We start from the raw sequence: 72,089 nt of genomic DNA on the forward strand, positions 1-72,089 counted from the left end.
TGTCGGATTTCGGTGTATTATTTTGACCTTGCCGGACGACCAAGTTCCCTCAGTTTTTGGGTTTCGGTACAAACTACAAACTTGTAGGTCTATGTCTTATTGCACGAGGGGCAAAAGTTTTTATCATTCTGAGTTGTGTAGACCAAGTTATGGTCAATTTACCAATGCTGGACAGAATGCATCAAAATGGTAACTTTAGGTCATTTTTAGGTCACTTTTGGTTCGGCTAGTTTTGGTACCTAAACTTATGCAAGCCATTTGGCTTGGTTCTGGTCATTTTTGAGCTTTAGTGTCTTCATAATAATTGTAGATCTATGTCTAAACTATTCATGGTAAAAATTTCAGGTTATTTGGACCTGTTTTGAGTGAGTTATGGCCAAAATACTAACTACTGCCCAAATGGTCAATTTCCAGGCTTTCAAGTCACTAATCTGGATTTGGTCATTTTTCAAGTCACCTTCTAGGCAGAATTTTGGTAAGCTTCCTTCATGAAAGTTGGCACATTTTGTGCCTAGTTTCACCTCCAATTGGTCTCATACCAATTGAAGTCACACACTTAAGGTTTTAAGCTAAAATGTACATTGTCTTATTACACATTGTTTATCCTTACCAATTACACATCCAACACTTACTAAATTAATTCTTCCATGCCAATTCTGGTTTGTACCATAACATTAACACACTTTACTTCACATTTTTGGTCATTTTGGTAGCTTTTAACAACTCTCAACAAACATATTATAACTCAAAATTTTTTCAAGTCTAATTACAACAATTAACCACATGACATACCTCATTTACATGTCCAAATTCAAACCATTACACACATATCCATGCTGCCATCAATAACAACATCTTAGACAACCATAAACAAGTAAAAACAAGCTACATATACAGAATTTCCATGACTGCCAAAATGTACATCTCCATTAAAACATCAAACTTAAAAAATTCTTCCACAAATCAATTACCCACAACCTTGGTTACACTTTTAATAAAACAACAATTGAAAACACTCACTTACCACTTTTGAAGTTCTTCAAAATCTCACCAAAACTTAACTTTCTTGCTCTCAATAATCTGCCAAAGAGGTATACACCACTTTTAATGAAGAAATTTACAAGAAACCATGGCTTAATCATGGTGGATGGAGCTTGTGGTATGGTGCGGCCATGGAAGAATTTTTGAGAGAATTTGCTTTGGCTTGGAGAAGAATGTAGAAGAAGAAGAAGATGGAGTTAGTGGAGTTGGCTGTCCACTTAAGTGATGTTAGTGGAGCACTAATTGATTAAAAATCTATTTTAATGTTAAACTTTCTAATTTTTGCAATTTGGCCACCACACTTTCACTATTTACATAATTTATCTCATTTTAATTTTTCATGGTATTTTCAAAGTTTAATATCATTTATTTTTAATGGAAATTTAGGTCAAAAGGCAACTCGGGGTGTCAGATGACCACAATACCCCTATTCGGGTTGCATTACCGATTTTTCGGTAACACCGAGTTTTGTCGTTTTTTCGATTTCTCGTTTTTCTTTATACTAATTAATTAATTTTTTTTTGCTATTTATAATGACATTTATACTTCAATAGATGTTTATTTATGTCTTAAAAATATTTTCCAGGGTTCCCCATGGTCCAGGGCTAGTCAACGGTCCACACCGCAACTTCCCGGTGCGGTCACTCATCACTATGGTTCTCGGCTTGTTTAACTTGGCTACATTTTATTGCTATTGTTTTTTCTTTATTTTTCTTATATTTTCTTTTCTTGTATTTTATTACTTTATGTCTCCTCACTAATATTTAAATGTAGTTCTAGGCATCTCATGTCACACCTTACCCCTCTGTAAGGCATAACATGATCCCGTAGAATACTTAATGAACTACCGAACTTCACCTACCAATTACTCATTAAGTATCCTACAAGGGATTTTAAAACAATTTTCTTACATTTTGGAAGTGGTGAGCATTTTGATAGAAATTAAAAACCATTTATTCAAAGTTTAAATACTAGTAAAAAATTTTATCCATTTTAATTTTGCCGCAAATTTTATAAAAATTTTGACAGAGTTCCGTTTGTATTTGGAGAAAAAAGTTCTTCAAATACCTAAAAAAAAATACTTCCAATAATTTTCTCAACTCCCAACCTTCAATGAATCTCAAATCAACTCAATTCAATTCACTTCAAAATAATTCCACAATCCAAATCGAAATTTATCATCTCAAAATATTTAATAACTTCATTCACAAGGCATAACGTATAAAATTCACAAGTACAATATTAATTTACAGAAGGAAATCTAAAAATAATATTATTACAATTTGTTTTACAACTGCTCAACTTTACATTGATACATACAATATTTCTATATTTACATCAAAATTAACTACCAGGGTATAAAATAATACCCGTACAAAAGACCGGTGTAGTTCTCAATTCAATAGCAGCTCACTCTGCTGCTTTCTCCTTGCTCTTATCTGCGACAGCAAAATAAGCTATCGCTGAGTATAAAAATACTCAGTGGTGCACAATAAAAATTTGAATTGCAATACATAAATAATTCATTATCAAAACACAGTTTAAATATTTCTCAATCACATTTCGCAAACTATCAGAGCTCATAAAAACACAATTTAGTCAAATAATTTAAGAAACACAGTATTGCCAAAATCATACACAACTTAAGCCATGACACAAAATTTCCGATCAATGCCGTGTTGTACACCACGAGAAAGCAATCTACAACCTCACTAATCGAAATCAATGAGGGAGGTGGCTAGCTAGCTAATGAGTACTCATCCGATCTCAACCTCAACTGGCAAGCCAGAGAGGGAGGAAAATAAACGATCTCAACCCCATAAATGGAGGAGGAATAATGTGATACTGTCATGCTAAGTGTGAACACAAAATCAATTCAAAACAATTTATTTAAATAATTTATGAGAAATCTGATCAATTTCCAAAGTCATATTTGCGATTATAAAATGGCAACACAGTACATAATTAATCACAGAAGTCAAATTTTTTAGAATAAAATATTTAAACAAGAATTATTGTGCACAGACCTAACGTGAGTCGCCTCTAGGCCTTGACTCAGTCTCTCCGAGCTTCCAAGTCTTTTTCAGCTGAAACACACAGTTTCATAGTGTTTCAGTACCATATCTTAGCATAAATCCAAAAATAAATTTAACTGCACTTTTACCTAGCTTTATTGTGCTAAACTCGACGTTCTTGAAATTTTTGTGTTTCGGGTTACTATTCACTATACTATTCAAGTCAAATTGTTGACTTTTTAAGGCTTAATAGGTATGGAAACTCCAACTTCACCCACATACCACATTTTGGTCATTAAATTTGTTGGTTTTGGTCATTTTCTCAAAGCTTAAGTCTTTTAGGCAAAATTGTCAAATTTTCAGTTTTTGTGTCTCTAATTGCACTGTTCCATTGGTCATTCTACTGTTGGAATTTGGCAAAATTTCCTTCATAGAAAATATTCCTTATTGTCTTAAGTTTATTCTCATTTTTGAATCACCCCAATTGGAGTTTTGTAGCTCAAGTTATGGCCATTTGAACCATGGCTGCCGAATTGAAAACAACCCAGATTTTCTGGGCAATTTTGGTGCTGGCAGTTTTGGGTCACCAACTTGGGGTGGTCAAACGACTTGGTTGCTAGCAGAATTTGGGTTTGTGTTCTTCATGAAAGTTTTAGGTCTATATCTCATCTAACCACTGGTAAAATTTTAGGTCATTTGGATCTGCCTAGCTCGAGTTATGACTAAATGAACAAATACTGTTCATTTGGTCAGTTTGTACAGGGCAGCCTGCACTTTTCCAACTTTGGTCAATTTGTTCACTAGGTTTTGGTCACTTTTTGGGCATGGTTCCTAAATGAAAATTGTGTCATTTTGTGTCTATTTTCATCCCCAATTGGTCCATATCAATTGGACTTGTAAAATTTTATTTTTGGTCCTTCAAAGCTGACTTAGTCATGCTGCCAGCAGCATGACCACACTCCCTCCGAATTTAACTTTAATTCCAATCACTCCAACACAACTCATTTGGTCATAAATGACCATTTTTCACTTCACAATAGGTCCAAGACACCATTTACTCATTTCTTACATTTTTGGTTCATAAACCCTAAGTCCCAAAACCCTAACTTACTAAATTGTTGCATTTAACCACATTTAATGCTTTTAATCCTAACCATTCAACTAAATAAAGTTTCGAACTCATTTAAATCTATCAAACCATGCAAATCATACTCCCATCACCTGCTGGCCAAAAATTCAGTTTAGTCCCTCACACATATTTTTATTTCATTTTGAGTTTATTTACAAGTTCTTGATGCCATACATACACTAATTAAACTAAAAATTTGAAGTTTGCATTACTAACCTTGCTTGGAGGGTTTTTAAGCTTCCCTTTCTTCAAGTCTTTCTTCTTCTTTTTAGTCTCTAATGTTTCCTCAATATGTAAGGAGAAATTTTTGTGTTGAGACTTTGTGAATTTATGGGATAGGGTAGGGAAATTCAAGCTTTTTTTTCCCTTAACAATGGTGGACAAGGTGAAAGAATGGGGAGAGAGAGGTGAGGCGGCAACAAGGGAAAAAGATGACCAAAATGATTTTTTTTTCTTTTTATTTCTTTATGTCTTTATCTGATGGAAGGCCAAAAATCAATTTAATTAATTTATTAATTATATGACTTATGGCATCATGCATGATATCACGCATGATGTCATCTTCCTACACCTTTTTAACTTTTTCATTTTCTCTTCTTTTTTTTTTCTATTAGTTCTTTAATTTAATTCTCGATTCTGAAATTTTCTTTTCTCTGATTTTATTTGACAGTTAGGTAAGGAGTCAGCTCTCGGGGTCAATTGACCAAATTGCCCTTCGCCGGTTCAACCTGGTTTGCAAATAATTCCATATTTCTTCCGGCTCCCTGACCTAATTATTTTACTGGCTTAACAGTTCTTTTTCATGATTTTCTCTTTTCCACTGTGTTCATAAGGGTCCTAAGGACGCAGCATCATATTTTACGGTTCGAAATTTGAGTTTAAAATGACTTCGCAGTCGTTCCCGAGAAGGTCACCCATCGCTGTGACTCTCGGCTCGTTTAACCTCTTATGTTTTTTTTTTCTTGTTTATACTTAACTAATTGAACATTACTAATTATTTGTATTTATGGCTTCTCTAGTTGTCTTAAGTATGGTTCTAATCCCCTTAATTGTCCAGACCGACTCCGGTCACCGGAACAGTGAAATATACCAGGCTATACAAATATGGGTGTTACAATTCTCCCCCCCTTAAATAAATTTTGTCTCGAAATTTTACCTGGTATCAATCTCTGAACAGCTGTGGGTGTTGTCTCCTCATGTCCTCCTCTCGTTCCCAAGTAGCCTTCTGACCCGAATGATGATTCCACAGCACTTTTACCAATGGTATCTGCTTGTTCCATAGCTGCTTTACTTCATAAGCCAGAATCTTTATGGGTTCTTCCTCATATGTGAGGTTTGGATTTACTTCAATTTCTTCTACTGGTAGTACATGAGATGGGTTTGATCGATACCTCCTCAACATAGACACATGGAAGACATTATGTAACTTCTCCAACTCTGGAGGTAGTGCCAAACGATATGCCAAAGGACCCGCTCTTTCCAGAACCTCATATGGCTCAATGAAACGATGACTTAGTTTCCCCTTTCTGCCGAATCTCATAATTCTCTTCCAAGGAGAAACCTTGAGGAATACTCTGTCACCCACTGCATACTCAATATCCCTTCTCTTCAAATCAATGTAGGACTTCTGACAGTCTGATGCAGTTTTAAGTTGATCTCTAATCAACCTGATTTTCTCTTCAGTCTGTTGAACAATTTTGGGTCCAATCTTTTTTCTTTCACCCACGTCATCCCAACACAATGGGGTTTTACATTTTCTGCCATACAAAGCTTCATATGGAGGCATCCCAATGCTTGATTGGTAGCTGTTGTTATAAGCAAACTCAATCAAAGGCAAGTGTGTATCCCAACTACCCTCAAACTCAATCACACAAGCCCGTAGCATATCCTCCAAAATCTGAATTACCCTCTCAGACTGGCCATCTGTCTGTGGATGGAATGCAGTACTGAAGTTCAATCTAGTTCCTAGGGCTCTCTGAAGACTACCCCAGAATCTAGAAGTGAACCTAGGATCTCTGTTTGATACAATGGATACTGGCACTCCATGAAGTCTCACAATCTCATCAATGTACAACCTGGCCAATCTGTCTAAACTATAATCCATTCGGACTGGCAGAAAATGAGCAGACTTAGTTAGTCTGTCGACAATGACCCATACTGCATCATGACTCTTCTGTATCCTCGGAAGTCCCATTACAAAATCCACAGTTATTCTTTCCCATTTCCATTCTGGCACTGGTAGTGGATGTAACAACCCAGTGGGTATTTGATGCTCTGCCTTTACTTGCTGACAAGTTAGGCATTTGGATATAAACTCTGCCACATCTCTCTTCATACCCATCCGCCAGTAATGCTCCTTTAGCCCTCTATACATTTTTGTACCACCAGGGTGCATAGCAAAAGGAGACTCATGTGCTTCCTTCAAAATGATCCGCCTCAAATCAACATCATTAGGAACACATATTCTGCCCTGGTGTAGTAATAGACCATCATCTCTGATTGAGAACTCTGGTTTCTTGCCCTGCCGGACTTCTTCCAACAGCTTCTGACATCTTTCATCATTCTGAGCAGCCATTCTGATCTGATCAATCAATACTGGCTGTACATGCCATGCAACTGCTGTCTGCCCCTCATCATTAATCTCTAAACTGGCGTGTAATGATCTCAATTCATGTACCAAAGACAAAGGGGTAACCCGTAGACTTGCCATAGTCTTACGACTTAGGGCATCAGCTACAACATTAGCTTTCCCTGGCTGATAGTCTATCAGGCAATCATAGTCTTTTATCAACTCTAACCATCTCCTCTGTCTCAAATTCAACTCTTTCTGGGTGCCCAAATACTTTAAACTCTTATGATCTGTGTAGATGTAACACTTCTCCCCATACAAATAATGTCTCCAGATCTTAAGAGCAAAGACAATGGCTGCAAGCTCCAAGTCATGTGTCGGATAATTCCTCTCATGTGGCTTTAGCTGGCGTGATGCATAGGCAATGACATTTCGATCTTGTATTTACACACAACCTAACCCATTGTGAGAAGCATCGCTGTAAACTGTATATTCTTTACTCGGTGTAGGTAAAGTCAGGACTGGAGCCTCTGTCAAACAGCTTTTCAATTCATCAAAACTTTGCTGGCATTTGTCCGTCCACTGAAATTTCACATCCTTTCTAAGCAGCTTGGTTAATAGAAATGCCAACATGGAGAATCCCTTCACAAATCGATGGTAGTATCCATTAACTTGACTGCGAATCTATCTCTGTGACATTTAAGGAAAGCTTCAATCTTGCTAGGATCTACCTTAATACCCTCTGCTGATACTATGTGCCCCAAAAAGGATATCTCCTTCAGCCAAAATTCACATTTCGATAATTTGGCGTATAGCTGTTTCTCCCTTAAAGTCTGTAGTACAATCCGCAGATGTCTATCATGCTCTTCTGCATTCCTCGAATAGACCAATATATGATCGATAAATACTGCAACAAACTGGTCAAGGTATGGTCTGAAGATAGTGTTCATCAGATCCATAAAAGCAGCCAGAGCATTAGTTAACCCGAATGGCATGACCAAGAACTCATAATGGCCATAGCGGGTTCTGAAGGCAGTTTTAGGAATACTCTGCTCTTGTACTCTCAACTGATAATAACCTGATCTCAGGTCAATTTTGGAGAACACAGTTGCACCTCTCAACTGATCAAATAAGTCATCAATGCGGGGCAATGGGTATCTGTTCTTTATTGTCACCTTATTCAACTGCCGATAGTCAATGCATAACCGAAGGGTGCCATCTTTCTTTTTTACAAACAACACTGGCGCTCCCCAAGGTGACACACTAGGGCTGATAAAGCCCTTGTCAAGCAATTCTTGCAATTGCACTTTCAACTCCTTCAATTCTGCAGGTGCCATTCTATATGGTGTTATGGAGATTGGTTCCACACCAGGCATAACATCAATTTCAAACTGCACTTCTCTTTCTGGAGGTAATCCTGGCAATTCATTAGGAAATACATTCGGAAAGTCACATACAGTAGGAATGTCCTTCAGTGCTAGACTCCCCACTTGGGTGTCTATCACATGTGCCAAGTATGCCTCACACCCTTTCCTAATCATTTTTCTAGCCAGTGCAGCTGAAATGATGTTTGAAGGCAATAAATGCCTCTCCCCGTGTATTACTATATCACCATACTGAGGAAGACCAAAAGTGACTGTCTTCAGTCTACAGTCAATCATGGTGTGATGCCTGGCTAACCAATCCATGCCCAAGATAATGTCATAATCTCTGAAGGGCATTTCAATTAAATCAGATAGAAAAGTGTGTCATTGGATCACCAAAGGACAGTCCTTATATAGCCTATTTACCCTGACCTCCTGGTCTAATGGACTAGTTACTAGCATATCATAGTCCATTGGTACACACTGAATAGCAGTAGAACACATCACACTAGCACTAGCATACGAATGTGTGGAGCCAGGATCAAATAACACATGTACATCTTGGTCAAGGATGGAGAAAATACCAGCTACAACGTCTGATGTTTCAGCTTCCTCCCTCTGACGCATGGTATACACTCTAACTGGTGCGCCACTGGATACTGGCTGGTTAATAGTGCTTTGACTTCCAGGAGTGTTACCAGGACCCCTACCTTTGCCTCAACCTCTAGCAGCTGACTGTGACCCTCTAGGTGCAGAGACTTGGGCTGATCCCTCAGATGTAGCAGAAGGTCCAGACCGGCGCGGACTAGTGCAATTCTTAGCGAAATGTCCGCTCCCTCCACAGTTAAAACATGCACCGGTAGCTTTGAAACAAACCCCACCATGAGTTCTACCACAAGTTTCACCTGCTGCATCGATAGAGCTCCTCGTGGTGCTGTTGGGTCTGTGACTGCATCGGTCGTCTTTGGCCAGAAAATCTGCCTCTGCCAGATCTATGGGAGCTGGATTCCCCAAACTGTTTCCTCTTTCCAGAACCACTCTCAGATGTTTTTCCCGTAGTCTTTTCAGTCTTCTCTTTTTCTTGTATACCCTTCTTTACTGGCCCTTCTGATTCTATCCTTTCCAGTTCCAGGGCCTGTGAGATCAACTCAGCGAAATTCTAATGTCGGAAACCCACAACTTGCATCCTCAAATTTGGCCTTAATCCGGACTAAAACCTCTTACATCTGTCTCTGGGGGTGGAGACTAAGCTTCCAGCATAGTGGCTTAGCCTTGAGAAGTCTCTCTCATACTCTGCTATGGTTCTGTCTTCTTGTTTCAAACTCAAGAATTCTTGTAATTTCATATCTACATACGCATCAGGAACCCATTTCTGCCTGAATTCCCTCAGGAAATCTGTCCATGTCAGCACAGGTGGCTTAACCAGGCTGTGGGGGATGGTCTTCCACCATTCATACGCATCTCCTTGGAGAAGAGATACTGAATACTCAAATTTTAATTCTTCAGTACACTGTAGCTTTCTGAAAACCTGTTCCATTCTTTCCAACCATTGTTCTGCCTCCAGTGGATCCACAGTGCCTTTAAACTCAGTGGCCCCAAATTTCATCAATTTTTCATACTGCCAAGCTGAGGGCTGTGGTTGTGCTACAGGTGTTTGCATCTGAGCTTGGGGTGGCACATTACCTGCCATTTGCTGGAAAAACGCAGCCATCTGCTGTACAAACTGAGTAGGGAACTGCGTTGCTGGAGTAGGAGCTGGAGTAGCAGACCCACTCACGTTCTGGAGTGCTGGGGCTTCCCCTTGAACCTCAGCCTCAACAGATTGTTCTTCGGAATGATCTCCTCCTTCCATTCCATTTTTCCCCAAATTTCTACTTCCTGAGATCAAACACAAGGAGGTTGACCTCCGTTAGTGCATATTCATGATGTAAATACGTCATATGTATCAATTAAAGACACTTGAGCAGTTGTACTTATCAATAAAATATTCATACACATAGTCAAAATTTATTGAAAAAAACCATGCTCTAATACCACTAAAACATGTCACACCTTACCCCTCTGTAAGGCATAACATGATCCCATAGAATACTTAATGAACTACCGAACTTCACCTACCGATAACTCATTAAGTATCCTACAAGGGATTTTAAAACAATTTTCTTACATTTTGGAAGTGGTGAGCATTTTGATAGAAATTAAAAACCATTTATTCAAAGTTTAAATACTAGTAAAAATTTTTATCCACTTTAATTTTGCCGTAAATTTTATAAAAATTTTGACAGAGTTCCGTTTATATTTGAAGAAAACAGTTGTTCAAATACCTAAAAAAAAACACTTCCAATAATTTTCTCAACTCCTAACGTCTAATGAATTTCAAATCAACTCAATTCAATTCACTTCAAAATAATTCCACAATTCAAATCGAAATTTATCATCTCAAAATATTTAATAACTTCATTCACAAGGCATAATGTATAAAATTCACACGTACAATATTAATTTACAGAAGGAAATCCAAAAATAATATTATTACAATTTATTTTACAACTGCTCAACTTTACATTGATACATACAATATTTCTATATTTACATCAAAATTAACTATAAGGGTATAAAATAATACCCGTACAAAAGACCGGTGTAGTTCTCAATTCAATAGCAGCTCACTCTGCTGCTTTTTCCTTGCTCTTATCTGCGACAGCAAAATAAGCTATCGCTGAATATCAAAATACTCAGTGGTGCACAATAAAAATTTGAATTGCAATACATAAATAATTCATTATCAAAACACAGTTTAAATATTTCTCAATCACATTTCGCAAACTATCAGAGCTCATAAAAACACAATTTAGTCAAATAATTTAAGAAACACAGTGTTGCCAAAATCATACACAACTTAAGCCATGACACAAAATTTCCGATCAATGCCATGTTGTACACCACGACAAAACAATCTACAACCTCACTAATCGAAATCAATGAGGGAGGTGGCTAGCTAGCTAATGAGTACTCATCCGATCTCAACCTCAACTGGCAAGCAAGAGAGGGAGGAAAATAAATGATCTCAACCCCATAAATGGAGGAGGAATAATGTGATACTGTCATGCTAAGTGTGAACACAAAATCAATTCAAAATAATTTATTTAAATAATTTATGAGAAATCTGATCAATTTCCAAAGTCATATTTGCAATTATAAAATGGCAATACAGTACATTATTAATCACAGAAGTCAAATTTTTGAGAATAAAATATTTAAACAAGAATTATTGTGCACAGACCTGACGTGAGTCACCTCTAGGCCTTGACTCAGTCTCTCCGAGCTTCCAAGTCTTTTTCAGCTGAAACACACAGTTTCATAGTGTTTCAGTACCATATCTTAGCATAAATCCAAAAATAAATTTAACTGCACTTTTACCTTGCTTTATTGTGCTAAACTCGACGTTTTTGAAATTTTTGTGTTTCGGGTTACTATTCACTATACTATTCAAGTCAAATTGTTGACTTTTTAAGGCTTAATAGGTATGGGAACTCCAACTTCACCCACATACCACATTTTGGTCATTAAATTTGTTGATTTTGGTCATTTTCTCAAAGCTTAAGTCTTTTAGGCAAAATTGTCAAATTTTCAGTTTTGGTGTCTCTAATTACACTGTTCCATTGGTCATTCTACTGTTGGAATTTGGTTAAACTTCCTTCATAGAAAATATTCCTTATTGTCTTAAGTTTATTCTCATTTTTGAATCACCCCAATTGGAGTTTTTTAGCTCAAGTTATGGCTATTTGAACCATGGCTGCCGGATTGAAAACAACCCAGATTTTATGGGCAATTTTGGTGCTGGCAGTTTTGGGTCACCAACTTGGGGTGGTCAAACGACTTGGTTGCTTGCAGAATTTGGGTTTGTATTCTTCATGAAAGTTTTAGGTCTATATCTCATCTAACCACTGGTAAAATTTCAGGTCATTTGGACTTGCCTAGCTCGAGTTATGACTAAATGAACAAACACTGTTCATTTGGTCAGTTTGTACAGGGTAGCCTGCACTTTTCCAACTTTGGTCAATTTGTTCACTAGGTTTTGGTCACTTTTTGGGCATGGTTCCTAAATGAAAATTTTGTCATTTTGTGTCTATTTTCATCCCCAATTAATCCCATATCAATTGGACTTGTAAAATTTCATTTTTGGTCCTTCAAAGCTGACTTAGTCATGCTGCCAGCAGCATGACCACACTCCCTCCGAATTTAACTTTAATTCCAATCACTCCAACACAACTCATTTGGTCATAAATGACCATTTTTCACTTCACAATAGGTCCAAGACACCATTTACTCATTTCTTACATTTTTGGTTCATAAACCCTAAGTCCCAAAACCCTAACTTACTAAATTGTTGCATTTAATCACATTTAATGCTTTTAATCCTAACCATTCAACTAAATAAAGTTTCTAACTCATTTAAATCCATCAAACCATGCAAATCATACTCCCATCACCTGCTGGCCAAAAATTCAGTTTAGTCCCTCACACATATTTTTATTTCATTTTGAGTTTATTTACAAGTTCTTGATGCCATATATACACTAATTAAACTAAAAATTTGAAGTTTGCATTACTAACCTTGCTTGGAGGGTTTTTAAGTTTCCCTTTCTTCAAGTCTTTCTTCTTCTTTTTAGTCTCTAATGTTTCCTCAATATGTAAGGAGAAATTTTTGTGTTGAGACTTTGTGAATTTATGGGATAGTGTAGGGAAATTCAAGCTTTTTTTTCCCTTAACAATGGTGGACAAGGTGAAAGAATGGGGAGAGAGAGGTGAGGCGGTAACAAGGGAAAAAGATGACCAAAATGATTTTTTTTTCTTTTTATTTCTTTATGTCTTTATCTGATGGAAGACCAAAAATCAATTTAATTAATTTATTAATTATATGACTTATGGCATCATGCATGATATCATGCATGATGTCATCTTCTTACACCTTTTTAACTTTTTCATTTTCTCTTCTTTTTTTTTATTAATTCTTTAATTTAATTCTCAATTCCGAAATTTTCTTTTCTCCAATTTTATTTGACAGTTAGGTCAGGAGTCAGCTCTCGGGGTCAATTGATCAAATTGCCCTTCGCCGGTTCAACCCGGTTTGCAAATAATTCCATATTTCTTCCGGCTCCCTGACCTAATTATTTGACTGGCTTAACAGTTCTTTTTCATGATTTTCTCTTTTCCACTGTGTTCATAAGGGTCCTAAGGACCGCAGCGTCATATTTTATGGTTCGAAATTTGAGTTTAAAATGACTCTCGGCACGTTTAACCTCTTATGTTTTTTTTTTCTTGTTTATACTTAACTAATTGAACATTACTAATTATTTGTATTTATGGCTTCTCTAGTTGTCTTAAGTATGTTTCTAATCCCCTTAATTTCCGGACCGACTCCGATCACCGGAACAGTGAAATGTACCAGGCTATACAAATAGGGGTGTTACATCTCAGCTGTCCGGACCACACTGATCACCGGAACAGTAGAACGCACTACCGAATATAGGAGTGTTATAATTCCCCCCCCCCCCCTTAAAATAAATTTCGTCTCGAAATTTTACCTGGTATCAGTCTCTGAACAGCTGTGGGTGCTGTCTCCTCATATCTTTTTCACGTTCCCAAATAGCTTCTTGGCCTGAATAATGGTTTCACAGCTCTTTAACTAGGTGTACCTGTTTATTCCTAAGCTGCTTCACCTCATATGCCAAAATTTCAATGGGTTCTTCCTCATATGAGAGGTCTGGATTTACCTCAATCTCTTTAACAGATAGTACATGAGATGGGTCAGATCTGTACCTCCCTAACATGGACACATGGAAGACACTGTGTATCCTTTCTAGCTTTGGAGGTAATGCTAACCGATATGCCAAAGGACCCACTCTTTCCAGAACCTCATATGGTCTGATGAAACGATGACTCAGTTTCCCCTTTCTGCTAAATCTCATAATCCTCTTCCAAGGAGAAACTTTGAGGAATACCTTATCACCCACTGCATATTCAATATCTCTTCTCTTCATATCAACATAGGACTTCTGATGGTTTGATGCAGCCTTGAGTCGATTTCTGATCAATCTGATCTTTTCCTCAGTCTGCTGAACAATTTCTGGCCCAATCATCTTCCTTTCACCTACTTCATCCCAACATAGGGGAGTTCTGCACTTCCTGCCATACAAAGCTTCATATGGAGGCATCCCAATGCTTGATTGGTAGCTGTTATTATAAGCAAACTCAATCAAAGGCAAGTGTATATCCCAATTACCTTCAAACTCAATCACACAAGCTCATAGCATATCCTCCAAGATCTGAATTACTCTCTCAGACTGGCAATCTGTCTGTGGGTGGAATGCTGTGCTGAAGTTCAATCTAGTTCCTAGGGCTCTCTGAAGACTACCCTAGAATCTAGAAGTGAACCTAGGATCTCTGTCTGATACAATTGATACTGGCACTCTATGCAGTTTTACAATCTCATTTATGTACAATCTGGCCAATCTCTCCAATTATAGTCCATCCGGACTGGCAAAAAGTGAGCAGAGTTGGTTAGTCTATCAACTATGACTCATACTGCATCATGACTATTCTGTGTCCTCGGAAGTCTCATCACAAAATCCATAGTTATCCATTCCCTTACAATGTTTCATAGGGTGTCGTTTGTATGCTAGCTTAACACTTATTATTGTAAACAAATTCTGTTAGTGGGAGGCATCTGTCCCATCTCCCCTCGAATTCAAGGACACAAGTTCTCAGTATATTCTCGAGGGCTTATTACATTTTACAGGTTATTATTATCGTTTCATTTCATTATTTACAGAAACTCAATGAGTTTCAGAATTTACCTGAATTATTTATTTTGACTGTCCATCCATCTGAGGATGATAAGTCATACTGATATCTCTAAATTTATAGCAATTATTATGGTACAGGTAGTTCACATTATTGTAACCGAGTTACTAACTCTAGCTACCTTACAAGTGTAGTCTTTTGACAGACTAGTTCTGAAGTTTTAAATTTCTGACTAAAATTTTTACATTTATTTCCCGTAATAGTACCCTATTCGGGCGTAACTGTATCAATTTATAGATTACTTACAAATATTCTTATTTTATTGTACCACAAGGAAGCATGTAGCTTTACACAATAATCCCGCATCGGTACTGTAATCTGCAGCTTACAATACAAACATCGAGAATATTATATAGTCACTACGTTATAACCTCATGGACTATGTAACACCCTCCCGGTAGCAACTCCGTACATTCTATTGTTCCGGTGACCGGTGTCAGTCCGGACAGCTAGAACGTCCGGAAAAATATTTAAACTAAAGTCAGGAACCATAATTAACTCAATATTAATAAGAAAAATTTAGGAAAAATTTTAGAAATAAAATACAACCAAGTTAAACGAGCCGGTGCCCAAGCGATGGGTAACCAAAGGGAAGTTGCGGTTCTCGCAACGAGGAGCCCTAGACCAGGGGAAAAATTCATAAAATAATTTTTGGGACTCCAGAGAAGGGTCATTGAGGTTCCTATAGCATTAGAATGCCAAGAAAATATTTAGAAAAATTTTTCAATCGGTACAGACAATTTTGACCCGTTAAGCGAACGGAGGGCATTTTGGTCATTTCGCCTTCAGAGATGATTTTTTGCCGACTTGTCCAGTTGAGTAAATAATTATTATGACATAAAATATGAATTAATATTGATGAAAAATTAATTTGAAGTTAGTAGAAAAGAAAATACAATAAAATGCCAAATATGACATCATTATGATGTCATTTAAAAGTTTCCACCAATTATAATTAAACAACCATTTCATTAACTAATAAAAAGAGATAAAAGAGACCAAAAATATGAAAAACCAAACTGCATCTTCAACCTTGGGCAGCCTAAAAAAACGTTGAGAGAGAGAGAGAGAAGAGGTTCCACCATTAAAGCTTCCTTGTAAGCTTGATTTCTCCCTTCATCCCACCATAAAACTCCATCTTCCCTTCACAAAAATTGGTCATCACAATTTGTGCAATACTTGGGCAGCAAAAAGAAGTGAAAATAAAGAAGTTTTTCAAGCTTGCATTGGCACACAACAAGGTTAGTGCCCAATTTATTCTCTCTCTCACTCAATTCATGTTTAAGGACATGATTTAAGTTGAAATTGTAAGTTTAATGTATAAATTGAACTTTGAGAACTTGGAGACTTGAACAAAAATTAGGGTTTGCTCATGAAATTGTTAAAGAACATTCTAATGGTCAATTAGTGACCATTTGAGGTAAGTTGACCATAATTTGAAGTGCATTAGAGTGTTACAAAGTGTCTTGGTAGGCTGCCTAGTGACAGCAGCAGGGAGGCTGTGAGTCCAGCCTGTTTGGACTGCCATATCTTTGGCTGTGTAGGTTCAATTGGTGTTTGGCCAATTGGACATGAAACTAGACATAAAATGGCACAATTTTTCTGAAGAAACCATGCCCAAAAGACCAAAGCAAGAGGACCAAAAGTTGGCCCCAATCCAGATACCCTGCAAACAGGTTCTGCAGAATGACCAAATGAACAGTAACTGTTCATTTGGCCATAACTCACTGTAGAATGGCTCAATTGACCTGAAATTTTTACAGCAACAAGATGAGATATAGACAAACAACTTTCATGAAGAAACCTACCCCAAATTATGACCAGAACCTAACCCAAATGGCAGTCACAGTCACTGTTCATTGTACTGTAGATTTGGTAATTCTGCAGTTTTTCCAATCCGGCCAGCTGTGGTTTTTGGACCATATCTGGAGCTACAAAACTCCAAATAGAGTGATTCAAAAAAAGAAATTCAACTAGACAAAATAAGGAACAACTTTTATGTTTACCATTGCCTCAAATTCTTAATGTAACAGTCCCTAATGGAATAGTGAAGTTAGGGCACAAAATCTGAAATTTCTGCCCCCTTAGTGCTAAGCTTAGAAATGGATTTGGAGATTAATTCCAACAAATTTTGAATGCAAAATGTGGTATATTTGAAAACTTAGGTTCAATAAATTTATTATGTATGAAAAAGTCAACATTTTGGTTGACTAGTAAGGTAAATAGTAATCAAAATGATTAGCAAATTAAGATGAAGACCTAGAACCAATTCTAAGCTTAAATGCTTAGAATTGTATGACAAATGTGGACTATGCATCTTAGTCAAAATTGTTAAAAGGAAATTAAGAGCATAAATTTGAAATCCATGAAATTTTCATGGATTACTTGAAACATGATAAATAAGTTACCTAATTGATGTAAATAGATAGTTAGGGCTTATATGCCCATTACAAATGGAATTCATAAAATATTAGTAACTCAACTTGAAATATAAAATTTGTAATTACATAAGTAGATTTTTGAATGTATAAATGAGAAAGGAATGTATGAAATGAAATTTAACTAAATGGATTGTTGAGTATAAATAGGATGAGGTTTAGATTAGGGTTTATGTTTCCATTACAAATAAGATAATAACACCTTGTAGGAGTTATGAATTCATATAAATATTGTAATGAATAAATGAATCACATGAAAATATAAATGAAACATTAGTTCTATTTATAAGAGAAAGGAAGAATGTTTTGAATACAATGGTACATGTGAACCATTGTTTAGAATTGTGATCAATATGAATAACATAATGAATGAATAAATGAACCATATTAATTTATGAATGAGACGTTAGTTCTCATTATTGTAGAGAGGAGAAGTATTTTGAGTACAATGGTATAAAAGGATAATTAATGTGAATTGTGATCATATAAATGATCAAATGAATGTATGAATTATAATTGAAATTTATCATGAAATAATAAAGTCATAAAACACAATATATTAATATTTAATGATATTATGTGCCCTTGTATTGCCTAGACATGTGTGTCAGATTGGATAGTTTAGCATGCCAATAGGGTATTGTTTTAGCAGTACTGCGAAAGGCTTTATGCCTGTATTCATGGCTTTATGCCTGTATTCATGGCTTCATGCCCGCATCCATGGCTTTATGCCAACATTCATGGCTTTTATGCCCCATTATGTGTTATCATGGCTTTTTAGCCATACTAACTGCATACGTGGTTGACGTTCTGCGTCCCATGGTATGACGGCCCGAGGCACCGCGGTGTCCAGTGCCAACGACCCCTTATCCAGTTTAGTCAGCCTGTCATAGGTTACTTGGGCAGTGAAATTTATTGAGATAAGTTAAGAATATTAGCAATTAAAAATATTAGAAATAAAATAAAATAAATGAGTAAGATGACCTAAAATAAACTAGGATAGTTATTTATTAGAAAGAATCGAAATGAACTGGACAGATATCAAAATTTACTTATTATGAAATAATCTGAGACAACCTAGCAAGTATAGAGAAAATGCTAAAAGATTAGTAAAGAAAATTATAACATAAATAAATATTGCAAATGTGCTTATATAACAATATAAGCATAAATTTATTATTTTCAGATCATTTTTCTTTGCACATTATTACTGTACATTGGCAAATAAACACTTTCAAAGAAGACTAAATTAGGATAAAACATATTAAATTTTAGAAACCGCATGTGAAGTATAAATAAATCTTAATTATTTGAATTATGTTTTATTTCTATCTTTATTTGTATATTATTTCCTTGTTATATTGTTGCACCACTAAGCAGCAATGCTTAGAGCGATGGAATTGTTTTCTTCGCGCAGGTACTGAAGCTAGAACCCAATGGACGTTTGACTGAGAATTTTGGGAGTTTTAACCTGTGGAAGTATCTGAAGTATTCAAGGTTGTCACCTCCTCAGCAATGCATGTAGATAGGGCCCATATAGATCCTATTTTGTATTTTGTATAAAATGCTAGATATTGTATTATGATATAAATTATAAAATTTTGTAATAATTTTGTAAATTATGTAAATTAAGGAAATTTGAAAATTTTACTTATGTAATTTGAGAATGTTTACATATGAATTGAGTATGAATGGAAATGATTATGAAATTGAAATGTAAGGATGAGATTTGAAATATGAGATAATTATGATTAGCATGGATAAGATTTTATTTTAGAAATATTGTTGAATTGAATTTCAAACAGGTGAATATTGAAATACGCCAAATGATAATAAAATAGGGGAAACTCTACTAGTTTCTCCATCAAAAAAAAAATTGATATTAAATTAAATTAAATGAATTCAAAATTATTAAAGAAATAAAGTAAGATAAGTTAGGGTGCTCCGGCACCGATTATAGCACGCCTTGGTCGGCTACACTGCAGTCGGGTGAGGGGTGTTACAGACTAGGTTTTCTAACATCTTATCTGTACACTTATTTCCTTCTCTGTCTTTTAAAGTCATATCAGTGGTCTCTTCATGTAATTATTTAAATCTAAAACTCATTACTTATATTTATGCCCAAGTAACCTATCAAAGCACTTGCAGGCATTACGTATCGCCATCCCCGCAAGCCCCTTCTCTGTTTTTGGTGGTAATTAAGGGTACCTATCAAAGCACCTGCAGGCGTTACGTATCGCCATCTCTGCAAACCCTTGGGTGGTACCTATCAGAGCACTTTCTAGGCGTTACGTATCGCCATCCCTGCAAGCCCCCTGATACCAATATTCATTGTCTTTTAAAATCATATCAAACATATATTGTTAATCCATGACTTTCCATGTAGGCAATACTGCTATCTGTAATCCCTAATTGGTATACCAATCGATCCATACAATATACATAAGCCTAGGTTTACTTTGAACAATTAAGCATTATCAATTGTCTAACAAAATCTTCATGTCCATGTGTTGTGGCAAAGGTGGGTCCCACTTCACTATTTCGTGTGATTTAGCATGTAGTGATAACGAAATTTCCATGTCAATGTACAGTGGAAAAGTGGGTCTCACATACCCATTTCAAGTAATTTAGTATATAGTGACTTAGTAGGGATAAGCCAATAATGTTTTTCAAGAACCTTTCTTTAGGTTCAATTTCGAGATTTTAACTTTGCATATCACTTTGGATAGTTTGTGGCCATTGTTTGGCCCCATTTCCTAAAAGGAAATTGTTCTTTTATGTCTTGCTTTTATTTCCCAGATGACTATTCGAGCTCTGACTCATAGGTTTCTCCCTCTTCTCTATTTCACATTGCCCTTATGGGGTTGGGTTTTGCATTTGGGCTTGGGCTGACAGATTATCAATGATTTATTGAAAGAAAGTGGCCATTTGTGTAGTAATTTGTACAGGTGGGGCTAATAAAGTCGGAATTCTGACTCTCGGGGGGCTGGGGCCTCACCTTGTACTTTCGCTGTCATAGACTGTTCTATTGTCTCATTCTTCTCTTCCATTCTTTTCACAGGATTTTCTATTTCCTGTACAACTAACACAAGGAGATTCCTCTTTATTAATTCATATTTATGATGTAAATGTACTATATGTATCAAACATTTGAGTAGTTGTAGTTGCCGAAAAAAAGATTTCAAATTTATAGTTTGAAATTTACTTTAAAACCATTGCTCTGATACCACAAAACATGTCACACCCTACTCCCCCGGAAGATGTAATATGATCCCGTAGTACACCTAATGAATAACCGTACTTCGCCTACCAATAACCCATTAGATATACTATAAGGGATTTAAAACTTTTCCTACTTCTTTTTTACAGTGGTGAGCACTATTGACAGGTGTTAAAAATTTTCTTTTACTGAAGTGAACCAAATAATAAATCTGGTTATCAATAATATCTATAAAAATTTTGGCAGAGTGCCATCTGTATTTTGAATAAAACAGTTCTTCAAACCTGAAAAGGAAAGCACTCTCAATATATTTTCTCAAATACAACTTCTATAACTTCATTTCAACTCGTAATTCAAATCTCAATAATCAAATCAATTCACTTTCAAACCAATCTCATCATAAAGAACATTTCATTGATTACAAGACTCAACATTAATATTACAAAACTATTCATGTAAATGAAATCTCAAATTTTCATTTACAATAATTTACATTTAATTACATATCAAAATATTTTACAAGAGTTTTTATACAACTGCTCAAATAATTCTTATACATATTATTACATGCATACATCAAAACCTGTGTACATGAGTATATCTAGAGCTGATCTGAATGTCTCTTCAAAGAAGCTTACTTAATTGCTTTATGCTCTTTTCACCTGCGACAGCATACAAAGCTATCGCTGAGTGGTGAACTCAGTGGTGCACAACTATAATTTAAAAAGAGTACAATATACCTTAACAAAAATTACAGCAATTAATTTGGAAATCTGGATACTCATCAAATTCCAAAACTCAAAATATTCATTGCCAATAATATAAATCATTTGTATAAAATGATTTTGATCACGAAATTCAATTTATCAAATCATAACTAACCATTTAAGGTAATTCTAACAATTTATTGAAAATAAAGATTAATTCCAATAAAATCAATTATACATAAATCCCATTTGAAATCGAAATTCTTTACTATTCAATAACCATTCTTTATCTCAAAAGCTATTCTTTACCTCAAAAACCATTCTTTATCTCAAAAACCATTCTTTATCTCACTAACTATGCAAGACTAATCCGAAAGGACCATCTTCGGGGTGATTCTAACTCCCTATGATCGGGGAGGTCGAATCGGATTCTAACTCCCTATGGTCTGGGAGGTCGAATCATCGTGCATAGTACACATCACAATAATGAATCTTTCGAAAGGGCTATAACAAATAAAAAACTTAGATCTAACCTCTAATAAGAGGAGAATCTAAGCCTGTGCACGTACCATAGTAATCAAAACACAACTAACTCCATTGTCTTCTCAACAAATGAGAGAGACGGGTAATAACCTAGTCAAGCATCTATAGTGAGAAATAAAACAATATCACAATCTTTTTAGTGAACATAAATCATAATACAATTCGATTCAATGTCAATTCTAATGTCCAATAATTTTTATGCTCATCACAATTCAAATCATAAATTTGCATTTTTTCATGCAAATTGCCCATCACAATTCAAAACATGTTCTATCACAATTTTTCAAAACATAATTTATTCAATTCACAACAATACTTAATACTTATGGAAATACCATTTCACAAAGCTAAATTCATACATACTATAATAATTTCAATAATCATTGAATTAAATCCAATGCTTGTTAAACATAATACATAAAAAAATATGTCATTTAATCATATGAAATATTCAGAATAAAATCAGTTAAAAAAAACTAGTTATGCACAAACCTGATTTGAATAGCTCTTAGGCCTTGACTCAATGTTCTTTATGCTTCTCAATATCCTTATCAACTGAAACACACAATTTAAAGGGTTTTAGTACTCAATGAATTTGTTTCCAATCATAAAATCCAATATCTAAATTTTCTTGGTATTATTCCCTTCAATTTATTTCATTAGTCAACTTATAATATTGACCTTTGATGCACTCTAAGTGAGTCAATTCCAATGTTACCAATATGTCACATTTTAGAGCCCTTTAGTATTGGTAAATGTTACCAATTTCATTTTCAAGTATATTGCATTTTATTGCAATTTGTCGGATTTCATTGTACTATTTTGATCTAGCCGAATGACCTAGTTCCCTCTGTTTTCGGGTTTCTGTCCAAACTTCAAACTTGTAGGTCTATGTCTTATTGCACGCGAGAAAAATTTCAGATCATTCTGAGTTGTGTAGACCAAGTTATGGTTAATTTACCAATGCTGGACAGAATACTGATGAATGGTAACTTTAGGTCATTTTTAGGTCACTTTCGGTTTGACCAATTTTGGTACCTTAATTTATGCAAGCTATTTGGCTTGGTTCTAGCTATTTCTGGGCTTTGGTGTCTTCATAATAATTATAGATCTATGTCTCAACTATTCATTGTAAAAATTTCAGGTCATTTGAACTTGTTTTGAGTGAGTTATGGCCAAAATACTAACTACTACCCAAATGGTCAATTTCTAGGCTTTCAAGTCACTAATATGGATTTGGTCATTTTTCAAGTTACCTTCTAGGCAAAATTTTGGTAAGCTTCCTTCATGAAAGTTGGCACATTTTGTGCCTAGTTTCACCTCAAATTGGTCTCATACTAATTAGAGTCACACACTTAAGGTTCTAAGCTAAAATGTACACTGCCCTATTACACATTGTTTATCCTTACCAATTACACATCCAACACTTACCAAATTAATTCTTCCATGCCAATTCTGGTTTGTACCATAACATTAACACACTTTACTTCACATTTTTTGGTCATTTTGGCAGCTTGTAACAACTCTCAACAAACACATTATAACTCAGAATTTTTCCAAGTCCAATTACAATAATTAACCACATAACATACCTCATTTACATGTCCAAATTCAAACCATTATACACATATCCATGCTGCCATCAATAACAACATCTTAGACAACCATAAACAAGTAAAAACAAGCTACATATATAGAATTTCCATAGCTGCCAAAATGTACATCTCCATTAAAACATCAAATTTAAAAAATTCTTCCATAAATCAATTACCCACAACCTTGGTTACACTTTTAATGAAATAAGAATTGAAAACACTCACTTACCACTTTTGAAGTTCTTTAAAATCTCACCAAAACTTAACTTTCTTGCTCCCAATAATCTGCCCAAGAGGTATACACCACTTTTAATGAAGAAATTTGCAAGAAACCATGGCTTAATCATGGTAAATGGAGCTTGTAGTAGAGTGCGGCCATGGAAGAATTTTGTAACACCCTCCCTGTAGCAATTCCGTACATTCTACTGTTCCGGTGATCGGTGTCGGTCTGGACAGCTAGAACGTCTGGAAAAAAATATTTAAACTAAAGTGAGGAACCATAATTAACTCAAATATTAATAAGAAAAATTTAGCAAAAATTTTAGAAATAAGATACAACCAAGTTAAATGAGCCGGTGCCCTAGCGATGGGTAACCTAGTGAGAAGTTGCAGTTCTCGCAACTAGGAGCCCTAGACCCGGGGGAAAAATTATAAAATAATTTCTGGGACTCCAGAGAAGGGTTATTGAGGTTCTTATGGCATTAGAATGCTAAGAAAATACTTAGAAAAAATTTTCAATCGGTACAGACAATTTTGGCCCGTTAAGCCAAACGGAGGGCATTTTGGTCATTTCGTCTTCAGAGATGATTTTTGACCAACTTGTCCAGTTAAATAAATAATTTATATAACATAAAATATGAATAAATATTGTTAAAAATTTAATTGCAATTAAATAGACAAGAAATGAAAAGAAAATAAAGGAAAATGGACTTATGACATCATAATGATGTCATTAAAGTTCTCCCACCCAACCCAATGTTGACACATGGCATAACTTTATTTAAAATAGACAAATGGGCTGAAAAATGAGAGAAAAACCAGATTTCTCATTTCTTCTTTCTTCCTTGCTGTAAGCCTCCACCATAGCCACCATTTTCAAGCTTTTTCAAGCTTGATTTCACCAACTTCTACCCAACTAAACCCTAAACTCCCAATACAAAAAAGTATTCTTGCATCTTGGAGATTCTTTTGGGAGCAAAAAGAATTAAAAGAAAGAGTTCTTACAAGCTTTGGATTAGCTCCCTAAGAGGTAAGTGACTTAAACTTATGTTTCTCTTCAAATTTATGTTGAGTAAGTATAAATGAGTGTAAATTACAAAGAAAAATTATTGAATACCAATTGTATGTAAATACTAAATTTTTGGCAGCCATGGTTAAGGTTTGTTTGTGATGATTTTAATGAAGTTAAAAGGTTATTATGGCTGCCCTTAATGTGCATTTTGTAAGTGGATTGAAGAAATGCAATGAAAATGCAAGAATGGTAATGTTTGAGTTAGGGTTTGGGGTGGAGAAATGGGACTTTGACCATGTGATGATGAAAATGGGTATTAATGGTCAATTAGTGACCATTTAGTTCTGTTTAAACCAAAAATGAAGTGTGTTGAGTGATGGGATTTGGGTTTGGTGTGGCTGCCCTAGGTGACCTACAGAATTAGACATGAGTCCAGCAGGTTTGGGCAGCCATATCTTGAATTGTAGAGGTTCAATTGGTGCAAGGCTAATTGGACATGAAACTAGATACATAATGGCACAACTTTGGTGAAGAAACCATGCCCATAAAACCAAACCAAGTTAACCAAAAGTTTGCCCTAATCCGGGTGACCTGCAATCTGCCTGGGCAAAATGACCAAATGAATAATGTTTGGTCATTTGGCCATAACTCAATGTAAAAAGGTCCAATTGACCTGAAATTTTACCAATAACAAGCTGAGATATAGACCAACAACTTTCATGAGAAACCTGACCCAAATTATGATCATAACCTAGTCAAATTGCCAACCAAACTTAGATTATCAAATCTGGCAGAACCAGTTTTGCCCAGAATTTTGGAATCTGTCCAATCCGGCCAGTTATGGTTTTTAGGCTATAACTTGAGCTACAAAACTCCAAATGGAGTGATTCAAAAAAAGAAAGCTACAAAACTCCAAATGGAGTGATTTAAAAAAAAGGAAATTCAACTAGACAAAATAAGGAACAACTTTCATGTTGATCGTTTTTCCAAATTCCCACTGCAAAAGTGACTAATGGAACAGTAAACCCAAAGCTTGAAAACTGAAAATTCTGTCCAATTCACATTAAGCTTAGAGATGGTATTGGCAACCAATACCAACACGTTTAAAATGCAAAATGTGGTATGCTGATGATATTTAAACTAATTTACCTATTGCCAATGCAAAAGTCAACATTTTGGTTGACCAATGAAATGAATAGTAATCATAAAAATTCAATTTCAAAGAATTACATAAATGAAAAGTGTTAAATGCCCTAGTAGGCCTAATATGATTGGTTTGGATAGGTTGGTATGCCAATAGGGTTCTGTTAGCAGTACTGCATATGGCTTCATGCCATTCTGTATTTCATGGCTTTCCATGCCATTCTGTGACATAATAGCCTTTGGCTATGATATTGAGTTATTATACTCGGGTTTAATCCCCGATAATTATTACAGCTTATTAGCTGTTCCGTTGCACACCGGGAGATACAATGTGACCGATGGTGTGATGGTCCGAGGTACTTAGTACCCAGTACTAGTTTACCCGTTTATCCAGTCCAGTCAACTAGTATAGGTTACTCGGGCAATGTTAATAAATCTTACCAAACTTTAATCGAATAATATGGTAATAAATATTTAAAATTAAGTTTACCCAAAAAAGTAAACATACATTCTGTATACATATTTTTATTTTATTTTATTTTATTTTATTTTGTCACCACTAAGCAGAATTGCTTAGCGCGTCGCTTTTGCCATGCGCAGGTACTGGAGACATAACTGGGGAGTCCAGCAGACCTCATACAGGGTGAGCTTTCAGATTTGCATTCAGAGTTCAAAGTCACCTCACATTTGCAGTGCATTGGTAGGACATTGGGCTACTTAAGTCTTTTGTATTTGTGAACTTCTGTTATGTATATTATAAACTCATGTAATCATATTTTTGCTTTAATTACCCATGAACTATGTTCAGAAATAAATATGAGTATTTCTCATTGAATTGAGTGTGATATGAAATGAATGTGAATTTTGAGATACTGAATTGATTTGAGAAATTGTTGAAAAATGTTGATGGTTGACTGAGATTGAGATTATAATTATATTGGAAGTGTTTTTAAACAGGTTCAGAAGAACTGTTTTCCAATTTATAGCCGGCACTCTGCCGGATTTTCTATAAAATTTGCGGATAAATTCAGATTTATCAAAATTGAAAATAAATGAATTAAAAAGGATAAATTGTAATAGAATTATAAATTGGTGCTCCGGCACACTAAGTGACATAACTTGCTCGGCTACACTGTAGACGGGTAAGGGTGTCACAAACTTTTGAGAGAATTTGGTTTGGCTTGGAGAAAAATGTAGAAGAAGAAGAAGATGGAGTTAATAGAGTTGGCTGTCCACTTAAGAGATGTTAGTGGAGCACTAATTGATTAAAATTCTATTTTAATGTTAAACTTTCCAATTTTTGTAATTTGGCCACCACACTTTCTCTATTTACATAATGTATCTCATTTTAATTTTTCATGGTATTTTTAAAGTTTAATATCATTTATTTTTAATGGACATTTAGGTTAAAAGGCAACTCAGGGTGTCAAATGACCACAATACCCCTATTCGGGTTGCATTCTCGAGTTTTCGGTAACACCGAGTTTTGTCGTTTTCTGGATTTCTCATTTTTCTTTGTACTAATTAATTAATTTTTCTTTGATATTTCTAATAACATTTATACTTCAATAGATATTTATTTATGACTTAAAAATATTTTCCAGGGTTCTCTGCGGTCCAAGGCTAGTCAACGGTCTACGCCGCAACTTCTCGGTGCGGTCACCCATCGCTATGGTTCTCGGCTCTTTTAACTTGGTTACATTTTATTGCTATTATTTTTCCTTTTTTTTCCTTGTATTTTCTTTTCTTGTATTTTATTATTTTATTTCTTCTCACTAAAATTTAAATGTAGTTCTAGGCATCCTAACTGTCTGGACCACACTGGTCACGGGAACAGTAGAACACACTACCAAACATAGGGATGTTACATCTAGCACTCCCCACGAGCGGCAGTCCAGCAACCTAATCGCCTTACTTCATATTCATGCAATTCCTTTCAATTACAAATCGATTATTAATTTTATATATTAATGTTATTTAATTTTAAATTCTTTAATAATTATTAATTCAAGTATTTTATACAACTTTAATCTAAATGGACAGGTAATTTTTAAATTAAATAAAATTATATATATAAATAAAATATTAATTTAAATTATTTTCTCATTTAAATTTGTAAGTTTTAACTTACAATTATTTATTATTTATTATTTTATTTTTCTTTTAAATCATCTAGTGATAATACATTAAAATTATTTCAATAGAAACTAAAATGCAAATATTAAAAAGATAATATATTATAAATATTTTTTTACACCTTTATTAATTTCTTTTTTTTCCATGAACATTACTTTCAAAAAAATTATTGGCATTGTTTATTTATTTTAGTAATATTTCTTAAGTTGTAATTATTTTTATTATTAATACTACTACTTTAGAACAATAAATGATTTTGATTTATATATTATTTAGTCATTAAAATATGTATCATTATTGTTAACATTATTTAAAAATATTATAAAATAATTTATATGAATCTTTTCATAATATTTATTTGGGGTTAATAGTATATTAAATGTTTAAATAAAAAATTTCAAACATTATAATATAATATAAATAACTTATTATATTAAAAAAATTTTACATTTTTTTATTATTTATTTTCTTAAATAAAAAATTTAGAACACAAAATAGTAAAAATTTATTATTGAAAATTAATATACTAAAATAATATTATATTATATGTAAAAATTAATAGAAAATTACATATAAAAAGTTAAATTATAAGTATGTACAACAAATATAAATACATGCAATGCATGTTGAAAAAACTCAACTCGACTCAACTCAACTAAGCCTTTATCCCAAAAATTTAGGGTCGGCTATATGGATTCACTTTCTCTACTTTAAACGATTTTGGGTTAAATCCTCAGAAATTTGTAATGCTTCTAGGTCATGTTGTATTACTCTCCTCCAAGTCAATTTAGGTTTATCCATTTTTTTCTTTCTATCCTCTAACCTAATATGCTCTACTTGTCTAACTGGAGTCTCCATATGTCTACGCTTCACATGATCAAACTACCTCAATCTCCCTTCTCTCAACTTATCCTCAATTGGCGCCACTCCTACCTTTTCTCTAATACTTTCATTACAGACTTTATTTAGTCTAGTATGGCCACTCATCCACCTTAACATTATCATTTCTGCAACTCTTATCTTAGACGTATACGACTCCTTCAGTACCCAACACTCACTACCATATAACATAACTGGTCGTATGGCTGTACGGTAAAATTTTCCTTTCAACTTATTGGGAATCTTGCGATCACATAAAACTTCCGTGGCATGTCTCCACTTCAACCATCCGGCTTTAATCCTATGACTAACATCCTCCTCACATCCCCCATTTACTTGAAGAACTGAGCCGAGATATTTAAAGTAATTACTTTGGGACAGTACCACGCCATCCAAACTAACTTCTTCTCTATCACCAGTTTGGCCTTCACTGAACTTGCAATGCATGTATTCTGTCTTCGTTCTATTTAACTTAAAACCCTTTGACTCTAGAGTACTTCTCTAAAGCTCTAGCTTTTTATTGACTCCTTCTCGCGTCTTATCCATCAGAACAATATCATTCGCAAACATCATGCACTAAGGAATACTCTCTTATATATGTTTCGTCAATTCATCTAAAACTAATGTAAAAAGGTAAGGGCTTATAGCTGATCCTTGGTGTAATCCAATTGAGATCGAAAAATCTCTTGTGTCCCCTCCTACTGTACGCACAATAGTAGTTGCTCCTTCATACATATCTTTCAACACTTGTATGTACCTAATAGATACCCTCTTTTGTTCTAACACACTCTATAAGATATCTCTTGGAACACTATCATAAGCCTTCTCCAAATTAATAAAAACCATGTGCAGATCTTTCTTCACATCTCTATATTTCTCCATCAAGCTTCTAATGAGAAAGATCGCTTCCATAGTTGAATGATCGGACATTAAGCCAAATTGATTGAGAGAGATAGAAGTATCATGACGTAGTCGATGCTCCACAACTCTCTCCCATAACTTCATAGTATTGCTTATGAGTTTAATTCCCCTATAGTTCGAGCAACTCTGTATATCTCCTTTATTTTTAAAAATAGGTACTAAAATACCCCTCCTCCATTCATCAGGCATTTTCTTTGAGTTTAGAATCTTATTAAATAATTTAGTTAATCATGCCACTCCCATATCTCCCAAACACTTTCACACTTCAATTGGTATTTTATCGGTCCACAGGCTTTACCCACTTTCATTCTCTTAAGTGCTTCCTTTACTTCTAAAGATCTAATTATTCTAGTATAATTCACATTCTTTTCTATCGTTCTATAGTCTATATTCATGCTATTACCATTTTGACTATTATTAAAGAGATCATTAAAATAATTTCTCCATCTTTCTTTAATGTCCTCATCTTTCACCAACACTTTTCCTTCTTTGTGCTTAATGCATCTAACTTGACTGAGATCTTGACATTTCCTTTCTCTCCTCCTTGCTAATTTATAAATATCTTTCTCCCCTTCTTTAGTTCCAAGTTTCTCATATAACATTTCAAAGGCTTATGCTCTTGCTTGACTAACTGCATTTTTTGCCTCTTTTTTTGCTATATTATACTGTTCATATACCTTATTATTATCACATTTAGACAATTTCTTATACCATTCCCTTTTTCTCTTCACTGCCTTTTGTACTTTCTCATTCCACCACCATCTCTCTTTTGAGGGTGGTCCATGTCCTTTAGACTCTCCAAGTACTTTTCTATCTACTTCTCTATTCTTTAATGCCGTTTGTATCCACATATCATTAGCCTCCATATTCAGCTTCCATGCTTCGGACTCGAGAAGCTCATTTTTGAACTTCACTTGCTTTACTCCTTTGAACTCCCATCACTTTGTTCGAGCTACACTATTTCTTCTGACCTTATTTGAATTATTCATAAACTTGACATCCAAGACTACTAACCGATATTGACTTGTTAAAGCCTCTCTTGGAATGACCTTGCAATCCTTGCATAGAGCTCTATTTGTCTTCCTGGTTAAGAGGAAGTCCACTTGGCTTCTATGTTGCCCACTTTTGAAAGTCACTAAATGTGAATCTCTTTTTATAAAGTAGATATTTGCTAGTATTAGGTCGTATGCCATAGCAAAATCCAGGATGCTTTTTCCCTCTTTATTTCGACTGCCAAAACCAAAACTTCAATGAACATTCTCATAACCTTGCCTATCACTTCCTACATGTCTATTCAAATCTCCACCAATAAAAATATTCTCTTCATTCGGTTTGCTTTGCATTAAATCATCCATATCTTCCCAAAATCTTTGTTTACTCTCACTATCTAGTCCTATTTGTGGGGCATAAGCACTAACTATATTTATTGTTTTTCCTTCTAGTATTAGCTTTACTAGTATAATTCTATATCCTACTCTTTTCACAACTATTACAGCGTCTTTCAGTGTCCTGTCTATGATTATGCCCACTCCGTTCTTATTTCTCTCCTTTTCGGTAAACCTCGGTTTGTACCCTGAATTACCCACTTCCTTGCTTTTCTCTCCTACCCATTTAGTCTCCTGAATGCAAGCAATATTCACCCTTCTCCTTTCCAAGGTATCCACAAGCTCCATTAATTTTTCTGTAGGTGATCCAATATTCCAAGTACCAACCCTGATCCTCCTCCTATCCTGTTCCTTCCTAATTGGTCTCATTTTATGATATCTTCTATTGTTTTCTATGTCTATCTTGTGTTCTATTCTACTATTTATCCTATGGACTAACTTTTTTACCCACACCCGTCCATGATGTGGGAACTCTTGCTCACTTAACACCACACCCCGGCGCCGGCATGGTGTGTCACTTTCGGTGAACGCCCTACACCCTTGCATATTTCTCACTACACCCGGCCTCCGATGTAGCGCGTCGTAAGTAGATGACGCCTTGACGTTTATATCATTTGAATCCATATCATAAGGTATGATGAAATTTTTACGCTGGTTGTCACCTACCGCAACCCTCCTCCTTTATCTGGGCTAGAGACCGGCTAAGCGCAAACTACTTAGACAGAGTTGCATGTTTAAAAAACTAATAGAAATAAATATATAAAGAAAGATCTACAAAATTTTGTGAAATTTATCTATATAGGATTTAGTTTTTTTTTTTTTTTAAGGAAAATGATCAATCATCTAAGCCCAATTAGGTTAACCAATTCATTGGTTACTCAATCAATTCATACAAGTTGATTTCAGTTTACATAACAAAAAGATTAAATTTAAATCAAATTGATTATTGAATCGATTCCTAATGAAACTAGTTGGATTCGCCAATCTTAGTTTTCTCTAACTATGTTCTAAACATAATCATTATTTAATTTTATTTATTTAACTAATAAATTCTAACTTAATAATATTTGAATCACTTACATAATTGAGATTTTTAATTTAAATTAAAATTAAAGTTAAATAAAAATGATATATTTATGAAAATATTAATTATATGACATTGTTTAAATCAATTCGTTTAAAAATAAGAAAATAAAAAATTTGTATAAGATAAATAATAAAGAATATAATTAGCGCATTAAATGATATAAACACTGAAATTTCTTAAATAGTAAACCGAACCATATTTGTCCAAAACGCACAGTAGCATGTCATCCACTTATTTCGCGCCACAAACTGAAGGCGCACATTGCGCTTCTAATTTTCTATATAAGCAATTGGCCTCTTTTCCACTAACATTTACATAAGCTCTGTCTGCTTTCACTTGATCTCGCCGGAATGACCGACGGTCACCTCTTCAACAATATCTCCCTCGGTGGCCGTGGAGGCACCGTAAGCTCTCTCTCTCTCTCTCTCTCTCTCTCTCTCTCTCGTCGCTCTTCTTCTCTCGTTTCTGTTTATCGGCTAACCATATCATAGCTTTGTGGTTCTCAGTGATGAGACGAGCTCATTTTTTGTGCAATTTTTGATCCCTAGTTTCTTAAAAACCTTACCGTTTGTTTTGTTGGTATAATTGTTATTTTTATTGGTTTGATTACTAGGAATTACAAGGCGCAATGGATGAATGATTAGGAATTTGTGTTTTGTGCATTTTAAGATTATGCTTTTTGAAACCTAATTTTCTCTTTCTATGCTTTACTTGGGATCTTTTGTGCTGGGTCGTAGTTTGAGAGTTTGTCGGAGATTGGATGAGTGATTGGTGATTTATGATTGTTGTCTAATGATTTGTGCTTTTTAAACCCTAATTTTCCTTCGAAAACCTAATTATCTTCCTTCTGTTGGGTTAGGTGCAGTTTTTCCCTGGTTTTGGTTGCTAAAGTATTAGTGGGATATCGTATCAATGCTTTTTTTTTTTTTTTTTTTTAATTCTTATTATTATGCTTCTTGCAACTCAAATTGTGTTTTTAGCAAAGTTTGTTGATTACTAAGAAAATGTAGGAGGAATGTGAACTAGCAATTTTATGGCTCTCCTTTCATCATTTAAAACCTGATTATGGAATGTGATGTAATTTATCAAATTGACACTGTAATTTTGTGATTTTGGTTGTATTGATTTCTGGGGATTATGAGGGAAGAAGTGTCATTGTGCAAAGTAGTAATGGGATAAAAATACATATTCAATCACTTATTGTGAATTTTACCTGTTAACATGTCTAATTACCTATAAAATGCTACAATAGGAAAAACATCCTGCAATCATTTGTTTGTGGTCTCTTTCTTTATTCATCTCTTCTTCCTTTTGTGCACTCCAAAACACATTTTATAGTCTGTAATTTGTTTGGCTTGTTTGACCGACTTTCAAGTTTGGCCTATGTGATTCTTGAAATCTAATGTAATTAGCTTAGATAAGTTTTCTGATTGCAACCGTCTTCTCTACTTGTCTTGCATTATACTGAGACCTAATTTATTGAATTTGCTGTATATTTTCAATTCAAATTTGCACTTTTTGGTTCCCTTTAAATACATCCCCAAAAGCAGAAAACTAGAATCTCATAAATGTGGTTTATTTGGTCAAATTATGAAATACAGAACCCTGGGCAGCTTAAGTTACATTCGGGGGGTATTCTATGGAAGAAACTGGGGGGTGGTAAAGCAGTTGAAGTTGATAAAGCTGATGTTATAGGAGTGACATGGATGAAGGTGCCAAGGACAAATCAACTTGGTGTTCGAATCAAAGATGGGTTGTACTACAAATTCACAGGATTCCGGGACCAGGTCTCCTCTTCTCCCTCTCTCGCATGTTATTCTTATTATTACTGGGTTGGAAGTTACTTGACTTCTAAATTCTTCTCTATCTTACTATATGCACCTTTTATTTGTATGGAAATGCATGCAATTTATGATCATTTTTTTTCAAATCTGTATTCCATGGAAACTGCTTTAGGACTTGCCTTAACAAGCTGATGATAATTAATTTCTTGCTATGTGGATTCATTAACTTCTCACCTCTCATCACATTTAATTTTTGCATGTATGATGTATACATCTTTTGGATTCTCACAGATACCACCTTAGAACTAAGTCAATAACAGAACAAAGATTGCTTCTTATTGTCTCATGGACCTGATTCTCACCTGATGCAGCTTGCAGTTATCATTTTATGGAGCTCTTTTGGCTTTTCCCCTGATCAATCTAGCATAGGATGTTCATAACTCCCAATGCTGATTTTCTTTTCTCATTCTGATCTTTTAGGACCTTTCAAACTTGTTCAATTTTTTCCAAAGCAATTGTGGAATAGCACCAGAAGAGAAGCAACTTTCAGTTAGTGGCCGTAACTGGGGAGATGTTGATTTAAATGGTTAGTAATTTTTTGCCCCATTATTTTCTTAGGCTGATTTAGTTACAATTTTTCCCCCTTTTGCTCTTTTAGTTTCTTTATAAACTTTGTTCCATATGATGGTTAGTAGCTTCTTTAATTTGAACAATTTCTTCTATTGATTACTTGTATGGCTGTTACCAGGAAATATGCTTACCTTTCTGGTTGGTTCAAAGCAAGCATTTGAGGTATCTTTAGCAGATGTCTCACAAATGCAGTTGCAAGGAAAAAATGATGTCATATTGGAGTTCCACGTGGATGATACAACTGGAGCTAATGAGGTTTGCTTGTATTAGTTATGCTTCTCATTCCTGTGGTGCAACATTTTGTATATATTGTTCCATGGTTATGTACCGGGAACACTTTACCAAACTTTGTTTGACTTGCTAATCGCAACAAGATTGCAATTAGTGACAAATGGGAAATCATTTATCGATTTGAGCTTTCTCATTTAATCATGAGGTTATTATTTCCTAAGTATATTGGTGTATGCTTACAGAAAGATTCATTGATGGAGATGAGTTTTCACATACCTGGTAACAACACCCAATTTGTTGGTGATGAAAACCGACCTCCTGCTCAGGTAAGTTATTTGTTTCTTATTTTTGTTTTATATGCTCTGTGTCTCCCCCTCTTAATTTTTCCCCCTTAATAGAAGTAGAATTTTGTTAATAGAATTGTCAGTAGAAAGCATTTATATGCTCTGTCTTTCTACTGATTTATTGACCATCAACTTTGTACAAGGTTTTCCGAGACAAAATTTTGTCAATGGCAGATGTTGATCCTGGTGGTGAAGAAGCTGTTGTTACATTTGATGGTGTTGCTATCCTGACACCAAGGTAGAAACCATGGGAGATGCATGCACACACACACAAACTCACTTACCAAGATGGCTACTTGGAAGACAAGCACAAGACATACACATGCCTTTGGATTTTGTTGCATTTCACATGCTGATCTGTTGATATTACTTTCTAATTTTTGTATGAATATTTTCTTTATGTAGGGGTCGGTACAATGTTGAACTTCATCTGTCATTCTTGCGACTCCAAGGACAGGCCAATGATTTCAAAATTCAGTACAGCAGTGTTGTTCGCCTATTTTTGCTTCCAAAGGTTATTTTTCCCCAGCCATAGTGGCACTGTTATTGTTGTTGTTGTTGTTGTTGTTGATGATGATGATGATGAAACTACTGATGACAGTTTTCAATCACATCTGCCTGTTCTCTATTTTTGTAATTCAGGTTGTGGTTCTCTTGGTTGCTGTTGAGTCATTTGCAAAAATGTTCTTGGACAACCTGTTCTCAGTGAAAATCTCATGAACTTTTTTTTTTCTACAGTCTAACCAGCCACATACTTTTGTTATTGTTAGTCTTGACCCTCCTATCCGTAAGGGGCAAACTTTGTATCCACACATTGTGTTGCAGGTATCTATTGTTGCATTCGATTTGATTTTGTTGTAATTGTTTTTCTTTGATGCACTTATTATTCATTCTTCCATTTCTTATAGTTTGATACTGACAATGTGGTCCAAAACACTTTGTCAATTAATGAAGACATTTTGAACACAAAGTACAAGGACAAATTAGAAGCATCTTATAAGGTAATAATTACACCTATTAATGTTTTATTTTGTGGTTTAGACAGCTGCAAATACATTGTATATTTAAACCTAAAAAGAGTGACTTGCGAATTTGTTCACAAAATTGAAGTGTCTTCTGTGATGTATTGTTCATCAAACAGGGACTCATTCATGATGTTTTCACAACGATATTGCGGGGCTTGTCTGGTGCTAAAGTAACTAAGCCAGGAAAATTCCGTAGCTGTCAAGATGGTTATGCAGTGAAGTCATCACTGAAAGCTGAAGATGGCCTCCTATATCCACTTGAGAAAAGCTTCTTCTTCTTGCCCAAACCTCCAACTCTTATTCTTCATGAGGAGGTACAATGTTTTTATTTAAGTCGTGCACATCTGTTGTCTCTGATATGGTGCTTTAATAGGAATATAAGGGGTATTTGTTTTATTTTGACCTGTGCCTAATATTTCCCCTTTTATTCATATATACAAGATTGATTATGTTGAATTTGAGAGGCATGCAGCTGGTGGGTCAAATATGCATTACTTTGATCTTCTTATAAGACTCAAAACTGAGCAAGAGCATCTGTTCCGAAACATCCAGAGAAATGAATATCACAATCTTTTTGACTTCATCAGGTCTGTTGCTTTCTCATCTATGTGCATGGCATGTTTTTGCTTTCATTATTCTATAGCATTACCTTTCATTTGTCCATATAGTGGGAAGGGTCTGAAGATTATGAACCTGGGTGATATGCAAACCACAAATGGAGTGGCTGCTGTTCTCCAGAATGAAGACGATGATGCTGTTGACCCACATCTTGAGCGCATTAGGAATGAAGCTGGAGATGAGAGTGATGAAGAGGTGAAATTTTTAATTAATATTTGAAGTTACTGAATTGAAATTGGTGGGAAGCATTTTTTATTACATGTTAAGTGTACATGTGTATATGTTATTACACAGACACTCTCAATCCATCTGTTTCCGCATCACTTTGTATGGTTACATGTGCATCCTCTAGTTGTTTTGAGTTCTAGCATCTTTAGACGCTAATGGCATGAATCTAATTTTTAATAGGATGAAGATTTTGTTGCTGACAAAGATGATGAAGGCTCTCCTACTGATGATTCTGGAGAGGAAGAATCTGATGCTAGTGAAAGTGGACTTGAGAAAAAGGCAAGCTATTTTATATTAATTTCGCTTTGCACTTTATTTAAAAGAACTTGTTAGATGATATCTGTTATAACGCAACATCAAATGAATTGCTAATTTCAGAAGCCCATGAAAAAGGAATCTACAAAAGAGCCCTCATCTTCTAAGGGAGCATCTAAGAGGAGATCCAAAGATGGAAATGAGGATGCATCCAAGAAGAAAAAACAGAAGAAGAAGAAGGATCCAAATGCACCAAAGAAGGCAATGTCTGGTTTCATGTTCTTCTCGCAAATGGAAAGAGAGGTAGGCTTCAAACTCTTCTTTTGAATGAAATGGAAAAGTAGTTTTATGCTGCATTCTTGGATATGCTGTTGATCTTGTGGTGTTGATTGATAACAGAATGTGAAGAGAAATAATCCTGGAATTGCTTTTGGGGAGGTTGGAAAAGTTCTTGGAGACAGGTGGAAACAATTGTCAGGTAACATTTTTTAGGCTTCACTTTGCGCTTCTATCCTTTTTCTTTTACTTATTAATCATATGTTATTAACGATATCAAATATATTTTTGCAGCGGAGGAGAAAGAACCGTATGAAGCAAAGGCTCGAGCAGATAAAAAGCGATATAATGATGAAGTCAGTGGCTACAGGAACCCTCAGTCGGTGAACGTAGACTCAGGGAATGAATCTGATCGTGCATAGATAGTAATAATATTTTCTCAATTTTAAGGCTTAGGGAATTAATCCTGGCCTTCTCTGTTAAAAACTATTAGTGTATTTTAGATTTTATGTCGATGGATGGTAGAATTTCTGACATATTTCGCTTGTTTATTTATATGGATCTGTTTCTGATTGGTATGATGGCTTTCCTTTTTTTTTTTTTCATGGCAATGAAATGAGCATTTGAGAATGGGCTAATGCCTGCTGTGCATGTAAATTAGGTATTTTTTTTTTCTTTTGAAAAAAGAAACAGTTATTCAATTATTGAGAGTGTACGTGAGAATAGTGGACTTAGTATCTTACTATCACTGTGGCGAGTGAATATGATACCATACGATTGTGATAGAACTACCCTGCGATGGCAGACACCGAGGCCACATCACCCATCGGAGCAACAGCTTGGAGACGTTGGCAGATCTAATTTAAAAAAGAGTAGTCGATTGATTTTTTAACATATATAAAATTAAATTGCTCATTTGTATAAATTATTTGAATTTAGTAGTTTTTTTTCTACATAAAAATATTGATTAAATTAATTTAATTTTAAAATCAATTTAAAAGCTTTATTTTTTATTTGCAGAACTTTTATGACTCTAGAAAATTATTATTATTATTATTATTAAATCCCGCGCTGATTGGAGAAATGGGCGTAATTGCCTATCAAAAGGAACCTTGAATGCCTTATCTTCGCAAGAAGCAATCCTCACCTCGCAAGAAAACTTGTATTAAATCTAGATTTTGATCTTTTATATGAAAAAAAAAAAAAAATTGTTCCATGTAGGAAGGAAATAAAACTAAAATGAATAATGTCTAAAATTAATCACTTACTGATAGTCTTATTCATTTACAATATTAAGCATTTAAATTTTTCTTAAGAAAAAGAAATTTTTTTTTTCTCTTTTAGTGTTCCCAAACAAAAATCCATCAAATCAGTCTAAAATATCATTACATCTAAGAAATTATTTGGTGTATCTGTTGTATTTACAAGAGAGATACAAGTAAAACATAAATTATTATATTTCAAAATAAATACAAAAAATAAAAAAATATAAGAAAATGAAAGTAGGTAGGAAAATATAATACATACATAATAAATTAAATTAAAAAAAGGGGGAAAAGAATGGGCAAATGAAATTTTGAACTTCCAAAACTTGTTCCACTTCCCATGTCTCTCTTCCATCTAAATTTAGTTTCCAACATTTCAGGCTCCATGCACATGTAAATATGCATGCCCTCTCCATCACTTCATCAGGATCCTCAATTTCAAGATGATTAGATAGAGACTAATTTAACATTTTTGGCCAGGGAAGCAATCCAGTGCCCCTGCATAGCGTGTCATTTTAGTAGCACGCGCTCCAGGCATGGCATGGATCATGTATTCATCGTTTGGCCTCGTCTTTAAATTTGGTTGCCCAGACTGAACAAAGTAGGCTCCATTCATAAATAGATCACCTTCTGATCTCCATATCCAGTTCCTCCATTCAGCTTCTGTGGCATAGTCCCTCTTGGTCACCTATATATATAATCCGAATTGCACAAATGATTCAATGTTACGTAGATGGATTAAAGAAAATGAAGAAATTGTAATATGGATTATTAACCTCCTTCAGATAAAGGTTGTCTGGGGCAATAAAGCGGTTGCCCTGGCTAATAATGGTAGGGTGCATGCTACCACCAATGGCATACAGCTGCCAGTGTGTATAGTCATTGTTAACTACATGGAAGAAGCCCCATCTGCATCTCGGCATTCTCTGCACTAATCCCTGACCAAAATGGTTGAATGCAACTGTTACTTGCATAAATTGATCACCTGAGAAGCTGTCGCTTGCACCCAACAAGATTACCTGCACACCCACACACACACACACATATATATATATATATATCATAAATAACTTCATTATTTCGCCAATTTGGAATAGCCTGATTTGTCTTTTGAAGGGTGTGGAGAGCTTTTGATTTTAAGTCTCCTCATCTGCCTATTCTAAGAATAGAACTTAGGAAAGATTTTAAAATTTGATCGACTTAGTTGAGTGTGCATCTAATTAATAATATCTAGGTTTCCCAAGTGTGTGTTTGTGTTTATTATGAAATGTAAATATGCTTACATCGTTGTGGTGGGTAAAATGGGAATTTGAAATGGTAATTGCAGTGGATCCCTGAATTGCATCAATGAGACCATCCTGGCACCTAGACATAGAAACATGATCAATCCAAATATTTGTGGATCCAAAGATGGAAATGCCATCCCCATCACTCGGTGTCCTGATTCCAAAATGGTCAGGGGAATCCCTAATCATGCCACCGTCAGCAGCACAAATATGGTGGATATGCAGTCCATGAATGATGACATTACTCACAAATTGAATGGTAATCCCAGCACCATAAGCAATGTGCACATTAGCTCCCCGCCCATCAATGGTCTTATTATTATTCACGAGAAGCTCTTTTGACAACTTAATGTTCATATCATTAGCAAAAATGATCCACAATGGCTCCTTTTGGATCACTGCATGGCGCAAAGTCCCTACCTTAGGCTCCAAAACATTGTCGTCAGTGCAATCAGTGACCACGTAAATTTCTCCAGCTTTTCCTCCAGTGGTTCTGCGGCCGAAACCAAGGGCACATCTTGCAAGACGTTTACGGCGTGTGTCCCAGTTGGGTCTGCACCTCCAACAACGATCAATTGGGTTGGTTGTGTGGCATGGACCTTTATACAGGGTCTTTCCTTGCCTCAGGTTCCTCCTGGAGCTGTTGTTATTCTCTGTCCCCATATCAATATGATTATCAGCAGTGCTGTTTGTTGCGGTATCAACAAAGCCTTCATTCTCGTTGTTATCTTCCATATCATCATCATCAGAGTCCACCACAGTGCCATTTTTTCCATCGTCCCTGCATGCACCAATCATCATAACTGTAAGTTCAATACAGAAACCTGTCTCTGAGACAATTGAATCATTTCTAAGGCTTAGGAATGGCAATGCGTCTGGTCGGCGGCTGGGGATTGCTCCGCCCGTCCCACCCCACAGAGAAACCATAGTATATTATTATCGGGGTTTCACCCCGCGGGTTAGGAAACAATTGCCTTCCTCACTAAGGATGTATGGTCTTAAATAAAGCAACATAGAAGAAAACGAAGATATTAGATTAATTACTGGTTAACTTGAGCGTCTAATTCTTCTGCGACTAGTAAAGGGTCTGGTATATAAGACTCCATCATATTTTTCTTAGCTTCCTCCTTTCTTTTCTGCCAGACCTCATCATTGTAGTAACCAGTGTCTGCTTCTAGCAATGGAATAATAGCAGCAAAAGCAAACACAAAGATCAACACCAACTTAGTAGCCACCTCCATATCAAAGAATTTGTATTTCTTATTTTCTTGCTTTTTTTTTTTGATTTGTCTTTATTTATGATCTGAAAAACTAAACAAGCTAGGCAATAGATCAAGGTCTAGGGTTGAACCATGAACAGTTGGTGCAAATGAAGATGTGTTCAGACCCACATTAGACCAAAAATGAAGTAAAGTAAACTATATATCGGAATATAGCCAAGGCTCGGCTGCCTGATGGTTTATAAGGTTCATAGTTTGTGTTTAAGTATCATCCTAACAAAGACTATGCGTAGAAAGTGGATAACCATGTAATTAATGGTCTTTGGCAAAGTAATTTATGGTCTAAATTATAAGACCCTAATGCCACCACACAACACAAGCTATATTCTTCTTTCTTTATTTTGATCATCACTATTTTCTTTTTGTTTTGACAGATGCTCATGACATTAACCTCAGAATTTGTAGGAATAACATCCAATAGTAAGCTTGGATTGCTCATGTGCTCATATTCTTCGACGATTCCTTTAGTATAACAAGCCACCTATTTTCCTTTTTTTAAATTTGGTCTATCGTGAATTTAAGATGCGAAAAAACTTATATATACCTGATTCATCATAAATTTAAGATACAAATATATGAGTTTTATATATTAATAATGTTTATTGCCTAGATAATGGATCAAGTCTAGGCAAAAATTTATCAAAAGATACAATATATACTGAAATCTATATACAAAATGAATATCACATATTTATATTTAAAATTTATGATAAATCAAATTTAGATAAGTTTTTTCCTTTATATACTATTCAGTATAAATTTAATTGCCTATAATTACATGGAATTGTTTAATTAATAAGTGTGTTTACTCTCCTCTTGACTAGTTTATTTTTCACATTAAGCCTAATTCATTAGGTATGAATAGCAGTATAAATGAGTCAAGCTGCTCGAAGTTCGGCTTGATAAAAACTCGGCTCGGTTCGACTTATTTAGAAAATGAGTTGAGTTCGAGTTCAATTTTTAGACTCGTTTAATAAATAAGTCGAGCTCAAATTTCATAGTATTTGGCTCGTTAAGGCTTGCGAGCTAAGATCACAAGTAAGCTCGTTAAATAGGCTCGTGAACAAGCTAGTTTGTAAAAATATTTATATTAGTTATTATATTTATTATATTATAGATATTTATTATTTTATTTATGAATGTTCTAAAAATAATATATTGTTTAAAATTATGATATAATCAATATATAATATATAAAATGTATTATTAAATATAATTATTTATAATTTAAATATAATATTTTATGAAAATTAAGTTTATATATATATATATATATATATATATATGAAAGCTAATCAAAATTATGTAGTTTAAACTCTGTATTGCTAAATCTAAAAGTCACTTTGTAAATGAGTTTGAGCTATTTGCAAATTGCTCAAAAGTCAGTTCGATAAAAAGCTTAGTTAGTTCGTTTGTTTAGAGCTTGTTTTCTAAACAAACTAAGTTTGAGTTTATAGATATTCGACTCAAACTCGATATGAGTCATGTTTGAGTTTGGAAAAAATTTTGACGAACCAAGTTTAAACTCTTCAAAACTCAATTCGAGTCAATTGATTTACATCCCTAGGTATGAGAAATGGTATGATGTTGAATGTTGAGAATGACTAAATAAAATGGGGTGTTGCAGGGTCCCGTGTGAAGAAGAGCGAGTGATGAATTAGTTGCTACAATGTGTCGTTGGAGCTGTTATGAAGTTGTTACGTGAGTGTTGTTCGTTAAGCCACTGGCACAAGAGTGGTTATTGTACTATAATAGTCGTAATTCTTCTGTTGTAAATCATTTTGATTCTGATGTTGAATGAATACGATTCCTCTCTGATTTCTTTTTTTATGGCTTCTTCCCTTTTTTTTTTTTTCTGATTTTCTCCCCTGTATTCTTTCTTATTCTTCTTGGATTTCTCTATTTCTTCTCTAAATCATATTTATTGGTTCCCCATCTTATGGAACCTAACACTTGAAGTGGTGGCCTATGGAGTGGTGGCTCATGAGTGGTGGCCTAGGCCCATTGTGTAAGGATAGGTGGTCCAATGTGTAGGGTGCTAGCCCTGACCAATGTGACCATGACCAACATAGCTGTGACCAACGAAGACGTTGGTTCTCCAAGCATGGGGTATTGTTACGATCCCATATTACTAACGAACAACTTTGTTGAGAGGTTAATAAGTCCCTAGGTACCTTTCCCTTGCAAGTCGGTTTTCAAAGGTAAGTTCTACCTAGGTGGCCTGTCTTCATATGTTTCAACCTCTGCGACTAGTGGTGCACAACAGTTCATATCAATAGTGCTCCAGAAAATAGGATAAAGGTAGCCACTTTGCATTTGGAGGGGAAGGCTATCAAATGGCATCAGGGGTTTTTTAAGATGAGTGGCAATGATGCATACGTGAGTTAGGAAGAGTATGTCAGGGCTTCGGGTGCAAGGTTTGGTTGTCATGCGTTTGATGACCCACTGGCAAAATTGAGGAATCTAAGGCAAACAGAGTCATTGCAAGAATATCTTGATGCCTTTGATGAATTGTACCCAAAGGTAGGTATAACAGAAAAGCAAACTTTATCCTTTTTCCTTTTGGGAATGAGTGATGAATTGCAGATGCCCATACATATGTTAGGTGAAGGCAAATTACTGTTGCTACTATATAATAAAAGCCTAAAATTACAACCAAATTACTTACAACCATTGTTAATTCTTTCAATTCTGATTTTCATAAGCCAACATTCTCTACCATAACATAAAATACTAGTTCCAATAAACCAAATATAGTTCACAAAGATTAGTCTGGTTTACTGCTTGCACCTAACATACCTCGACTGCCCATGACTCCAAGATTCCTTGGCACTTTAACTAGCAAAGATATAAATGAAAAGAGGGCTAAGAACATTTTTATTGCTGTGATGAGAAATATGCACCTAGGCATAAATGCAAGAAAAGGCAAGTTTATGTGTTGCAACTAAAAGAAATGATTGAAGAGGAATTGAAGGTAGCATTAGATGAAAATGAGGGTGTGAAAGATATAGTACAAGAAGGGCACTTTCTTTAAATGCAATGTGGGGTTCTGGTGGAAATCAAATAATGATGTTGAAAGGGAATCATGGTAGGAAGAGGTTACATGTATTGGCAGATACATGAAGTACTCATAACTTCCCTAGTGAGAGGTTGGTGAAGTAATTACAGTGTGCTGTTACTAAAGTTTATGGTATTTGGGTGGAGATAGCAAATGGGAATGTGTTGAAATGTGAAGCATTGTGTAAGGATTTCCAGTGGACTATGCAAAACCAGAAGTTTGCAGCTGATGTTTATATATTACCATTGGAAAGTTATGATCTTATTTTGGGAATTCAATGGTTGAGAACACTTCGTGATATTAAGAGGAATTTTTTTGCACACACTATGGATTTTAAATTGCAGGGATCAAACCATTCTTTGAAGGGAGAGCATTTTTTTTATGCCCAATGAAAGTCTTAATGCTTTTCATGTGCATCATTTTAATTGGCCTTTCTTGCAACAGGAAGAGAACAGAGCATGTTTTTCTCAATTGTATACTGTTAATGTTTCGCAATACAAGTGGAAAAAGTTAAAAAACTTGTTGCAGCGATATTATGATATTTTTTAGGAACCTCAGGGCCTTCCACCATAAAGGTCACATGATCATAGGATATTGCTTAAGCATGGATCACAACTAGTAAATAGTAATCCTTATCAATATGCTTTCGAATAGAAATCTGCTATTGAAGAGATGATTAATGATTATGTTGAAGTCTGGGGTCATTCGAAACAATAATAGCCTTTATGCACGTCCTGAAGTGTTGGTAAAAAAGAAGGACAATAATTAGAGAATGTGTATTGATTACAGAAGCTTGAATAATATTATAATTAAAGATACATTTCCTATACTTTTGATAGAAGAGTTATTAGAGGAGTTAAGGCATGTTGTTATCTTTTCAAAAATTGACTTAAGGTTAGAGTACTGGCAGGTGAGGATGCATTCAGATGATGTTCATGTGACTGGCTTTAGAACTCATGAGCGGCATTATGAGTTCTTAGTCATGCCATTTGGTTTGACTAATGTTCCAGCAATTTTTCAGTCTTTAATGAACTTAATTTTTAAGCCATTTCTTAGAAAATTTATTTTAGTTTTCTTTGATTATATATTGATATATAGTAGGTCAATTGAAGAACATTTATAGCACTTACAACTTGTCTTGCAAACCATGAGAGATCATCAATTGTATGCCAAACTTAGTAAATGTTAGTTTGGTAAGGATCATGTGGAGTACTTGGGCCATGTTATAGCAGTTGACAGGGTTCTTACAAATTCTAGGAAAGTTCAAGCAGTAAGGAATTGGCCTGTACCTCAAACTATTAAATAACTCAGGAGTTTTCTTGGTCTTACAGGTTATTAGTAGTAGGGTATGGAAGAGTAGCTAATCCACTTACTGACCTACTTAAGAAAAATGCTTTTCAATGGGATGAAATGTCTTAGGAAGTATTTCTTTAGTTGAACTAGTCAATGTGTAATGCTCTTATTTTATCCTTGCTAGTTTTTTCCAACCAATTTGTGGTGGAGACAGATGCTTCTAGTGAAGACATTGGAGCCGTTTTAATGTAGGATGGGCACCTTTTGGCTTACATAAGCAAGGCTTTATCTCTTAAAAACCAAGCTCTTCCTATTTATTAAAAGGAGTTACTGGCAATCCTATTTGCCTTTAAACATTGGTCACATTATTTGGCTCGTAGACATTTTGTGATTATAACTAATCATAAAAGCTTGAAATTTCTACTTAAGCAAAAGCTTAACGCATTTGCTCAGCATGTATGGCTCACTAAATTATAGTCTTTTGATTATGAGTGTAACGATTGGGCTCCAACCACTAGAGGAATTGTTCGCTTTGGCCGTAAGCCTCACGGTTTTGTCCCATAGGTGGAGTGGAGAACTTCCTAGGAGGTCACCCATCCTAGGATTTCTCTCAAGCGAGCACGCTTAACCCTGGAGTTCTTCCAACTCTCCAGGCCATTCCACCAAAAGGCGCCTCTAGTGATTAGTTCTCCCATTTTATATATTATTACTTTTTGAACCTAAGACCAACTTCGTGCTTTGCCGATATGGGATTTGCCTAAGGGACCTTTCTCCCCCTCTCCTTTAGGGACTCAGCGTCCTCGCTGAGGTTTGCCCCACCATCGCCTAAGAGGACACGCGAGCGGCTCTGATACCAATTGTATGTGACACCCCTTACCCGTCTACAGTGTAGCTGAGCAAGTTATGCCACTCGGTGTGCCGGAGCACCAATTTATATTTCTATTACAATTTATCCCTTTTAATTCATTTATTTTCAATTTTGATAAATCTGAATTTATCCGTAAATATTTTTTTTTAGAAAATCTGGCAAAGTGCCAACTGTAAATTGGAAAAACAGTTCTTCTGAACCTGTTTAAAAGCACGTCCAAAATAATTTCCAAATCCAAACTCCATTATACACATTCAAGTCAATCTCAAAGTCTCAACATTTCATTTTTCAACATACATAATGCAGAAAACCTCAATAATATGAAATTTTATATATTTACATTAATACATAATTACAGGAGTTTATAGTTACAATCCAAACTAATACAAAATGCAAAATACAAAAGGGCCACCTATAGTCCTAATGTCCTACCATATGTAGTGCAGATGTGAGGTGACTCTAGACCCCGAATGCAGCTCTGAAGGCTCACCCCATCTGATGTCTGCTGGGCTCCCCAGCTAGGTCTCCAGTACCTGCGCGTGGCAAAAGCGACACGCTAAGTAATTCTGCTTAGTGGTGACAATATAAAATAATATAAAATAACATAAAATGAAACGAATATGCAGAATGTGTGTTTACATTTTTTTTTGTAGACTTAACTTCAGATATTAATTTCATTATTATTTGATTAAACTTTGGTAAGATTTATTATCATTGCCCGAGTAACCCGTACTAGTTAACTGGATTGGATAAACGGGTAAACTGGCACTGGGTACTACGTACCTCGGACCATCACACCATCGGTCACATTGTGTCTCCTGGTGTGCAACAGAACAGCTTTGGAGGCACCACAACACTGAAGAGGCAACTTGGGAAAGTGAAGAGATAATGAGGCAACAGTTTCCTCAACTGTTTGCATCAGGTAAATTTCGAGGATGAATTTTTTATTAGAGGGGAAGAGTTGTAACATCCTCATTTTAGCTAGTCCGTACAGTCTACTGTTCCGGTGACCAGTGTCGGGCCGGATAGCTAGAATGTTCGAAAAAATATTTAAACTAAAGTAAGGAACTAAAAAATTAACTCAAATATTAATAAGAAAAAATTTTGGAAAAATTATAAAATAATTTTTGGGACTCCAGAGAAGGGTCATTGAGGTTCTTATGGCATTAGAATGCCAAGAAAATACTTAGAAAATTTTTTCAATCGGTATAAACAATTTTGGCCCGTTAAGCTAAACGGAGGGCATTTTGGTCATTTCGTCTTCAGAGATGATTTTTGGGCCAACTTGTCCAGTTAAATAAATAATTTATATAACATAAAATATAAATAAATATTGTCAAAAATTTAATTGCAATTAAATAGACAAGAAATGAAGAGAAAAATGAAAGAAAAAGGATTTATGACATCATCATGATGTCATTAAAGTTCTCCCACCCAATCTAACATTGACACATGGCATAACTCTATTTAAAGAGATAGAATGGGTTGGAAAAGAAAGAAAAAATCAGAACCTCTCTTCTCTTTTCTCTCTTTGCCAGCACACACACATCCACCATTGCCCTCCATAGCCAAGCTTTACCCAAGCTTGATTTCTTGGATTTTCATCCATTAAACTTAAATTTCTCAACACAAAAACTTGCTCCTACACTTTGGTGATCCTTTTGGGAGCAAAAAGAAGAGGGAAACAAGAGGTTTAGTAAGTGGGAAAATCTCATTTCTTTGAGGTTAGTGACCCAACCATGAATTTTTCTTTAAATTCATGTTAAGAACTTTGAATATGTGTAAATTGTAAAGAAAAATTATTGAATACCATTTGGATGGAAACCCTAGATTTTCAGCAGCCATGGTTAGGGTTTGTTTGTGGTGAGTTTAATGAAGTTAAAAGACCATCATGGCAGCCCACAATATGTACCCACTAAGTGTATTGATGAAATGCAAGTTAAATGCATGATTTGAGATGTTAGGGTTAGGGTTTGGGTATAAAATGGAGACTTTGATCATGTAATGATGAAAGTGAGTTTTAGTGGTCAATTAGTGACCATTTGGTTATGGGTGAACAAGAAATGAGGTGGTTTGATTAGTGGGAATTGCAGTTGGTGTGGCTGCCCATGGTGACCTGCATAATTGGACATGAATTGTAGAGGTTCAATTGGTGCAAGGCCAATTAGACATGAAACTAGACACATAATGGCACAACTAAGTGGACCATAAAACCAAACTAAGTGGACCAAAAGCTTGCCTTAATCCGGGTGACCTGCAGTCTGTTTCTGCAGAATAACCAAATGAACAGTGATTATTCATTTGGCCATAACTCAATGTAGAAAGGTCCAATTGACCTAAAATTTTACCAGCAACAAGCTAAGATAGACCAACAACTTTCATGAAAGAACCTAACCCAAATTATGACCAGAACCTATCCAACAAGTGAGTTGCAGTCACTGTTTATTGCACTGTAGATATGGTCAATTCAGAAAAATTTCAATCCAGCCAGTTGTGGTTTTTGGACCATAACTTGAGCTACAAAACTCCAAATGGAGTGATTCAAAAAAAAGAAATTCAAATAGACAAAATAAGAAATAACTTTCATGTTGATCATTTTACCAAATTCCCACTGCAAAAATGACAAATGGAACAGTAAAGATGAAGCATGAAAATTGAAAATTCTACTTAATTAACATTAAGCTTAGAAATGGTATTGGCAACCAATACCAACAAATTTTAAATGCAAAATATGGTATGTTGAGAGTATTAAAACCAATGTAGCTATTGTCTATGGTTGACTAATGAAGTTAATAGTAACGCCAAAACTTGAAATTCAAAAATTGTAAAACTCAAAAGTATAAAATGCCCTAGTATACCTAACAAGATTGGTTTGGATAGCTTGGCATGCCAATAGGGTTCTGTTAGCAGTACTGCATATGGCTTTATGCCATTCTGTGTTTCATGGCTCCTATGCCATTCTGTGACATAATAGCCTTTGGCTATGTTATTTGAGTTGATATACTCGGGTTTTAACTCTGATCATTATTACAGCTTATTAGCTGTTCTGTTGCACACCGGGAGATACAATGTGACCGATGGTGTGATGGTCCGAGGTACTTAGTACCAACTAGCCAGTTTACCCGTTTATCTAGTCCACTTAACTAGTATGGGTTACTCGGGCAATGATAATAAACCTTACCAAAGTTTAATCAAATAATAATAAAATTAATATCTGAAGTTAAGTCTACAAAAAAAAATTTAAACACACATTCTGCATATTCGTTTCATTTTATGTTATTTTATATTGTCACCACTAAGCAGAATTGCTTAGCGTGTCGCTTTTGCCACGCACAGGTACTGGAGACCTAGCTGGGAAGCCCAGTAAACATCAGACGGGGTGAGCCTTCAGAGCTGCATCCGGGGTCCAGAGTCACCTCACATCTGCCCTGCATATGGTAGGACATTAGGACTATAGGTGGTCCTTTTGTATTTTGCATTTTGTATTAGTTTGGATTGTAACTATAAACTCCTGTAATTATGTATTAATGTAAATATATGAAATTTCATATTACTGAGGTTTTTTGCATTATGTATGTTGAAAAATGAAATGTTGAGACTTTGAGATTGACTTGAATGTGTATAATGGAGTTTGGATTTGGAAATTATTTTGGAAGTGTTTTTAAACAGGTTCAGAAGAATTGTTTTTCCAATTTACAGCCGGCACTTTGCCGGATTTTCTAAAAAAAAATTTGCGGATAAATTCAGATTTATCAAAATTGAAAATAAATGAATTAAAAGGAATAAATTGTAATAGAAATATAAATTGGTGCTCCGGCACACCGAGTGACATAACTTGCTCGGCTACACTGCAGACGGGTAAGGGGTGTCACAATGAGATTCAATATAAAAAAGGCCAAGATAATAATGTAGTCGATGCATTATCTAGAGTTCCATTCATTGGCTTATTTGCCATTATAGCACATGTTATACTAGATCAGTTAATGGCAATAATACAAGAGACTTGGCAGACTGATTCCATTATGCAGCACCTAATTGCAAAGTTACAAGTTGATAGTAGGTCTCACTCTAAGTATACATGGGTTAATAATTAGTTGAGAAGGGAAGGGAAGTTAGTAGTGGGCAATAGTGATGCTTTGAAAACCAAATTACTACAGCTTTATCATGACTCAGCTTTGGGTGGGCATTTAGGTGTCTCTGTTACTAGTAGAAGATAGGCTTCTATTGTCTATTAGAAGGGGTTATGGAAAGATGTGAGGAATTTGTTAGAAATTATGTAGTTTTTCAGCAAAATAAGTATGAAACTATTGTTATTACAGGTTCTTTGCAGCTTTTGCCTCTTCCACAGGCCTTTTCACAGATATTACTATGGATTTCATTGAGGGACTTCCTAAGTCTCAAGGAAGAACTGTTATTATGGTGGTGTTGGATAGGTTTATTAAGTATGCCCATTTCGTTGGTCTCATGTTTCCATTTACTGTAAAAACTATGGCACAAGCTTTTTTGGACAATGTGTTTAAATTACGTGGGTTGTCCAATTCAATTGTTTCTGACAGGGACACTATTTTCATTATCCTATTTTGGCAAGAGTTCTTCAAGTTACAAGGAGTTGCATTGCACATGTCTATGGCATATCATCCCTAAATAGATGGTCAATCTGATGTTGTGAATAGGTGCCTTGAGACTTATCTTTGATGTATGGCAGGCCATCTCCCTTATGCTTGGTACCAGTGGCTTTCTTTAGCTGAGTTTTGGTATAATTCTTCTTACCATTCCACTATTCAATAGTCACCATTTCAAGCACTTTATGGTGTACTTCCACCTATTCACCTTCCTTATTTACTTGGTGAGTCCAATGTGAAGGTTGTGGATATATTCATGAGGGATAGGGAGTCTATGATTGCCTTGCTTAAGTATCATTTGGACTGGGCTGCTACTCAAATGAAGCATCAGGTTGATAGGCATCGTAAGGAGAGACAGTACCAAATTGGTGATATGGTGTATCTTAAACTCAAGCCTTTTATGCAATTATCCATGTCTAGATCTCATTCCAAGCTTCATGCTAGATATTATGGCCCTTGCAAAATAATTGACAGCATTGGTCCACTAGCCTATAAACTGCAATTGCTACCTGATGCTCGAATTCATGAAGTTTTCCATCTTTCTCTTCTAAGACCATCTTATTCAGATGTGGTGGCTTCCTCTACTTTACCTCATGGTTCCTCTTTAGCTAGCCTTACCCACAAGCCATACTAGATAGAAGGACAATTAAAAAAGGGAATGTAATCACCACTTAGTGGTTGATTCATTGGGCCAATTCTTCACCAGTAGATGCCACTTGTGAATATGCATATGGTGTCCAACTTCATTTTCTTGATTTCTGTCCTTGAAGACAAGGACATTTCGAAGGGAAGGGTATTGATACGATGTCGAATGTTGAGAATGAATAAGAAACGGGCGTTATAGGGTCGCATGTGAAGAAGAGCATGTGATGAATTAGCTATTACAAGGTGCCGTTAGAGTTGTTATGAAGTTGCTACACAAGCATGTATCTAGGAAGATCTGTTGTTTGTTAAGCCATTTGCACAAGAGTGGTTATTATACTATAATACCTGTAATTCTTCTATGGTAAATCATCTTAATTCTGATATTGAATCGATATGATTCCTCTCTGATTTCTTCTTCTATGGCTTCTTCTCTTTCTTTCTGATTATCTCCCCTATATTCTTTCTCGTTCTTCTTGGATTTCTCTATTTCTTCTCTAAATCATATTAAGAAATAAACTCTTTATCTAAGTTTAGTCTATCTCCAAATGTTGAACCTAGTTTATTCGGCAAACCTGGCTTAAATGCAAAAATTACATGAAAAATATTAAAATTATTTTAATTTTTAGTGGGTTGCGCTTCAAAGAAAGACAAATTTCAAATCCATCCATTTTGAAATCTCGATGGGGTAAATTTCAGATTTTAAATTTTTTTTCTTTAGCTTCAATTAATATTAAATTTAAAACTTTTTAATTTTAAAATTACTCCAATATTATTAATTAAAATTTCTTATTTTAATAGTAAGACATATTAATCATGATTCACTAATAACTAAAAAAAAATTAACACATCATACAAAAAAATTATTACTTGCTCATTTTTAATACGACAGCATATTATTATTTTTTTAATCCATAATTTTTATATTATATTTTAAATGTCACATTTTTTAAAATATTTGATTTCGTTTAAAATTTAAATTTAAGATCTTTGAGACAACTCTTATACCATTAATTTAAAATTTATTAATTAAATATTATTTTTCTGACAATAATTTTTCCTTAAAAAAAGCTATTTCCGTATAAAATTATTATTATTTTTTTCTTTTCATTTCAATGAGTGATATGTCTAATATAATTTGATATAGTGATTAAAGACACATTATTCTCTTAACAAAATCATATTCGAGTCATTATTCTTTTAATCCTATTAAAAAAAAAAAATTATCGAGACCTCTCTTAGCCAAGTTTGGGTTTTTTAATAATGAGCAAGTCTAATTAATTTGTCCTCTTTTTAAATTCTCATTTTCTTTAAAAATCTTCTCCTTCGACATAAAAAAAATAAAAATGATAATTTTATTCATTAAAAAATTTAAATTCATCATAACACTTTGAATTTAGAAGATAAGTGATGATGGATTGAGACCACCTATTACATAATTATTCTAATTATTAAAAATTTTTTTCATATTATTTTTTATTTATATAAATATAATAAAATTATTTAATTTTGAAAATGTTTTATTGATAAATATATTTTTTATTCATATGCATAATTCATATGTGTATATTATTTCTTTTTATGCCCATTGCAGTACAAGTATTTCCACCCCTGAGATGTGATAGTTAATTGTGATTAGCAACAAGTCCTCTGTTTGCTAAAAAGAGAAAATTTCTCTTATACTTTGGTTGGATTCTTAATTGCCTTTGTTTGGATTCTTAATTGTGCCGGGAAAATAGAGAGAAATTAAAAAGAAAAAATAAAGAGAAAAAAAAAATCTAATTTCCTTCCTGAGATGTTTGGATTGATTAGTAAAACTAGAGAGAAATGCAATTTCTCCGTTAGATGAAAAAATGAAAAATAATTTTTATACTCTTGATAGCCTTCTCATAATTGCAAGCAACAAGACAGTGATTTGGATTGATTCTTGTGAGATATTTAATAGTGATTCACGAACAAAGTATTTTAGGATTGTTTTTCTAGATTTTTACCATGATGTTTGATACTAGTAAAATTGCTAAGAAATTTTTTGCCTTGGTTCAGTCATTTGTGAATTTTGATTGCTATAATCATCATGTTAAAATGGCAATGGTACATTGTTGTGCAAATTAGTTGTAACACCCCTCACCCGTCTACAGTATAGCCGAGTAAGGCGTGCTACACAGTGTGCCGGAGCACCTGGTCTGTGATTATCTCATTTCCTGAACTCAATTTGATTTTAAGAAGTCTTTTATGTAAAATTCATATCATGCTGGTTCTATTTTCATACTTTAATAAAATTAGTGTTTCAAAAATGGTAATAAATATCGGGCAAGGTGCCGTCTGTAATTCGAACAAACTGTCCTTCTAAACCTGTTAAAAACAGTTCAATATGATAATATTCTCAAAATCTCAACTATTTCATAGTTTCAAAATACAATCCATCATAATTTAGATTCATCCAAACACTCTCCATAGGAGTTTAATATATACAAATTATCACAAACCTTAAAGTTTTAAAATATACAAAATTACATAACAAAATGTCAAAATAAAACTGATAGCCATTACATAAGATCCTAAGTCCTACCATGTATGCAGTGTAGTGCAGATGACTTTGGACTCCTGTGCAGATCTGATGTCTCACCTGGTCGTAGGTCTGCTGGACTCCAATACCTACGCATAGCAAAAGCAACGCGCTAAGCAATTCTGCTTAGTAGTGCCAAATATAAAGAAATATATACTAAAATAAAATAAATGAATTGTTTATGAATTTATAACATCGATATTCTTTGCAGTTGCTGATTCTACTTTTATTTGCTAACCTCTCATTTTTTTTACTAATTTTAGTGGTGTTGCATGTCAATAAACTGAATTTAGCTATTTGAATTTAATAACACTTAAATTAACTGCCCGTGTAGCCTATATACTGACCAGACTGGATAAACGGATATACTGGCACTGGGTACCTAGTACCTCGAGCCGTCACACTATCAGTCACAAAGTGTCTCCCGGTGTGCAAACAGTGTAGCTAAAAAGCCATATAGTCAATCCGGCGATAAGCCAAGTATAATAACACAATACATATAGCCGTAGGCTATTAAAGTCACAATACGGCATAATATGCCGTAAAAACACAGTATGACATAAAGCCATTTACAGAACAGCTATCAGAATCCTATTGGCATGCCAACCTATCCAAACTAGTCAACTAGGCAAACTAGGGCACATTACAAATTAATTATTTAATTCTTTATTTTTTTTTTAGTTTACTAGTTATCATGTAATTCACAAGTCGATGTAAATGTTGACCTTTTTAGATAATATGGACAAGTTAATTCTAGTATCAACCTGTCACAAATTATAATTCAGTATGCTGTCAATATAGTGCAATTTACTCTTTTTACAAGTTGGCATTTATTGCCAAATTACTTCAAGTCTCATTATATGTAAATGTCAAATTTCCATTTTTAGTGTGCTAGATTGGTCTAGTTTTATGTCCTACTTCTCTTGGTTTTTAGCTTCTAGTCAAAGAAGCAAAATTGTAGCTCTATGTCTTATTGAACTTTTGGCACAAATTTCAGGTCATTCTGAGTTGTATAGACCAAGATATGGTCAATTTACTAAAGCTGGACATATTGCATCTTTAGTGCAAAATTTGGTCAATTTTAGGTCAAATTCAATTCTAGCAGTTTTGGTACCCAAAATTGGGCAAGCAATTTGACTTGGTTCTGGCCATTTCTGGGCTTTGGTGTCTTCATAAGAATTGTAGCTCTATGTCTAAGCTTTCCATGATAAAAATTTCAGGTCATTTGGACCTGTTTTGAGTGAGTTATGATCATCTTAGAGACTACTGTTCATAGAGTCAAAAATCTGAGCTTGCACTTACCAAATCTGGATTAGGTCATTTTTAAGATCAGTTTCTAGGCAGAATTTTGGCAACATTTCTACATGAAAGTTGGCCTATTTTGTATCTAGTTTCACCTCCTATTGGCCTCATACCAATTGGGGTCACCAATTGTCACTTATGGTTCAATTTACCTACTGCCTTTACAACATAAAATCTGCACACAAAGAACACTTTCAAATGACACTTCTCCTCCTCCCAAAACTACAAATATACATTCACAACACTTCTATACCATTTATCATATCTCAATCATGTCCATTTGGACAGAATATACAAGTGCTCCATGTACATTAGACAACCCTAATTTGCAAAGTTAAATTCAACATAATATATACATGAAAACACTTAATTATAACATATACCTCCCAACCATTACTTCACATACACTGCCCTCAATTCATCTTCACCATAATTCATCAAGAAAATTCATGAAACCAAACACTAATTCATGAATTTAAAGGCTACCAAAAGTGACAGTTTACTAAGATATACAAATTGCTTTCCAAACCTTCAAATTCAAGTATTCAATGTACATATACATGGAAACTAAATTGCTACAACTTTAAAATGACTAAATCAAAACTATTTTCTATCCATTAGAGGTAAGAAAAACTCAAGCAACATAGGTTCTCATGGCTGCCAAAATTGAACAATACCATAACTCAATAAATTCTTCCATTCTTTTCACCATTCAACTCACCTCAACCTAAACTTGAAGTTTACTAAAGTAAGGGAGGCGATTTGGACACTTACCTTAACTTGAGCTTGATAAAACCTTGAAATTTATTCTACTTTTTGCTGCCTATAGGTTTCCTAAGATGTGTAGATCAACTTTAATGAAGAACAATTGCAGAAATTATGGCTTGATGATGGAGAGAGAAAGCTTCAATGTGTTCGTCCATGGAGGTTTTGGTTCCATTTTGGCAAAAAGAAGTGTAACACCCCTCACCCGTCTACAGTATAGCCGAGCAAGGCATGTCACACCTTACCCCTCTGTAAGGCATAACATGATCCCGTAGAATACTTGATGAACTACCGAACTTCACCTACCGATAATTCATTAAGTATACTACAAGGGATTTTGAAACCATTTTCTTACATTTTGGAAGTGGTGAGCATTTTGGTAAGAATTAAAAATCATTTATTCAAGATTTAAATACTAATAAAAAATTTTGTCCATTTAAATTTTACCGCAAATTTTATAAAAATTTTGACAGAGTTCCGTTTGAAATTGGAGAAAACAGTTCTTCAAATACCTAAAAAAAACACTTCCAAAAGTTTTTCACAACTCCCAACCTTCAATAAATCTCAATCAACTCAATTCAACGCACTTCAAAATAATTTCACAATACAAATCAAGATTTATCATCTCAAAATATTTAATATCTCCAATCACAAAGCATAAAGTAAGAAATCCATAAGTACTAAGATTAATTTACAGAAGGAAATCCAAAAAATAATATTATTACAATTTATTTACAACTGCTCAACTTACATTGATACATACAACATTTATATATTTACATCAAAATTAGTTACAAGGGTATAAAATAATACCCGTACAAAAGATTGGTGTGATCTTCATTTCGATGTGACTCACTGCTTTTTCCTTGCTCTTATCTCATGATAAAGAAAATAAGCTATCGCTGAGTATAAAAATACTCAGTGGTGCACAATAAAAATTTAAAATGCAATACATAAATCATTCATTGGTGAAACACAATTTAAATATTTCTCAAATTAACAAAGCTCATAATAACACAATTTAGTCAAACAATTTCATAAACACAGTGTTGCCAAAGTCATACACAACTTAAGCCATGATACAAAATTTCCGATCAATGCCGTGTTGTACACCACGAAAAAGCAATCTCAACCCCATTAATCGAAATCAATGAGAGAGGTGGCTAGCTAGCTAATGAGTACTCATCCGATCTCAACCTCAACTGGCAAGCCAGAGAGGGAGGAAAATAAACGATTTCAACCCCATAAATGGAGGAGGAATAATGTGATACTGTCATGCTAAGTGTGAATATAAATTCAATTCAAAACAATTTATTCAAACAATTTATTGGAAATCTGGTAAATTTTCAAAGTCATATTCACAATCATAAATGGCAACACAATTCGTAATTAACTCAAGAAAAATCAAATTTTCAAGAATCATATATTTAAACAATAATTACTATGCACAGACCTGACGTGAGTCACCTCTAGGCTTTGACTCAGTCTCTCCGAGTTTCCAAGTCTTTTTCAGCTGAAACACACAGTTTCATAGTGTTTTAGTACCATAACTTAACATAAGTCCGAAAATAAATTTAACTTTATTTTTACTAGTTCTATTGCGTTAAATTTGACGTTCTCGAAGTTTTTGTGTTTCGGGTTACTATTCACTACACTATTTAAGTCAAATTGTTGACTTTTTAAGACTTAATAGGTATGGGAACTCCAACTTCAACCACATACCACATTTTGGTCATTAAATTTGTTGGTTTTGGTCATTTTCTCAAAGCTTAAATCCTTTTGGCCAAATTGTCAAATTTTCAGTTTTGGTGCTCCAAGTTGCATTGTTCCATTGGTCAATCTACTGTTGAAATTTGGCAAAATTTCCTTCATAGAAAATGTTCCTTAATGTCTTAAGTTTATTCTCCTTTTTGAATCACCCCAATTGGAGTTTTGTAGCTCAAGTTATGGCTCTTTGAATCAGGGCTGCCGGATGGAAAATAACCCAGATTTTCTGGGCAAATTTTGGTGCTGGCAGATTTGGGTCACCAACTTGGGGTGGCCAAATGGCTTGGTTGCTGGCAGAATTTGGACTTGTGTTCTTCATGAAAGTTTTAGGTCTATAACTCGTCTAATCACTGGTAAAATTTCAGGTCAATTTGACCTGCCTAGCTTGAGTTCTGACCAAATGAACAAACACTGTTTATTCAGTCAATTTGTACAGTGGCAGCCTGCTCTTATTCAACTTTGGTTAATTGGTTCACTAAGTTTTGGTCACTTTTTAGGCATGGTTTCTAGATGAAAATTGTGTCATTTTATGTCTATTTTCATCCCCAATTGGTACCATATCAATTGGACTTGTAAAATTTCAGTTTTGGTCCTTCAAAGTTGACTTGGTCATGCTGCCAGCAGCATGACCATTCACCCTCCGAATTTGGCTTCACTTCCAACAATTCAAACACAACTCATTTGGTCACAATTGACCATTTTTCACTTCACAATAGGTCAAACATGCCATTTGCTCATTTCTTGCATTTTTGATTCACAAACCCTAAGTCCCAAAACCCTAACTCACTTAATTGTTGCAATTAACTAAATTCAAAGCTTTCAACCATAATCAATCAACTAATGGAGGTCCATAACTCATTTAAACCCATTAAATTCATGCAAATCATGGTCCCCTTCAAGCTGGCCGAAAATTCAATAGTGGTCCTTCCCCCATATTTTCATTTCATTTAATTAATTCTAAGCTCATTTCAACAACCAATTAGGCATTTAAAATGGAAAAATAACAAGTTAACATACTAACCTCAACTTAAACACCAAATCTTCAATTGTTCTCCTTCTTTCTTCTTCCCTTTTTGTTCTTAGGTTGAGATTACAAGTTCTAGTGAGGTTTTTAGGGGAGTTATGTAGATTGAGTGAAGGAATTTAAGCTTAGATGAAGGATTTTCATGGAGGAAATTGGGAGGATGTGGGGCGGCATAAGGGAGGAAGAAGATAACTATTTAATTTTTTTTTCTTTTCTTTTCTTTATGCATTTTGGCTTATGGAAGACCACAAAATCCAAATTAATTAATCAAATTAATTAATTTAGTTATGGCATCATGCATGAGGTCATGCATGATGTCATCACCTTTTTACTTTTTGATTTTCCTCTCTTTTTTTTTTTATATTTTTCTATTAGTTCTTTAATTTAATTCTCGATCCCGAAATTTTTTGTTCTCCGATTTTATTTGACAGTTAGGTCAGGAGTCAGCTCTCGGGGTCAATTGACCAAATTGCCCCTCGCCGGTTCATCCCGGTTTGCAAATAATTTCATATTTCTTCCGGCTCCCTGACCTAATTATTTGACTGGCTTAACAGTTCTTTTTCGTGATTTTCTCTTTTCCACTGTGTTCATAAGGGTCCTAAGGACCGCAGCGTCACTTTTTACGATTCAAAATTTGAGTTTAAAACGACTTCGCAGTCGTTCCCAAGGAGGTCACCCATCGCTGTGACTCTCGGCTCGTTTAACTTCTTATGTTCTGTTTTTCTTATTTATACTTAACTAATTGAACATTACTAATTATTTGTGTTTATGGTTTCTCTAGTTGTCTTAAGTATGGTTCTAATCCCCTTAATTGTCCGGACCGACACCGGTCACAGGAACAGTGAAATATACCAGGCTATACAAATAGGGGTGTTACAATTCTCCCCCCCTTAAAATAAATTTCGTCTCGAAATTTTACACAGTATCAATCTCACGAGCAGTGTGGGTCTTTGTCTCCTCATGTCCTTCTCTCGTTCCCCAGTAGCTTCTTGGCCCGAATGATGGTTCCACAACACTTTTACCAATGGTATCTGCTTGTTCCGTAGCTGCTTCACCTTATAAGCTAGAATCTTTATGGGTTCTTCTTCATATGTGAGGTTTGGATTCACTTCAATTTCTTCTACTGGTAGTACATGAGATGGGTCTGATCGATACCTCCTCAACATAGACACATGGAAGACGTTATGTATCTTCTCCAACTCTGGCGGTAATGCCAAACGATAAGCCAAAGGACCCACTCTTTCTAATGCCTCATATGGCCCGATAAAACGAGGACTTAGCTTCCCCTTCCTGCCGAATCTCATAATCCTCTTCCAAGGAGAAACCTTGAGGAAAACTTTCTCACCCACTGCATACTCAATATCCCTTCTTTTCAAATCAATATAGAACTTCTGACGGTCTGATGCAGCTTTAAGTCGATCTTTGATCACCCTAATCTTCTCCTCAGTTTGCTGGACAATTTTGGGTCCAATCATCTTTCTTTCACCCACATCATCCCAACACAACGGGGTTTTACATTTTCTGCCATACAAAGCTTCATATGGAGGCATCCCAATGCTTGATTGGTAGCTGTTGTTATAAGCAAACTCAATCAAAGGCAAGTGTGTATCCCAACTACCCTCAAACTCAATCAGACAAGCCCGTAGCATGTCCTCCAAGATCTGAATTACCCTCTCGGGTGGCCATGCATGCGTGGGTGGAATGCAAGATCAAGTTCAATCTAGTTCCTAGGGCTCTCTAAAGACTACCCCAGAATCTAGAAGTGAACCTAGGATCTCTGTCTGATACAATGGATACTGGCACTCCATGAAGTCTCACAATCTCATCAATGTACAACCTGGCCAATCTGTCTAGACTGTAGTCCATTCGAACTGGCAAAAAATGAGCAGACTTAGTCAGTCTGTCAACAATGACCCACACTGCATCATGACTCTTCTGTGTCCTCGGAAGTCCCATTACAAAATCCATAGTTATTCTTTCCCATTTCCATTCTGGCACTGACAATGGATGTAATAACCCAGTTAGTACTTGATGCTCTGCCTTTACTTGCTTGCAAGTTAGGCATTTGGATACGAACTCTGCCACATCTCTTTTTAAACCCATCCACCAGTAATGCTCCTTTAGCCCTCTATAAATTTTTGTACCACCAGGGTGCATAGCAAAAGTAGACTCATGTGCTTCTTTCAAAATGATCTGCCTCAAATTAACATCATTAGGAATACACATTCTGCCCTGGTGTAGTAGTAAACCATCATCTCTAATTGAAAACTCTGGTTTCTTGCCCTGCCGGACTTCTTCCATCAGCTTATGATACCTTTCATCATTCTGAGCAGCCATTCTGATCTGATCAATTAACATTGGCTGTACATGCCATGCAACTGCTGTTTTCCCCTCATTATTAATCTCTAAACTGGCATGTAATGATCTCAACTCATGTGCCAAAGACAAAGGAGTAACCTGTAGACTTGCCATAGTCTTGTGACTTAGGGCGTCAGCCACAACATTAGCTTTCCCTGGCTGATAGTCTATTAGACAATCATAGTCTTTTATCAACTCTAACCATCTCCTCTGTCTCAAATTCAACTCTTTCTGGGTACCCAAATACTTCAAACTCTTATGATCTGTGTAGATGTAGCACTTCTCCCCATACAAATAGTGCCTCCAGATCTTAAGAGCAAACACAATGGCTGCAAGCTCCAAATCATGTGTCGGATAATTCCTCTCATGCGGTTTTAGCTGGCGTGATGCATAGGCAATGACATTTCGATCTTGCATCAACACACAACCTAACCCATTGTGAGAAGCATCACTGTAAACTGTATATTCTTTACCCGGTGTAGGTAAAGTCAGGACTGGAGCCTCTGTCAAACATCTTTTCAATTCATCAAAACTTTGCTGGCATTTGTCCGTCCACTGAAATTTCACATCCTTTCTAAGTAGCTTGTTCAATGGAGATGCCAACATGGAGAATCCCTTCACGAATCGACGGTAGTATCCATTAACTTGAGCTGCGAATCTGTGACATTTCGGGTGGCTTCCAGTGGGGCGACTTCTATCTTGCTAGGATCTACCTTAATACCCTCTGCTGATACTATGTGCCCCAAAAAGGATATCTCCTTTAGCCAAAATTCACATTTAGACAATTTGGCGTATAGCTGTTTCTCCCTCAAAGTTTGTAGTATAATCCACAGATGTCTATCATGCTCTTTTGCATTCCTCGAATAGACCAATATATCATCGATAAATACCACAACAAACTGGTCGAGGTATGGTCTGAAGATAGTGTTCATCAGATCCATAAAAGCAGCCGGAGCATTAGTTAACTCGAATGGCATGACCAAGAACTCATAATGGCCATAGCGGGTTCTGAAGGCAGTTTTAGAAATACTCTGCTCTTGTACTCTCAATTGATAATAACCTGATCTCAGGTCAATTTTGGAGAACACAGCTGCACCCCTCAACTGATCAAACAAGTCATCAATGCGAGGCAATGGGTATCTGTTCTTTATTGTCACCTTATTCAACTGCCGATAGTCAATGCATAACCGGTGTAACACCCCTAAGTTCGGTAGTGCGTTCTACTGCTCCGGTGACCAGTGCTGTCCGGACAGCTAGGATGCCTAGAACCGTACTTCGATACGAGTGAGGAGACATAAAATAATGAAATACAAGAAAAGAAAGTACAAGAAAAACAAAGGAAAAATGATAGCAAAGAAATGTAACCAAGTTAAGCGAGTCGAAAACCCTAGCGATGGGTGACCGCACCGGGAAGCCACGGCGTGGACCGTTGACTAGCCCTGGACTGCGGGGAACCCTGGAAAACATTTTTAGGACTTAAATAGACCCTTATTGAAGAATAAATATCATTAGAAAGATCAAAGAAAAATTAAATAATTAGTATAAAGAAAAGTGAGAAATCGAAAAACAGACAAAACCCGGTGTTACCGAAAAATCGGGAATGCAACCTGAACAGGGGCATTATGGTCATTTGACATCCTGAATTGTCTTTTGACCTAAATGTCCATTAAAAATAAATAATATTACACTTAGAAAATAAAATGAAAAATTAAATTGAGGGTACCTAATACAAATAGCCAAAATGGAGTGAAAAATGTGTAAATAAAACATGTAAGCTTATTATATAGTTAAAATTGAGTGAGTGGGCCACTAAAGGAATATAATAAACACATAATGGGGCAGGTGTAAGTCCACTATATCCAGCAGAATGTTCATCTTCCTCACTCCCTTAACTTAGACGAATTGAAGAGAAAGAAAATCTCCATGGGCGTTTTGCATGAGCTCTCTTAACTTCTCCCATTTCAACTCCAATCCCTTAAGTAGCTTCATGAAAGTTTGTCTACTCATCACAAGGAAGAGTTTGATACCAAATTTGAGAAGTTTAAGCAAGGTTTAACAAGCTCCAACCATAAGGTAAGTTAGTATTTTTGAAGATAGCTTTGTTAAATTTTGTGTGCATGTTATGGGTGTTGGAATTGTGAAGAAAATTTTTGAGTTTGAAGAGTTATTGTTGTGTTCATTTTGGACAGCCATGGAGTCATGTAATTGATGAAATAATTGTGCATATATTTGATGAGAAATGGTGTTGATCATGATGATTTAATAACCTAGTGAATTACTTCACATGTATATGGTGAATTTTGCACTTGGAATGGGATTTAATGAATTGTAGGACACTTTGATGTTGAAGGACAATTTCGGCAGCCCTGATACTCTTGGATAAGTGTATGTGTTCATGAAGATATGGGCAAAATTGTGGCATTAAGGATTGAAGGATATGTGTATGAAATTGTTGTGTAAAGTGTATGTAAAAACTAGTGATGTTTATGTGTATGTGTAATGGTATTTGAACTTTGGGAATTAGAGTTATATTTGGTGTATTGAAGATAATTGTAATCTGCCCAAAGTGATGATAATGTAAAGTGGGATGTGGTTTTGGTAATGAACCAAAACAGAAATGGTAGAAAAGTAAACATATTGCAAGGTAAATGTGTCATGGATGTGTGTTTAAGCAAGGTAACTAAGGGCAGTGTACATTTTAGCCAATAAGTTTAAATGTGTAACCTCAATTGGTATGAGACCAATTGGAGGTGAAACTGGGCACAAAATGTGCCAACTTTCATTGAGAAAACATACCAAAATTCTGCTTGCAAGGTGACCTAAGAAAATGACCAATTCGGATTAGGCACAATTAGGACCTGAAAAATGACCAATTGGGCAGCAGTGAGTGTTTAGGCTATAACTCACTCAAAACAGGTCCAATTGACCTGAAATTTTAACAATTAATAGTTAAGACCCATACCTACAAGTCTTATGAAGACACAAAAGCCCATAAATGACCATAAGCAAGTCAAAAAGCTTGCACAAGTTCGGGTCCAAAAACTAGCCGAACCAAAGTTGACCAAATTGACCTAAAAATGACCTAATTTGATACCATTTGACCAACAATAGTATAATGACCATAACTTGGTCTACTTAACTTGGAATGACCTAAAATTTTGCACCGCGGTCCATAAGACATAGATCTACAAGTTTATAGTTTTGACCGAAACCCGAAAATCGAGGGAACTAGGCCGTCCGGCTAGGTCAAACTAGTATCCCTGAATCCGGCAAGTTGCATTAAAATGCACTAAACAAGGAAATGACTTTGGTAACGTGTACCAACCCTAAAACCCTATCGAATGTGACATATTAACGACACTAAAACCTAATTTACCTAGAACACATCAAGGGTCGGTATATTAGGTGATTAAGCAATTAATAGCTTGCAGTGAATTACTTATCGAACATTATCGTTAGAGACAAATTAATTTAGCACTGAAACACTTCAAATTGTGTTTCTCAGTTAACAAGGACTCAGCGAAAGGGAAGGAAACACTGAGTCCAGACCAGGGAGACAGTCATCAGAGGTTTGTGCACAACAACTATTTCTTTTGAATTTTTCAATTGAAATAAATATTGACTATTTGTACATTATTGTTTTAAATTGCGGAAATGTGTTTGAATGGATATTTATTGCTTGAAAAGCATTGTAAATGATTTGAAACTGTGAGAAATTGTTTGAATGATATTGATGGATACTCATTGCTTAAAAAGCATTGTAAATGGTTTGAAATTGTGGAAAAATTGGTTTAGTGTGATTTGTGAAAATTGAAGTTAATTATGAATTGTGTTGCCATTTTGTGAATGAAATTATGACTTGGGAAATTTATTGGATTCTTACGAATCATTTGAATAAAATGTTTGGAATTGATTTTGTGTTCACACTTAGCATGACAGTATCGTATCATTCCTTCTCCATTTATGGGATTGTGATCGTTTATTTTCCTTCTCCATTTATGGAGTCGTGATCGTTTATTTTTCTCCCTCTCTGGTTTACCAGTTGAGGTGATCGGATGAGTATTCATTATGTAGCTAGCTCCCTTCCTCATTGATTTCGATTAGTGGGGTTGTGATTGCTTTGTCGTGGTGTACAACGCGGCATTGATCGGAAATTTGTGTCATGGCTTAAGATGTGAATGAATTGGCAACACTGTATTCTTAAATTATTTGACTAAATTGTGTTATTATGCGATTTGATAATTTGTGAAATGGAGTTTAAATTCTTATTGACATTCACTGTCTTTTGAATTTAACTATGTTTCGATTACTGAGATTTAATGTGATAATGTGTTAAATTCTTTATGACATTTATTGTCTTGAATTTAATTATGGTTTTACGTACCCATCATTTATTTGAATTATGAATTGTGATTTAAATTTGCATTTGGTTAATGTTGTGCACCACTGAGACATTGTCTCAGCGATAGCTTTATTCTTTGTCAGTGAGTGACAGATAGGGCAGCAGACTAGGCTGCTAGTACCGTCAGCGAGAGATTTTCGGGTATAATGAGTATACCAGTATTTTGCATTTTGTACTGTAATGTATGACACTGTATGTACATTTTGTTTTTGATTTTGAGCAGTTGTAAATTCAAATTGTACCTTGAAGTTGTAAATTAATTATGAGTTATTTGACTTGTAAAAATTGTATTATATTTCCTTATCTCAGACTTTGAAAAATTTCTATGGAATTGAGTTGATAAATTGTTGTGTTGAGAAATGTATTGGAGTTGAGATTTGGAAAATTATTGAAGTGCTTTTTACAGGTTTTCTGAAGAACTGTTTTGTCCAAAATACAGATGGCACTTTGCCAAAATTTTTACAGAAATTCCAAATAAACCAAATGAGTTAGTTGTTTCACTTCAGTTCACCAAAGTCTTTAACACCTGTAAATAGTGCTCACCACTGTAAAAGAAGTAAGAAAAGTTTTTAAAATCCCTTATAGTGTATTTAATGGGTTATCAGTAGACGGAGTTGGTAATTCATTAGGTATACTATGGGATCATGTTATGCCTTACAGAGGGGTAGGGTGTGACAACCGGAGAGTGCCATCCTTCTTCTTTACAAACAACATCGGCGCTCCCCAAGGTGACACACTAGGGCGGATAAAGCCCTTATCAAGCAGCTCTTGCAACTGTATTTTCAATTCTTTTAGTTCTGCTGGTGCCATTCTATATGGTGTTATGGAGATTGGGTCCACACCAGGCATAACATTAATTTCAAACTGCACTTCCCTTTCTGGAGGTAATCCTGGCAATTCTTCAGGAAATACATCCGGAAAGTTACATACAGTAGGAATGTCCCTCAGTGCTGGACTCCCCTCTTGGGTGTCTATCACATGTGCCAAGTACGCCTCACACCGTTTTCTAATCATTTTCCTGGCCAGTGTAGCTGAAATGATGTTTGAAGGTACTAACTGTCTCTCCCCATGTATTACTACATCACCATACTGAGGAAGACCAAAAGTGACTGTCTTTAGTCTACAATCAATCATCGCATGATGCCTGGCTAACCAATCCATGCCTAAGATAATGTCATAATCTCTGAAGGGCATTTCAATTAAATCAGACAAAAAAGTGTGTCCTTGGATCACCAAAGGACAGTCCCTATATAGCCTATTTACCCTGACCTCCTGGCCTAATGGACTAGTTACTAGCACATCATAGTCCATTGGTACACACTGAATAGCAGTACAACACATCACACTAGCACTAACATACGAATGTGTGGAGCCAGGATCAAATAACACATACACATCTTGGTCAAGGATGGAGAAAATACCAGCTACAACATCTGATGTTTCAGCTTCCTCCCTCTGACGCATGGTATACACTCTGACTGGTGCACCACTGGGTACTGGCTGATTAACAGTGCTTTGACTTCCAGGAGTGTTACCAGGACCCCTACCTCTGCCTCTACCTCTAGCAGCTGACTGTGACCCTTTAGGTGCAGAGACTTGGGCTGATCCTTCGGATGTAGCAAAAGATCCAGACCGACGCAGACTGGTGCAATCTTTAGCGAAATGTCCGCTCCCTCCACAGTTAAAACATGCACCGATGGCCTTGAAACAAACCCCGCCATGAGTTTTACCACAAGTTTCACACTGCCGGACTGATAGAGCTCCTCGGGGTGTCTGCTGGGTCTGCTGACCAGACCGGGGTGGTCGTTGGCCAGAAAATCTGCCTCTGCCAGATCTACGGGAGCTGGATCCCCCAAACTGTTTCCTCTTGCCAGAACCACTTTCAGATGCTTGTCCAGTAGTCTTTTCAGCCTTCTCTTTCTCTTGTGAACCCTTCTTCATTGCCTCTTCAGATTCTATCCTTTCTAATTCCAAGGCCTGTGAGATCAATTCAGCAAAATTCTGATGTCGAAAACCCACGACTTGCATTCTCAAATTCGGCCTTAGTCCGGACTCAAACCTCTTGCATCTGTCTCTGGGGGTGGAGGCTAAGCTTCCAGCATAGTGGCTTAGCCTTGAGAAGTCTCTCTCATATTCTGCTATGGTTCTGTCCCCTTATTTCAAACTCAAGAATTCTTGCAATTTCTTATCTACATATGCATCAGGAACCCATTTTTGCCTGAATTCCCTCAGGAAGTCTGTCCATGTAAGCACAGGTGGCTCAACCAGGCTGTGAGGGATGGTCTTCCACCACTCATATGCATCCCCTTGTAACAAGGAAACAGAATACTCGAACTTCATCTCTTCCATACACTGCAGTTTTCTATAAACTCGTTCCATTCTTTCTAACCACTGTTCTGCCTCTAGTGGATCCACAGTGCCTTTAAACTCGGTGGCCCCAAATTTCATCAGTTTTTCATATTGTCGAGCTGAGGGCTGTGGTTGTGCTACAGGTACTGGCATCTGAGCTTGGGGTGGCACATTACCCGCCATTTGTTGGAAGAACGCAGCCATCTGCTGTACAAATTGATCAGAGAACTGGTCTTTGGGCGAGAGCTAGAGTGGTGACCCACTCACGTTACGGAGTCTTTGGGGCTTCCCCTTGAACCTCAGCCTCAACAGATTGTTCTTCGGAATGATCTCCTCCTTCCATTCCGTTTTCTTAAAATTTCTACTTCCTGAGATCAAACACAAGGAGGTTGACCTCCGTTAGTGCATATTCATGGTGTAAATATGTCATATGTATCAATTAAAGACACTTGAGCAGTTGTACTTATCAATAAAATGTTCATACACATAGTCGAAATTTATTGAAAAACCATGCTCTGATACCACTAAAACATTTCACACCATACCCCTCTGTGAGGCAAAACATGATCCCGTAGAATACTTGATGAACTACCGAACTTCACCTACCGATAATTCATTAAGTACACTACAAGGGATTTTGAAACCATTTTCTTACATTTTGGAAGTTGTGAGCATTTTGGTAAGAATTAAAAATAATTTATTCAAGATTTAAATACTAATAAAAAATTTTGTCCATTTAAATTTTGCCGCAAATTTTATAAAAATTTTGACAGAGTTCCGTTTAAAATTGGAGAAAACAGTTCTTCAAATACCTAAAAAAAACACTTCCAAAAGTTTTTCACAACTCCCAACCTTCAATAAATCTTAATCAACTCAATTCAACGCACTTCAAAATAATTTCACAATACAAATCAAGATTTATCATCTCAAAATATTTAATATCTCCAATCACAAAGCATAAAGTAAGAAATCCATAAGTACTAAGATTAATTTACAGAAGGAAATCCAAAAAATAATATTATTACAATTTATTTACAACTGCTCAACTTACATTGATACATACAACATTTATATATTTACATCAAAATTAGTTACAAGGGTATAAAATAATACCCGTACAAAAGATTGGTGTGATCTTCAGCTCATGAGTACTCACTCACTGCTTTTTCCTTGCTCTTATCTCATGACAAAGAAATAAGCTATCGTTGAGTATAAAAATACTCAGTGGTGCACAATAAAAATTTAAAATGCAATACATAAATCATTCATTGGTGAAACACAATTTAAATATTTCTCAAATTAACAAAGCTCATAATAACACAATTTAGTCAAACAATTTCATAAACACAGCGTTGCCAAAGTCATACACAACTTAAGCCATGACACAAAATTTCCGATCAATGCCGTGTTGTACACCACGACAAAGCAATCTCAACCCCATTAATCGAAATCAATGAGGGAGGTGGCTAGCTAGCTAATGAGTACTCATCCGATCTCAACCTCAACTGGCAAGCCAGAGAAGGAGGAAAATAAACGATCCTAACCCCATAAATGGAGGAGGAATAATGTGATACTGTCATGCTAAGTGTGAACATAAAATCAATTCAAAACAATTTATTCAAATAATTTATTTGAAATCTGGTAAATTTTCAAAGTCATATTCACAATCATAAATGGCAACACAATTCGTAATTAACTCAAGAAAAATCAAATTTTCAAGAATCATATATTTAAACAACAATTACTGTGCACAGACCTGACGTGAGTAGCCTCTAGGCTTTGACTCAGTCTCTCCGAGTTTCCAAGTCTTTTTCAGCTGAAACACACTGTTTCACAGTGTTTCAGTACCATAACTTAACATAAGTCCGAAAATAAATTTAACTTTATTTTTACTAGTTCTATTGCGTTAAATTCGACGTTCTCGAAGTTTTTGTGTTTTGGGTTACTATTCACTACACTATTCAAGTCAAATTGTTGTCTTTTTAAGACTTAATAGGTATGAGAACTCCAACTTCACCCACATACCACATTTTGGTCATTAAATTTGTTGGTTTTAGTCATTTTCTCAAAGCTTAAATCCTTTTGGCCAAATTGTCAAATTTTCAGTTTTGGTGCTCCAAGTTGCACTGTTCCATTGGTCAATCTACTGTTGGAATTTGGCAAAACTTCCTTCATAGAAAATGTTCCTTAATGTCTTAAGTTTATTCACCTTTTTGAATCACCCCAATTGGAGTTTTGTAGCTCAAGTTATGGCCCTTTGAATCAGGGCTGCCGGATGGAAAATAACCCAGATTTTCTGGGCAAATTTTGGTGCTGGCAGATTTGGGTCACCAACTTGGGGTGGCCAAATGGCTTGGTTGCTGGCAGAATTTGGACTTGTGTTCTTCATGAAAGTTTTAGGTCTATATCTCATCTAATCACTGGTAATATTTCAGGTCAATTTGACCTGCCTAGCTCGAGTTCTGACCAAATGAACAAACACTATTTATTCAGTCAGTTTGTACAGTGGTAGCCTACTCTTATTCAACTTTGGTCAATTGGTTCACTAAGTTTTGGTCACTTTTTGGGCATGGTTCCTAAATGAAAATTGTGTCATTTTATGTCTATTTTTATCCCCAATTGGTACCATATCAATTGGACTAGTAAAATTTCAGTTTTGGTCCTTCAAAGTTGACTTGGTCATGCTGCCAGCAGCATGACCATTCACCCTCCGAATTTGGCTTCACTTCCAACAATTCAAACACAACTCATTTGGTCACAATTGACCATTCTTCACTTCACAATAGGTCAAACATGCCATTTGCTCATTTCTTGCATTTTTGGTTCACAAACCCTAAGTCTCAAAACCCTAACTCACTTAATTGTTGCAATTAACTAAATTCAAAGCTTTCAACCATAATCAATCAACTAATGGAGGTCCATAACTCATTTAAACCCATTAAATTCATGCAAATTATGGTCCCCTTCAAGCTGGCCGAAAATTCAATAGTGGTCCTTCCCCCATATTTTCATTTCATTTAATTAATTCTAAGCTCATTTCAACAACCAATTAGGCATTTAAAATGGAAAAATAACAAGTTAACATACTAACCTCAACTTAAACACCAAATCTTCAATTGTTCTCCTTCTTTCTTCTTCCCTTTTTGTTCTTAGGTTGAGATTACAAGTTCTAGTGAGGTTTTTAAGGGAGTTATGTAGATTGAGTGAAGGAATTTAAGCTTAGATATAAGCTTAGATGAAGGATTTTCATGGAGGAAATTGGGAGGATGTGGGGCGGCATAAGGGAGGAAGAAGATAACTATTTAATTTTTTTTTCTTTTCTTTTCTTTATGCATTTTGGCTTATGGAAGACCACAAAATCCAAATTAATTAATCAAATTAATTAATTTAGTTATGGCATCATGCATGAGGTCATGCATGATGTCATCACCTTTTTACTTTTTGATTTTCCTCTTTCTTTTTTTTTTATATTTTTCTATTAGTTCTTTAATTTAATTCTCGATCCCGAAATTTTCTTTTCTCCAATTTTATTTGACAGTTAGGTCAGGAGACAGCTCTCGGGGTCAATTGACCAAATTGCC

General features: G+C 35.3%; 2 protein-coding genes across 2 annotated transcripts; one reads left to right on the forward strand and one right to left on the reverse strand.

Moving 5' to 3' along the window:
- The first annotated feature begins 32,479 nt into the window (after positions 1-32,479).
- On the forward strand, positions 32,480-38,291 carry LOC110653892 (FACT complex subunit SSRP1). Its single transcript, XM_021809692.2, has 16 exons — positions 32,480-32,674; positions 33,872-34,057; positions 34,535-34,640; positions 34,803-34,939; positions 35,158-35,241; positions 35,403-35,497; positions 35,665-35,773; positions 35,998-36,084; positions 36,168-36,260; positions 36,401-36,598; positions 36,726-36,871; positions 36,953-37,097; positions 37,311-37,409; positions 37,509-37,688; positions 37,785-37,863; positions 37,956-38,291. The coding sequence occupies exons 1-16, from the start codon at positions 32,621-32,623 to the stop codon at positions 38,081-38,083; spliced, it is 1,926 nt and encodes a 641-aa protein (XP_021665384.2). The 5' UTR covers positions 32,480-32,620; the 3' UTR covers positions 38,084-38,291.
- A 777-nt stretch (positions 38,292-39,068) lies between these two features.
- On the reverse strand, positions 39,069-41,623 carry LOC110653872 (probable pectate lyase 19). The gene is made up of 4 exons (XM_021809678.2): positions 41,257-41,623; positions 40,210-40,993; positions 39,703-39,945; positions 39,069-39,614 (listed from the first exon to the last, which is right to left on the reverse strand). Exons 1-4 carry the CDS (start codon positions 41,451-41,453, stop codon positions 39,390-39,392), a joined length of 1,449 nt encoding a protein of 482 aa, XP_021665370.1. The 5' UTR covers positions 41,454-41,623; the 3' UTR covers positions 39,069-39,389.
- Between the last annotated feature and the right edge of the window lie 30,466 nt (positions 41,624-72,089).

The sequence above is a fragment of the Hevea brasiliensis genome, chromosome 18 (assembly GCF_030052815.1).
Source record: "Hevea brasiliensis isolate MT/VB/25A 57/8 chromosome 18, ASM3005281v1, whole genome shotgun sequence".
Lineage (NCBI taxonomy): Eukaryota > Viridiplantae > Streptophyta > Magnoliopsida > Malpighiales > Euphorbiaceae > Hevea > Hevea brasiliensis.

Coding starts and splice junctions, on each gene's coding strand:
- LOC110653892 (XM_021809692.2), top strand. CDS start 32,621: ATGACCGACGGTCACCTCTTCAACAATATCTCCCTCGGTGGCCGTGGA. Junction 36,085..36,167: donor ATCCACACATTGTGTTGCAG/GTATCTATTGTT, acceptor CATTTCTTATAG/TTTGATACTGACAATGTGGT. Junction 36,599..36,725: donor CTCTTATTCTTCATGAGGAG/GTACAATGTTTT, acceptor CATATATACAAG/ATTGATTATGTTGAATTTGA.
- LOC110653872 (XM_021809678.2), bottom strand. CDS start 41,453: ATGGAGGTGGCTACTAAGTTGGTGTTGATCTTTGTGTTTGCTTTTGCT. Junction 40,994..41,256: donor TTAGACGCTCAAGTTAACCA/GTAATTAATCTA, acceptor TGGTGCATGCAG/GGACGATGGAAAAAATGGCA. Junction 39,946..40,209: donor ATTTTACCCACCACAACGAT/GTAAGCATATTT, acceptor GTGGGTGTGCAG/GTAATCTTGTTGGGTGCAAG.